This window comes from Haliotis rufescens, unplaced genomic scaffold, assembly GCF_023055435.1.
Source record: "Haliotis rufescens isolate VD_foot unplaced genomic scaffold, xgHalRufe1.0.p SCAF_23, whole genome shotgun sequence".
NCBI lineage: Eukaryota > Metazoa > Mollusca > Gastropoda > Lepetellida > Haliotidae > Haliotis > Haliotis rufescens.
This window is the reverse complement of record NW_025963924.1, coordinates 5,719,261-5,791,349: the sequence shown is the minus strand read 5'-3', so window position 1 is coordinate 5,791,349 and position 72,089 is coordinate 5,719,261. Positions and strand designations below refer to the sequence as shown.

The following is a 72,089-nucleotide window of genomic DNA, read 5'->3' as shown; positions in this document are numbered from 1 at the left end:
TCCATCGAAACATACAGAGTAAACTAATTAATTAAATTGCCGTATCCCGCTGTGCTGCTGTCTGCTAGCCCAGTGTTTTACAAACTTTAGTATGTGATGGAAACCCGAAATGTATACACATGGGAAGGCACAGTAACGAAGCTGATGTCGGAACACTGGATATTTTACGTTCACTTCAGTTACTATATAAGTTACATGTACACTCGTGAATGATCGAGAGTGATCTCCCTTCCCCCATTGTTTTTGTGTCATCGTAAAATTCAGGTATTTATAATTTTATAAAGGCCCTACTGAAGGTTGGCTAGCCAGGACTACTATAATCTAGTACACTCAGTGGATACAGAAGGAGTGCATACGTTACTTCCATGTCGACCTGGCACACCAACAGCGTGTAGGCCTAGCTGTTTATTGAACGGAACCTAATAGTTTAAACATGCATTACTCTTATTATAAATATGCGGCCAACCTATAACCATGTTTGATTTATAAAGTAAGGAAGCTTACAATCAAAGTGAGGTGTTTAATCTTCTCAGTTGCTTTAACCATGGCCTTTGTCAGTTTAACTCGCCTTGGCTAGATGGTAGATCAGGTTCACTGACCAAATACATGCACGGACAACCAATGCTGAATGTCACAACCGGTCATAACACGTACATTGCCTTACAATTAAACGCCCGGGACTCTGCCTTGGTATTTGGATGAGCGGGGATATAGCAGGAACAATGCAGTAGAGTCGGCGGTAATGTCTTAATCGAATCATGTACAAAGTACAAACGCAAACTGACTCAGCAAGCAGGATGACAAGCTTTTATCTCGTGTGTGTTTGAGGGGAATGGGTGGACCGGCACCTTTTCCAGCTTCGCGACCAATGAACAAAGGGAGACCACTCTTGTCAGCTTAATAGCGCGAGTTTATCAGCAAGAAGTTTTGCACAGCTTGTCTTTCCTCAGCAATTAATGCAGCTACCGGCAACCTTAAATGGACATCATGAGCTACACACCAGCAGATCATTCCCAGTTCAGATGAATATATGGTCTTTGCCAGCAATTAAATACGTTCACCTACAGCCAGTTAATACTGGCATCAAAACAAACTAAACCTGCCCTTCTTTTCATCACCGACGGAAACCATGACAACCTCCGCCACGGCAGGATCTCGTTTCTTTTGTTTTGTCGTTTGCTTTTGCGCCGACAGTTTCTTTCAGTGGTCATCGTGTTTCATCACTCAATGTCGCCACAAATGCCCTGTACAGAAATCATAATTCAGCACCGTGCAAATATTCGTCAGTTATAACCGGGAATGCAAGTGTATAGGCTGCAGCTTCTGTTTCTGAGGTAATCATGTGTTGAACAGCGAAACGGGAATCTGAAAACTTAGATACTTTAGACTGAAAATTAATGCTTTCAATTTCTTATTGGTCCTAATATTAACACGGCTTTAGAGAGTGAAAAGTATGTTTTCGACAGCTAACAGGCACGACTTGTTGGTGAACTACCATATATCCGGCGTTTGAATATATAGGCAACGCTTTAAAACCTAAAACTCGCCAAGTGTTTGACCCTATAACATGCAGCTCCAGGTGGCTGTTTGACGTTACCGGAAATGGACGATGACGCCTCGTTCTGACTTCATCTCCATAACATAGTTACCGTTGTCGTTGCCAACGTCCCCTTCTGTTTTTAACAGATTCACTATCGCTCTTGCTTGCTATCGCTCTGCATTTTGTTGACAACAGCATCGTTTGGAGGTCTTCTACTGACAAGATGTTTACTAGGCTGCATATTCAAGGTATTTAAGAATATAGTTATTGTATTTTAAAGTGTTGAATATGTAGATTAGTGCTGAAAATGACCGTATTTTGACAGCAGTATCGGTGGGGGTGACAATGGCCGCCATTTGCGATTTGTAGAAATTCAGAATTGGGTATCATTTTAATTTCTTTTCTGCCTGTGAAGTGAGAGATGTCGACATATATAAATATGACGGACGATGTTGTTAAATAGCTATAGATGATTTTTTTGTATATGAGACGTAGATTTTGTATTTATTTATTTGTAAACTTCTCTTTCAAACATATGGGATACAGTGGCACCACTGAAAGATGCATTGTATATCAACACAAGGATTTCAATGTCCATTTTAATTCGTCTAACGCATTCTCGTGGCCTATACTAGTCCCCATGGTCAAATATCGGCTATCGAAGTATGGATATACTCTCGCTATCTTTTTGACGGTTTCTGTTTCATTGTGCATGTATGTTTTGTGTATTTATATGTGTTGTTTTGGTTATTTCCAGCACGGGAAGATATGATCCGGTATCATGTCACTCCTGCTGCGAGTTTATGGCCGTCGCTGGATGAGGAATCCGACTGTGTATGTATTTAATCGACATCTGTTGCAGCTTGGGCGGAATAGCTTGCTTCTTTCGTCCATGTGTCCATGTCCCCTTACGCACACCAGTGACACTTTAGTTTATTTCACTGTCTGTTATGGTGTCCTGAACATCAGCCCCTTGGCAACCCTCTCCCATTTACACATTAACATTTCTTTCTAACAGTCTGGGTTCGATGCGTGAAGCCCATTTCTGGTGTCCCCGCCGTGATATTGCTGGAAAATTGCTAAAAGCGGCGTAAAAACATACTCACTCACTCACTTTCTAACAGTCTGGCAGCGTGTTTGTCGCGTGACACTGTCTCCTCCTGTCATATGTAATCTGTGGCTATGCACTTTGACTTTCTTTTGCTTTTATTCTTTAAATACCTCCTACAAACCTCTCCCAATGACCCCCCTTTCTCCCTCCCTCTCCCATCACCGATGTAGCGTCCCAAGGCTGCGTCCCCGACCCCCTCTCCCGACCCTCTGAGTGTTTTCACCCCGTTCTGGGCCCGCCCTAACCATGGCGAGACGCTCCCTGCCCCAGTCACCATCACCTACGTCGCCCATTACCCTGCCCCTAGTGACGACGACAGTGACTACTGGGTCTATGAGGACGAGGACGACGACAGCTTCGTTGAGGACCGAGAGGTTCATCCTCTGAGGAAGGCGCTGAGGAGAGTGGCTGCCTTTTGGAGGAGAATCTTCTCGTAGATTTCTCATCCAGTGTGTGTGTGTGTGTGTGTGTGTGTGTGTGTGCGTGTGCGTGCGTGCGTGTGCGTATGTGTGTGTGTGTAAATGTGTATGTGTGATTAGATATAATGTGAGGGTATGTGTTTTGCATGTGTGTTTGGCTGTAAGTGTGAGAGAGAGTGTATCCTGCTTGTGCGATTGTGTGTAAGTATTTTGGTGTGAGGGTATGTGTTTTGCACGTGTGATTGGGTGTGCATGCGAGGGGATTTTATTTTGCATGTGGGATTTAGTATAATGGTGTATGTGTGATATAGATGTGTTTTGAATGTGTGTAGGGAAAGTGTTTTTGTGTGAGAGGATGTGTTTTGGTGCCCGTCTTTTAAAACATTCCTCCCTTTGGTCTCTTTTGGCTACCCCCCTTTTGGGTAGGTTTTGGACACACTCTTTCGATCTTGTTATAAACGTTTTGGCATACCCTTTGGGTGTCATTTCTAAGTTTATTTCTCTTCTAATCAGAGGACAGTTTTAGTGCTTCTTTTGGCCCAGATTGAGATACTTTCTTTAGGCACATGCCATTCTATTTCTAGATTACATCTAAATAAATATTGATGAATGGTATACACACGAGTCTGTTTTCCTTCCTTCCTTCCTTGGATCTAATAACGACAAGATGACAGCAACACAGCAGGAGAGGCGGCTGAACCGAGTCTGGTCTTAAGGTATCTTGAAGTTGTTATACAGAGTAAACTAATTAACAAATGAAGATATTCAGGGGACATTTGCCCCATCCCGCTCTGTTGCTGTCTGCTGGGCCAGTGTTTTACAAGCTGAGTCTGTGATGGGAAACCCGTAGTCTTTTCACATGGGTTGCCATAGTTTCAAAGCTGGTGTCCGAATACTGGATATTTTACGATCGCTTCAGTTACTATAAGTTACATACATGTATGCGTGAATTATCGAGAGTGATCTCCCTTCGCTCTTTGTGTCTGAATTTGTGTCGCCGAAAAATTCCGATTTGTAATTTTTTATCCTTCCTGAAGGTGCTCCTCGTCTACGCTCATTTTCAGCCCATTCTAGACCTTGTATTTAGTGCCGTGTATGCAACTGGGGCAATTACGGTACTCATTAACTCTCAGACAGATATACAGAATAGAACTTTAACAAGCAATCAAAGTGGTGTTTGAAAAACTTGAACCAAACCGAAAAGGACTGCCAATTTGACCAGGTGTTGTCTCCCCATGAATGTTTAGACACGAAAAGCACAATGCCCCGAAGCATATGCACGTCCATGACTCCAAAGTCACTAAGTGAGTAGACCCGTCAAGAACCGGGTTAGAATAGGCATTCGGCAAGCCATGCTTGCTGTAAAAGGCGGCTATGCTTGTCGTAAGAGGCGACTAACGGGATCGGTAGGTCAGGCTCGCTGACTACTTAATTGGTTGATGCATGTCATCGTATCCCTCCTGTGAAGATCGATGTTCATGATGTCAATCACTGGATGGTCTGTTCGAGACTCGATTATTAACAGACCGCCGCCATACAGCTGGAATATTGCTGAGTGCGGCGTTAAACAACAAACAACAACTAAGTGAGTGAGTGAGTGTGGTTCTGCGATGCTCTTAGTAATAATCCGACCATATCTCGGCGCGGGACACGAAACATGGGTTTTAACACGATTTATTCATGTAGGGAATTGAACCTGGGTCTTCGTTTCTCAACTGATGCTGTAACCATGTGCACCAAGCTACCCCGCCGCCCACACATGTCAAATATACGATGCCTAAATAAGTGGTATTTACTGTTACAGAAGAGTGATTTATTGGAAGTGTAGTTTATAGCAGTAGCTCAGCTTCTTACAGTCGTACAAGTACACGAGAGTGTCATTCATTTCAGCGTCTATTTCTGCCGCCACACTGACAAGACAAACATTGGCATTGGATTTTAGGATTTTGTTTGGAGACCATGCAGATAGTTTTTTAAATTAAAACTATGAGCCTAAAAAAAACTAAATTAAAAATCATCTTCCAACAATGTATTTTTGTGCGATTGAATTATTTTCAAATGTTTGGAGCATAAATATGTTTTCAAGCATTTTCCGGGACAATACTTTTTTGATAAATGATTAACGTCGCGATCAAGATTGTTGCTCTTATATAAGAGACATGCATGTACGTGTGTGTCCACTGCATCGCGGAGGAGATCCGGGGTAGAGTAGGTCTACAACAACCCATGCTTGCCCTAAAAGGTGACTATGCTTGTCGATAGAGGCGACTAACGGGATCGGGTGATCAGGCTCGCTGACTTGGTTGATGCATGTCATCGATCCCAATTACGTAGATCGATGCTCATGATGTCTGTCACTGAATTGTCTGGTCAAGACTCATTTATTTACAGACCGCCGTCACATAGCTGGAATATTGCTGAATGCGGCGTTAAAAAAACACAAAAACAAATCAACAAACATATCAAAAGTGATAGAGTTGTGAGTTGAAGATATCTCTGTGAGTAAGAAAGCCTGTTAGTTATTTTATAAATTAATTTCTCTGAAATGTAAGATAAGAAAGACGGAGAAGAGAGAGACGAAAAACGCTTCTTAAAGGGACGAATAATGCATAAATCATGTGGCAACATCTTGCATATGATGCATGAATATTTGTTGATTGGATGTTTAGTATTGTGGACTTCGTTTTTAATATAAACATATGTAGCTTCTAGTTTCCATGGAGATCACAGCAGAAGCAATCGAATGAGTTCCATCATCATCAACTACTCGGTACTGTTCAGAAGGATACTGGATCGACCTTCATATAAGTGGTGCTTCTTTAAAGGGGTGCTACCCCTTTGTCACACACCCCGTTTCTTATTTGAAAAAAACATTTGAAACACAACCCGTATGCCATACATACAATTTGTCGTACACCCCGTATGCCATACGCACAATTTGTCGTACACCCCGTATGCCATACACACAATTTGTCGTACGCCCCGTATGTCATACACACAATTTGTTGTACACCCCGTATGCCATACACACAATTTGTTGTACACCCCGTATGTCATACACACAATTTGTCGTACGCCCCGTATGTCATACACACAATTTGTTGTACACCCCGTATGTCATACACACAATTTGTCGTACACCCCGTATGTCATACACACAATTTGTCTTACACCCCGTATGTCACACACACAATTTGTCATACACTAAAAGTCTAAATAGAGAGAAATATCACACATTTGTTCCCATTTCGGGGATTCAAACCCGGGTCTACAGCGTGACGACCAAACGCTTTAACCACTGGGCTACCCATCTTTTCCTATAGCGTAATAAGACTACAATGTATATATCAACTCAATACATATTTAGTTAGTCTTATTCACTTAAGTTATAATCCACATTTAGACACAATGTTGAGAATGTTTAAACGCTCATGTAAAAAGAACTTCTCTGACTAATTTAACTGTACTTAGACCCTCCTGTAAGTAAGCTGTACTTAGTTATTCTTCTCCAATATACAAGACCGAATCTCACAGAGTTCTCCGTATACCCGGAGTAAGCTTTTTCTCCTTCACGGAGCTAGTCATCACATAAAAAACCCGAAAGATATTAGCAAATAATGAGGTTTTAAGCTTTTCAGCTTCCAAAATCTTAGTTTGAAAACTGAATTGCGAGAGCGATTATAAGCTTTGGAGGTTTTAGTTTTTCAAAACAAGAATTAAAAAGGTCCTGATCTTTGTAGCCTTCAAAACAAGAGCGATGTTGAGCTTTCGAGCTTTCAGTCCCTTTGTGATAAAAAGGCTGAATTGTCAAACGGCACACGAGCCATTAGCATGTCAACCTCTACTAATGAAGACAATCCCAGCATGACAGGTCATAATATTCTTGAAAGGATGTCATGTTATTTCTGTGAGTGACGGGTGCTACCGATAGAGCAGGGCATGCTAACCCGTTTCGCAAACATCTGGTGTCATCACTGCTTTTTCCATCTTCCCGAGCCAAGGGAGTTAACTAACTATAAAAGTCCAGTTTCCACCCTTGGCTTGAATTATGGAGTTTTTATTTTGGCTGGACTAACGAATCTATGCATAGTCCAATCCGGTTCGTAAACTGCCGTGCTTACTTCGGTCGATTGCAGAATTTGCAAAGCATGTGTACCGTCAACTTAGCGTCAACAGATGTTTTCCAAATCATTTCATTTTTATAGATCTTGATTATCGATCAGATCGTCTTCACTGAGCGCCGCCATTTTGTTTGAAACAATTGCAAGTGATATCAGAGGTGGAATCTGATTGGTCATTAGGAGGGACATAGAAGGGACACAACTCGTAATTATCACTGGTGGCGCTATGATCGAACCAAGAAATTCCGGTCTAGTTCAACAAGGGTTGAAACTGGACTTTTGCAGTCAGTTAACTCCCTTGCCTTGGGAAGATATGCTTTTTCGTGATCAATGCAACTAGTTTTCACCGCTCGTTTGCGCAAAATGGAATCTATTTCGGTTGATAATCGAGAGTGACTATTCTCAGACATTGATGTTTGATATTTCTTTAAATATATGTCTTGTCATTTGTTATTGGATTAGGTAGAACCCCGGTGATTCCTATTCACGACCCGAGTATGTTCTCCAACTTAAAACACATAGCAACTATTATTCTTTGACAAACCGTTCTTTTGTGGAAACTATCTGACAATAAACCAGAATTCTTCGTCGTGTGCATTTAGGATGAGTAGTCCGTGCGTGCTGCACGAGATATGTGTTGATGATCATGATGCACGTGCGCTAAGCTTTGTGGCGAGTTGATCTTAACAATGCACGGGACAAGACTCGCTCCTATTTCAATGAGCCCTTAACGGGTATTTTATCAATCGTTTGGACGTTTTTCGACTATGTGGACGGGAGTGACAGGCACTGATCATGAACAAGGACATATAGTTTACTTCTTCTGGTTGTTTTTTAAGTTGTTCTCATCATTACACCTCCTCAAATTATAGGATGCAGGTTCAGGCCCCGCTGTTTTCCGACAATTCTTTTTCACTAAATTATCAGGTGAAAATGGTTCCAATTATTACAGCGAGTGGGTGAATTTGTGACTTAGGTTTAACGCCGCCTTAAACGGTATTCCAGTTATATCACGACGTGTCAGCTTAATGTGGGAGGAAAGCCCGAAGTGATTCAGGTCGTAGACGTTTTCCACTTCGGTGAAACCCATGAGCACGGGTATGGTGCTGACAAACCTAGAAACATAAGTTCAGAAGGAACACAACTCGGCGCCTTGGACGGTTGGGCGCCCATGTTCTTGAATACTATTCGATTACCTCCTTACATCCAGAATTTGATATACGAACTTAGTGTGAGCGCAGTAGCCTATTCAGGCCGGAACTAGGTCAAGCCATATCCCGCCTGTGCTGATCTGGCGCGAAGGCACTGTCTCCCTCTCATTCTTGCTGTGAACTTTCTCAGAAATGTCATTTATTTCAGGGTTAAATAAAACAAAAAGCGAAACAACTAACATTATATCGGGGATTTTTAAGATCAGGTATACCACATACATCGTGTCATAAACAATTGTTTAAGAAAACAGAAATACATATATTTTCTTTTCAGGTACCCATTAGGTGGAACCGTCCATTAGATATTTGGGTGTGTGGCTGGGGCCGGGGGTCTGGGATTTGGTATCGAGAGTAGATATGATTACTTTTTGAAAAAACCCACCTTGCAACAATCTTATTATGTGGCAGGCAATTTTTTCAAGAGCCAAAAGCTTATAATTTTTGCAAGAATTTTCGGGGACATTTTTTTTTTTTATCAAATCCCATGGAATTTTAAATAATCATTTACAAATAGACAACAGCGACATGGCCGCCCTGGAACGATTAGATTTAAAAGCAAAGATTCCAACAGGAAAAAAAGCGTGTTTTATACAACATGAAAACGGAATTAACTAAGACAATTTAAACCCCCACATGAAAATATTTGCCGTCTCGTGTCGAAAATCATAAACAACCCGATGAAATGGGAAGATTCCAATAGTTGATACGTGTCCTGAGTGTCACTATGGCTTTGCTGCCAAATTTTCGTCCACCAAAGAAAAACCTGTGATCTCAACTTTTATCCTGAAAGATGGACAAATTACACTCCGTTGCAATAAAGTATTAATCTTGTGTGGATTGTTAAAACTCTGCCAGACTTCGCTGTCTGAACTCCCCGCTGCATGGATGGCGATGACGCCAGTTAAAGACGACGTTGTAGCAAGGATTGCGTAATGTAGTTTATCGTAAAGGTTATGTGGCGCCGTGTATTCTGCGTTTAATGTTAATTCAATAGAGGATCAATCACAAACCATGCACATAAACGATAAACTTTAAACTCGGCGCAAGCGAGGACTAGCGGCGATCTTCCCAGTACGACATTAGCAAAAACTCTAATGTCAGTCGCACTTGTTGCTCTTTGGTGCTCCTCAGAATATTTGCTGGTGGGAATTTGATGGAGGTGATTTGTTGTTGATTTGTTGTTTAACGCCGCAATATTCCAGCTATATGACGGCGGTCTGTAAATAATCGAGTCTGGACCAGACAATCTAGTGATTGACATCATCGATCCACGAAATTGGGATCGATGACATGCATCAACCAAGTCAGCGAGCCTGACTACCCGATCCCGTTAGTCGCCTCTTACAGATGGTGAGGTGAAATGGTGTCTAACGTCGTGCCCACTTATATAGCGACGTGCATGCATAAGTGTGTGTGTGTGTGTATGTGTGGCTGCTTGTGCTAGTCCGGACTGATGCCGATTTAATAGTGCTAGCTCACTGAGATACCATGCCGCAGTTTAACATGAATACCACACTCAGACTCCGAGCCGATTAGTCCTTGTTTTAGCCCCTTAATGCCGAGCGCCAGACAAGGTAACAACAAGTATGATCTCTTCTTCTTGAATGACGCGGCTGGGGATCGAACCCCGAACCTTCCGCTCTCCAGGCGGACGCTCTACCACAAGACCACGGAGACGGTCCTGGAATAATGGAAGGAATTTGGCGATGAACAATATTTCAGTAACTATCATGGCGTGTCTGCTTGATGTGGGAGCAAACCTAGAAACACAATCAGGGCAAATCAGGGATCCGAACTCACGATGATAGGTTTCTGGCGCGACTAAGGGGCGCAACTCTGCACAGCAAGTTAACCATGCCCTAGACTTTAGGTAATAAGTTCTCTTTAATTACAAAAGCATCATCACTTTGTTTCTCCTTGTGGCTTGCAAGGTTTCAAGCGTAAAAACCGGTGTCGTTTTGATCGAAATATGAACGACTGAATGTTGCTTAAGACGTCCCACTAAGGTCAGGGTTCAGACTCGGCCAATGAAATGACAGAAATGTGCGCACATTAGGAATATACACTGATATGTTTTACCCATACGGAAAAAAATACATATCATCGTAATATATCGTATTCATGACAGATCAGCAGCGACCCCGTATGTAATATTCGACAGCCAGCACATCTCTTCAGTATTAAGGAGGTATGAGCTGCTATGGTATTTCATATAAAAATGTAGTGAGACAAAACTCAGATAAATATAAGTTGCAAGGAAATATGAGTGAGTGAGTGAGTATGGTTTTACGCCGCTTTTGGCAATATTCCAGCAATATCACGGCGGGGGACCCCAGAAATGGGCTTCACACTTTGTACCCATGTCGGGAATCGAACCCGGGTCTTCGGCATGACGAGCGAACGCTTTAACCACTAGGCTACCCGACCACACCCACGGCACTATGAAGGGCATCAAACACGGCAAATCTAATAGCCACCTCATCAGTATTCCCCTCTATAACTACATCTCATACAGCCTTTGCCGAGAGAGATGATAGTCAGAGGTTCGATCCTCGTCCGCGTCATACCAAAGGACGTTAAAACATGGTACTTGTTGTTAGCCTGCCTGGCAGGTGCAAAGGTCGGTGCACCACAGTAATATTATATTCATTAATAATATGATAAAGGAAGACTGTCTTGACAATTTCAACTTAATTCAATGTAAAGAGCGATAGGGTAGCCTAGTGGTTAAAGCGTTCACCCGGGTTCATTTCCTCATATGGGTACAATGTGTGAAGTCCATTTTTGGCGTCCCCCGTCGTGATGTTGCTGGAATATTGCTCAAAGCGGCATAAAACCATATTCACTCACTCACTGATTGAGTGTAAATGTTTTGCCACCACCAAAACGTTTGTTATAATTTTTGCCTCATTTTCGATGTATTTTATAAATAAATTATAAATCCGTGCCTTTCATTATGTGTTATGTTTCATTTCACAGGCGTTTCCCAGTAGGCCTACATCGTTCAATAACCCGTGACGATTCGGGGTAGAATAGGTCTTATCATCCCAAACTGGCTCCCACAGGAGATATCGCTTGGATGAGATCAAGCGATATCTACACTGTAGATATCGCTGCAATGAAATTACATCACAATGCTTTGCAGACCATTGTGACGTCATTGTTACCATGACGTCACAATCAAATGACATCACTAATGGCTCTGCTACTGAAGCTGTTAGCAGTACTTTTTACACTGAAGACACTGCTTATTCATGTCTACAAATTGAAAAAGTTGGAAGAATGATGTTGGATGATAAATAAAATCTCACCCTCGTGTCTTTTGATATCAAATATATCAACACTCGTTGATAAAAGTGGCAAAAACTCGTGTTGATATATTTGATATCAAAAGACACTCGGGTGAGATTCTCTATTTCAGCAACCCATACTTACCATAAAAGGCGACTATGCTTGACGTAAGAGGCGACTAACGGGATCGGGTGGTCAGACTCGCTGACTTGGTTGAAACATGTCATGATATCCCATTTGCGTGGATCGATGCTCATGCTGCCAGTCACTGGATTGTCTGGTCCAGACTCGATTATTTTACAGACGCCGTCATATAACTGGAATATTGCTGAGTGCGGCGTTAAACAACAAACCAATCAACCACCATCGTTTAATATGGACAAGATTATCTCGTATGACAGGTGAAATGGGTAATACAGGATGTAAATGTAGTCATGTTTACTCGTGCATCACTTTCTGAACATCAAACCGTATAACTTAATGATTTTACTTAGAGACAATATACCATATATGGGTATATGGTCTCTGTTTTACTGCAGGCACATTTGGAAGACGGCATTAAGGGACTGGTCGGCTCGGAGTCAGTATACTGTGTCAGAGTGATGTATTCGTGTTAAACTGCGCCATGGCATCACAGTGAGCTAGCACCATTAAACCGACATTAGTCCGGACTAGTACAAACAGCCACACAAACACACGTTCATGCACGTTGCAATATAAATACAACAATCTTGAACGCGACCTTAAATCACATGTCATCTCAATTCTTATTTTGCAAGCCTTTGGGGCCCAAAAAAGCATTCTGTAAAAATATTGTTTTCCTAAAAATATCTGTTCTCGAAATTCCAAGAAAACACCGATGTAGTAAATCCCTGACCTTGACATTCTGCCCCCAAACCCGTCAGATTTAATTGTTGGGACCTGTTGGGCGTGGAGACAATACTAGGATTCAACTTTTCGAGCAGATATTTTCACACGCAACTCCAAACCAAATAGAAAGAAAAACATGTCACTGTATGTAGCTAAATATCAGCCCTTTTGATGCATTTGTACGCTGTTTATCGCAAAGCTGGCGACCTGCTGCTTATAAACGCCTTCGGTCTCAGTAAGACGTCATGTTGGCTTTGATTTGAACACTTTATCAAACCCGAAAAACGCCCGTAGGCTATAAATTGTATCTGCAATCCCTTCCCAGTTTTGGCAATGGGAAGAAGAAACCAACAGCAGGGTTCGAAAATCGAAAATAAGATACCGTACATAATGGAAAATAAACCCTTTACAATAGCAAGTGAAACGCGAGCTCGGTGGTAAAATATACGGTCAATGTACATCTTCAAACATGTATAGTGCTTCTGAATTATTATGGAACTCATGAAGTATGGAAATAAGGAAACAAACTGAAAGGTACAAAAATAAAATGTTGGCAACAAGAAAGTATTTTTAAAAGACCAAAAAAAGAAAAGAAATTTGAAGCAATGGTACTTTTACAGAAGAATTAAAGCATGTAGTATTGGTAATTTTTATTTTTTTTCTACTACCGAGATAGGTATAGAAGGAAGAGGTGATGTAATGGGTGTTTTAACGTAGCTTTCAAGATTATTGCATCTCTGTACCGCGTGCACGTACATGTGTGTATATTATTCTGGCTGCTGGTACTAGTACCACTGTCGGTTTTATAGTGTAGCCTGCTGATAAACCGGGACTCCAGGTTTTTAAGCACTGTGCTAAATTACACATTTTGACTATTTTAATTGAGTAACATTTTATCCAAATTTAGGCTCAGGGCTTAAAAAAAGTAAAAGGGCAAAATCATGGAAACGAAGATAGACTGTCCCAAGTTTACTGAAACAATATCGACAAATGGAAAGAGAGAGAGCAACATTCTTTTCATCTTGAAAATTCTGAGTGCAGAACACGTACACAATTGAAATGACAGCTGTTAAAAAGTAACTACAAACCAATATCGCAGTTATGCGTGTCTGTCATATGCGTTTTAAATGTCACACTGAATATCACCATCGTTATTAGTCCAATGAGTCTTGTAAATGTGGTAAAATATAACAGCCCTTAAGGTGCAATGTTGGTGCAAATTGACCACATAAAAACGTGTCATAACACTTGTTAAAGAACATTCGATAAGGAAGATCAATCATTTTTTCAATTTAATTGAAATCGTTTTATAGTTCCCTTTTAAGCCCATGGGCTAAATAACGAGGGGACTTGAAAAAGTACTGTCCTGGTGCCAAGCTGCAGTTTAACATGGCTCGTCATGATATGGCTGAAATGTTGCCGCTGTGACGTTAAACGTTAATTCACTTATAACCCACTCAGACACAGAAGTGGTAAAAAATATTTTGCTCTACAGAAGAAAGCAGTGGATAAAGAGGGTCTCCCTGCCACATCCAACAGTGACAGCGACACTAAACCATTCGCGAACCTGCGTACTGACATATTTGTTTTTTGCAGGTTTAATCATACGAAAATCGGTAAGCATCCAAAACACGAAACCAACGCACGTCGTTCAACTTTCCCGATGTATTACCGTAAGGTGGGCATTTATTTGCACCTAGTCTTGGCCTATTGTGGAAAGCATGTTCACAGCTTACTGCACTGATGACAACATTTCGCCAAAGTTCCATGGCATTGAACATGCCAAATCTTAACAAAGAGTTTACAAGCCTCATTTTTTCATCCTCTTTGAAGTGTTGCCTCGCGTTCATTCCAAACACCGTAGTCCCAGTTTCGTGACAACGCAGCATTTCCTCTTTCTAGATTTTAATACGTGAAATTCCGCTGTTGACTTATACAATCTGCTTCACGCATACAATATAAATCCCGGAGTCTTAAAAAGTTTTTAGCTTGGAACAGTGAAGGCCTGCAAATGAAAATCAAGGTCTTCCTTATCAAACATTAGACGTGGCAGGGAAAACAGTACATGAGGCCCGAGTATACCCAACTAACATGGAGCGTTGGACAAATAAACAACCTGTGCCAACATCGCCTTGACATCGTATGCTTTGGATAAAGTGTCCATGTAAGATCCACAAATATTAATGTGCGTTTTGTTGACTCAATTATCCCCGTTGTTTGATGGAAATCAAGAATGTTTAAAATTGAAATAATATTTTCCTAAGGAATAACCTTGTGTCCATAGAGAAATATTACATTGAGGTTCTTTTTTGCCAATTATCTTCTCCGTTATTTGTGTAAATTTGAACATGAAAAATTCAGCCAATGCTAGAGACAGTTATGTTGAGAATGACTACATCAAACCTACGAACGCAAATATTTCTCGGATGGTATAATACCACAAGCTCACTATATTCATATCTACACGTCATGGTTTAAATCCAATATTTCCAATGGATTTAAACAGATACACGTAGAAGTTAACAAAACAGATAGGTATTCTTGAACTGCATCAGTATTCAAAAGACACTGTGGCTGTAGAGGAAGTTTAAACTATTAAACGTGTTCACCGAGTTTGATGTTCACTGACTGATAATCTTTGCCGTTGAAATGTGCTTTTTTTGTATTTTACATAACAAAAACTGGCGTCATCCCGGATGTTTTTTAGACAGAAATAACTAAACACAAAGAGCCATCTGAAATTGCCAGTGTTGTCATTGCAAAATGGTTGTTTGAGTTCAGAATGAATTCGAAAAACAGAGAACGTGTATTTACCTAAAGCGTAAAAACTGTTTTGTTATGTTGATAGGTTTCTGTCTGGGCATAAATGCGTGTTGTCAACATTCTTCCGAAATTGTTTGACAAAGGAATTTAAATCCAGGTTACGGGCTTAATGTGGTAGATTGAATGAAACAATATACAGTGTTCATGAATGAAGCAATATACAGTGTTGACAAATCATAAGTTAGGAAGACCGTATTACGTGTTTTATCAAACGTTAGCTATATATTTAGATTGGATGAAACAGTATACAGTGTTCACAAAACATAAGTTAAGAAGACCGTATTACGTGTTTTATCAAACGTTAGCTATATATTTAGATTGGATGAAACAGTATACAGTGTTCACAAATCATAAGTTACGAAGACCGTATTACGTGTTTTATCAAACGTTAGCTATATATTTAGATTGGATGAAACAGTATACAGTGTTCACAAAACATAAGTTAAGAAGACCGTATTACGTGTTTTATCAAACGTTAGCTATATATTTAGATTGGATGAAACAGTATACAGTGTTCACAAATCATAAGTTACGAAGACCGTATTACGTGTTTTATCAAACGTTAGCTATATATTTAGATTGGATGAAACAGTATACAGTGTTCACAAGACATAAGTAAAGAAGACCGTATTACGTGTTTTATCAAACGTTAGCTATATATTTAGATTGGATGAAACAGTATACAGTGTTCACAAATCATAAGTTAAGATGACCGTATAACGTGTTTTATCAAACGTTAGCGATATATTTAGATTGGATGAAACAGTATACAGTGTTCACAAATCATAAGTTAAGAAGACCGTATTACGTGTTTTATCAAACGTCAGCGATATATTTAGATTGGATGAAACAGTAAACATTGTTCACAAGACATAAGTTAAGAAGACCGCATTACGTGTTTTATCAAACGTTAGCTATAAATTTAGATTGGATGAAATGGTATACATTGTTCGCAAAACATAAGTTAAAAGAATGTGTTACGCGTTTTATCAAACGTTTGCAAAGATACTCCTCTTCAAATGTTTACAGCCGTCATATAGCTAGAATATTGCTGAGTGCGGCGTTAAACAACAAACAAACAAACATATGTTTGCAGCATCGTCACTACGGAAATGGATTTAATTTGTAACTTTACATTGATGGTGTCTACGGTCTTGCGTGTTCATATTGTGACACCAAATATAATACGTCAACGCCAGAGAATAATAAGTCTCGATTATCTACCGAAACAGATTCATTTGGGCGTAAAAAGCAAACTAGTCGTGAAAATTATATAACTGGATCAATGACAATCAGTGATGACACCAGATATTTGCGAAAAGGGTAAGCATGTCTTGCCCAACCCGAAGTACCCGCCACTCACACAATGTACAACAATTGCACAATTACAATAACAACTACACAATTTGCATAATCACAAATCCTACTTGCCCAGACCTCTGACACCGGACAAACCTTTCGATACCAAGCACTTCCGGTTTAGACAGATTTCAATGCAGTTGACAACAAAGTACTGTGCAGATAAGAGAAGCAACCCATGCTTGTCGTAAAAGGTGACTAACGAGATCGGGTGGTCGCTGACTTGGTTGATGCATGGCATCGTATCCCAATGGCTTGGGTCGATGCTCATGATATCAATCACTGGATTGCCTGGTCTACACTCAATTATTTGCAGGCGCCGCCATATAGCTGGACTTTTGCTGAGTTCGGCGTTAAACAACAAACAAACAAACAAAGCAAATACAGAGACTAACGAATAATACATTGAGAATAACCAGCGAGCTACAATACATACATCTATTGTTATGTATAAATGGGAAAATTATTATTATTATTGCAATGCCATTAATTAAAAATTCAGGAATGAATGAATAAACAACATAAGAATATAAATATTTCGTTTTTGGTGATTTTATTACAAGGTACACATGGTTATTGTCTATCGTTAAGATGTCCGATCACAAATCACCTAATTTAGTTAATCCGACATACTCGTTAATCCGACACAATCATATGTAACCAACAATGTCGGATTAACGAGACTTGACTGTACATGGACCAGTTCGAATTTTGAATACGCAGTTTTGATACGTTAATGATAGCGTTTCTTTGATTTGACTCAAACATACACTGTGGGGCAAAAGAAAATATACCAAACTTGTTTTTATGCAATTAAAAGTCTATCTAACCATAACTATTTGCGGCAACAGTTTGTAAAAGGTAATCTGTGACTTGAATTGATTCAATTAAGAGTGGAATAAGAAATGAATTTGCAACCACATGACCCCTACCATGTTTTAAATGTTCTACATTTTCCGCCCAAAAAAGTTGATTTTGTTGAATTTCAAAGATTAGATGTTTAAGATGCCCATCAGTACTTGTAAACCATGCTTTATGGTCGCGTAAATAATTGCTTGTGTAAACTGAGACATTGTCTCTGTGTTATAAGAATATGCATAGTTGATAGATACTACATCTAATAGAAGTGTATTTTGTATGACTGTAATTAAGCTAGGACTGCCAGTTATTCTGAGCGATACTCTCCTCTAAACTTTTTCTACAGTTATAACCACTGAACAAGATTTTACACCACGCTTGCGTATGTTTATACATTTGTATTTATATTTTGGTGAACATACCTGAAACAATACTTACATATAACACATCAATGACAGAGAATAACCAGTCTCTATTATCCAAAACAGATTACATTGGACGTAAAAGGCAGCGGTGAAAATTATATGAATTGATCACTGAAGAAAGTTGATGACACTGGGTGTTCGAAAAGGGGAAGTATGTCCTGCTCTACCAGTAGCATTGTCCCCTCACACAATTTACATGAAGAAATGTGGACTAGAAAGTCCCTTGTTTAGGTTATATTTAGGTTCGGTTTATATGGATCAAATATTACTTAAGAAAATATAGATTATATGATGCATATGTCTAGACGTTTTTTTTAAATTCAGATTAAATAGTTTACAAAAATACTGAAAATATGGACAAGATATATAAATGCATACGTCTCGTGTAAATATGGCAAGAAAAATACACGTTTCCGTCAAGTGATTAGATGTCTGTTCTAATAAATGTTTGACTTATCTGACCCTTTCTTTTAATAGTATGGCGCTATGAGCATCCACTTGGTGAATGGAATCTAGCGCATTATAAATGCACTTATTATTATTATTTTAATGCTAAAAGTTGGCTGTATGTCAGTTCTAGAGGGCACGGTCATCTAATATATAACAAGATATTGTTCACATTGTTGAATGTTTTATAAACAATTTCTTATACACATGTCATTTCTTTTGAAGTATTTGTTTGTTTCCAAAATGTTAAAACCCCACATTCATTATGACATGTTAAAGATTACTTCTCTTGTAAAAGGGAAAAGAAAAGATTTCTTTACGTTTTTGTGGTCTGTGTAGTTTTAAAAATGTGGGTCTTTAAAACATGAGTTTAAATGTCGGTCCTGAAAAAAGGCATTGTTTACGAACATTTCTTTTACTTTTCAAAACTAGAAGTTGACGGCAAATAAGGAATACAATTAGAGCAAAGATGTAAATGACCTGTATTTGGAAAACGTCCCGATTAACAAGAATGACAAAACCAATTTGCATAGTAGCGACCTCTAAATGTTGGGCATATGCCAACAGCGTCCTTAACTAAATGTTTAGCGAAGTCCAGATTTTCTTGATCAAATGTTGAAGGAAAATGGGTAATTTGGCCTTTTGTGTTTTATACTAAAGTTGAATATTTTAGCTTTTAAAAGAAATAACGCGTCTTTGTGCTCTTAGTAATAAAACATTATTTTCATGACAACAACTTGATTTCTGCAACAATCTCTGCTTATTATGGAAATATTTGAGTAAAGTCTTTTTAAATATCACCAGCTATCTTAGGCACAACTGAGTCAAAAAGTGATATAAACAATCACAGATTGTTATTATATTTCCTTAATCGGATTTTCTAAAAGCAGTTAAAAACAACATTATAATCCTGAAATGCGTGACACAATGCAACCATTTTATTAATACACAAATATTTATAATTCATCCGCAGAAACAATCATGGTATTGTAGTCCGTTGCTACAGGGCTGGTATTTTTTAACCTTGTCGCAGGTTTAACACGCAATCGTTTGGCTCCTCCTTGAACAAAAAGAGGTGTATTTCTTGAAGTAGTGATCGGATGAATGTTATGCCTCTAACACATGTGAAAACACACACCCTCTCTAATATTAAATGACCGGCCCTGGCTTTTAAAAGTACTTCAATCATATCACGGGTATCAGTTTATCCCGGATGCAAATGCCGTATCAACAACTACGGACCTGTTTGTGGCAACATCCCAACGAATACCTTGCTACAATGTGATGAGAATAACACTGTAATCAGGAATGGCTGACAATATAGTCAGAAATTACCGACAATATGAGGGGATATGATAGACAATATGGTGAAAACAAATTATCGACAATATGACAATAAACTATAGACAATAAGGTCAGAAAGTATTGATTTGTTCGTTGGTTTGTTGTTTTACGCCACACTCAGCAATATTCCAGCTATATGACGGCGGTCTGTAAATAATCGAGTCTGGACCAGACAATCCATCGATTGACATCGTGAGCATCGATCCACGCAATTGGGATAGATGACACGCATCAACCAAGTCAGCGAGCCTGACCACCCGATCACGTTAGTCGCCTTTTACGACAAGCATAGTCGCCTTTTACGGCAAGCATGGGTTGCTGAAGACCTATTCTACCCTGGAATCTTCACGGGTTCAGAAAGTATTGACAACATGGTAGACAATTATAGATAATATGATTATAAAAATGTGGACAACATGATATGAAATTATAGACAATATGGTTAGTAATTATCGACAACATGCTAGGAAATTATAGACAACATGCTAGGAAATTATCGACATTATGATAAAAAATTACAGACAGTGTGGTCAGAAATTATCATAGAATGGTACGAAATTATAGACAATATGGTCAGACATGGACAATATATGATTTGAAATACTAGACAATGTGGTCAGAAATTATCGACACCATAATGGGAAACCATAGACAATCTGAACTTATCGACATGATAGGAAATTATAGACAATACGGCCAGAAATGATTGACATTATGGTAGGAAATAATAGATAAATTAATATGATTTGAAATTATCGACAAAAGGTCAGAAATTATCGACAACATGATACGAAAATATAGACAATATGGTCAACAAATATCGACAACATGGTAGGAAATTATAGACAATATGGTCAGAAATTAGCGACAATATATGTATGATGTGAGTTGATGGACAATGTGGTCAGAAATTATCAGCAACATGATGAGAAATTATAGACAATATGGTAAGAAATTATCGACAACATAGTGGGAAATTACAGACAATATCATCAGACATTAAAGACAATATATGATGCGAAATCACAGACAATGTGGTACGAAATTATCGAGGGCATAAGGCGAAATGACAAACAATGAGGTCAGAAATTATTGAGAGCATAATGTGAAATGATAGCGTCAATGTTTTGAGAAATCATCGACAACATGGTAGGAAATAATAGACAATACCATCAGAAATTATCGACATGATGTGAAATTATAAACAATATGGTGAGAAATTATTGAGAGCATGATGTGACATGATAGCGACAATGTGGTCAGAAATTATCGACAACATGATAGGGAAATTATAGACAATATCATTGAATGTTTTATCAATGCTCTCAAACTATCTTCATTACAAAAGTATATAAAAAAGTATGAAGATTCTACAACAATCTTCCCTCTAAAACATCTTTTCAAACTTGGTTCTAATGCTGTACATGGAGAGATGTATTGTCTGCTTGGAAGATATTTTACCAAAAAATGTGTTTGTATGAATATGATTTAGAACACATTCTGAATCAACCACTCTGGCTGAATCATTTATTTAAATCATCTTATATTATAAAAAACTGGTTTAATCAAGGTGTCCAGAGTGTTAGAGACCTTTGCGACTACAACGGTTTTCTTAGTTTTGAAAATTTCAAACAAAAATATAAGATCCAGGGAACTTTTCTAGACCTTCAAAAATTACTGAACAATATTCCAAAGAGTTGGAGATTTCAAATCAGAGACAAAACCCTTGATGTTAATGTAGTTCAGCTGAACAATATATGTAAACACTTCTTTAATAACGTTAAAAAATCAAGGACTTTTTTATGATGAACTAATTAGGAAGGATACTGTACCGAAAGCATTAGAACACTGGAATATGGTTTTTCCTCAAGGTTTGGATTGGAAAGATATACTTCTATGTTATAGAAAATGCACGCGCGATTGTAAACGTTTAGATTTTCAATATCGATTTATAAACAGAATAATTTACACTAAGAAAGAATTATTCAAGATGAAACTTGTCGATGAAGATAATTGTACTTTCTGTAAAACTGCTTCTGAAGATATGTCTCATGTATATTTCGATTGCCAATCTGTTCAACAATTTTGGCTTAAAGTTGAAAACTTCCTAAATAACAACCTGCAAACAAATTTTATCCTTTCGAAACTTAATATCTTTTTTGGTATTTCCACTCAAAACCATGTAACAAATCATATTATTATACTAGCAAAAAGATTCATCTACATATCAAACATAAAACAACAAGATTTATCTTTCGAGCAATTTCTTTCACTACTAAAAGACACAATTTGTTTGGAAAGTTTTATCGCTAAAAAAAATAATCAATTTAACCAATATGCTCAGAAATGGCAAAACTTACATCTCATAATCTAACGAAGCAGATGAAACATACTACCTGTTAATTAGTAATCATCTATTTCTTGTAAACAAATATTTATAATCTCCCTCTCAGTTTGAGAAGACGACATATCCTAAACAACCTGCCTGTCCTAACCTATGAAAACTATAACTTGTGTTAATACTGTCATATATATACATGTTAATACCTACACTTGTAACAATATACATGAAATGGAATAATAAAAAAAAAGATTTTAAAAAATTATAAAAATTAGACAATATCATCAGACATTATCGACAATATATGCTGCGAATTGAAAGACAATATGGAAAGAAATTATCGACAACATGGTAGGAAATTACAGACAATATCATCAGACATTATCGACAATATATGATGTGAAATGAAAGACAATATGGAAAGAAATTAACGACAACATGGTAGGAAATTACAGACAATATCATCAGACATTATCGACAATATGTGATGTGAGTTGATGGACAATCTGTTTAGAAATTATCGACAACATGATGAGAAATTATAGACAATATGGTAAGAAATTGGCAACAATATCATGTGAAATTACAGACAATATGATACGACATTATCGACAACATGATGTGAAATGATACACAATATATTCAGAAATTATTGAGAGCATGATGCGATATCATAGACAATGTGGTCAGAAATTATCGAGAGCATGAGGCGAAATCACAGACAATGTGGTCAGACATTATCGACGAAAGCTTTTGAAATTATAGACGATTGATAGGATAATAGGATTATTAATGATCGACGATAAGGTTCGAAATGATCACATATCAATATAATTTGAAGTGATCGACAATAGCTTTAGAAATGATCGATAATCGCATTGAAAATAAGCGACGGCATGTTTGGAAATGATTTAATGTATACGCCAGTATACACCTCAGATATGAAAAATGTTGCTAACCAATTGCAACAAGCTGTAAACACAGCAATATTTAGTGAAAGCCAGGTACAAGTGACAGTGTTCAGCTAATCTCAAACCGTCTTGGCAATTTCGCGATATTTTTAACACAGGGGTTCTAACTTCTTGACCACTCTGTACATCGGTGGCCAACTTCCACTGTCAACATAGAAAAAATAGCCACAGAAAATCCTGAACACTTACTCAGCTGTCTGTGTCTCGCAGTCTGCCAACATCTATATATCTGCTGGATTACACGACTGACGGCCACTTCAGCCGTCCAACTTTGGACATGTACAGTGACCTGCAAAAGGAAGTTCCCCTTTGTAAAATCATCTTTATTTTCATTGTTTAGTTTGTGGAACGATTCTAGTGGTCTCTCTGATATTGATGATGACTTAATATAATATAATTGATATATCTCTAAATAGGTTCAATTTCGTGAATGTCATAATGGTTAAAAAAAGCTATAGCATGGCGATTTTCTAAATCTGATTCACTAATTATACAGTAACTCCTGCTTACTGATGGCCTCTAGAATCTAGACTCACATAAATGACTTCAATTTTGTTTGCGTTTAAATCGCAAAGAACAATGAAGAACGAAAAGTGGGTTATTCCACAATAAAACATTGGTCTACAAAATCAGATAATTTAAGTTTAAAACTGAAAGCTTGTTTTTTAAGAGAAAAATACCTTGCTATAATGTATTGTTTGTGGCAGGCACTTTTTTCAACAATCGGGGGACCGTGTATTTTTTCGATAAAATCACAGGCAGACGCGCTATCCATTAGACCAAGAATGCAGCTGCCACATGTGAGTGAGTGAGTTTGGTTCTACGCCACTTTCAACCGTATGTCACAACAAACCCACGAGCACTCGTATAGTGCTGGCTGACTAAAGATCATTATCGGAACGAATATGGGATCCGAAGTCACGATCATCACGTAAGTCAGTAAATATATAACAAAGCTTATATTCGCCATATCCAACATAACAAAAAAAATGTTAAACTGAAACAGTATACAACAACACTGAGAATCATGTTCGTGTACTTACATTTGACCGGTACTGTAGTTTTTCAAGCTGTGTGGACAGTGCTATGTATAGTCAGTCGTGACCTTGCGGAAGGCCGAGAATTAAGTCCTGCCCCTGTGGTCGCCCAGACTCGCCTAAACATACAGGTGATTCATGGCGCCGGTCGACCTTGAAACCAACGGTGAAACATACACATATTACATATTGAGTGCAGCAATGCACACCACCAGTGACGGCGGAGCTGCCAGGACCAAGGGTACCTCACTTTGTAAAGACTCGGTATACACAATGGCATGTACGTTGGGTATGGCCTTGAATCTGACAATTGGGATCATTTGAACAACTTTAGTTGTACGTGGTACCTTCGGGATCAAACGGTGTGGTTGAGGGGAAAATGTATTTTACACGGTTGGTTAAAAAACAACTAAAAAAACAAGTGCGAATAGAACTTGAATTATCACGTTGATCTCTTCCAGAAACACCAGTTGATGGAAGAGGGATGATTAAGGGTGATTCTTTTTTGAAATTCTCTATAATATTTCTTCCATTTTAGGAATTGTATTGTCTACTGAGATACCATGCCGCAGTTTTAACAGGGACACAGGGAAACCCCACTCAGATACAGCACAATGACTTCATGACGACCAGTCCTTGTTTATCCACTTAGTGCAGCAGAGCGCCAGGCAGGGTAACAACAAGTATTATCTTTAACGTCTTTTGGTATTACGGAACCGGGAGTCGAACCACGGACCTTCGGCTCTATCCACTTCTCCACGGAGGCGGTCATCTTTACTTTGTGAACATTATTTTGGCTGTATTGGAATAGCACTGGAAAAGGGAAACGTTAAGTTAACGACCTGACTACATTTCGAAACATCGTGCCTTAACAGTTGATCAGCTCTGTTACAAACCGCCAATTCCAATTCCGGTGTGTGGGGTACAACCCTACAATGACAATATTCGTCTGTTTTCAACAAGAATGTTACTTTGGGGAAAAACACGTTTCCTGAGAGATCTTTCAATAGAAATATGGGAATTTATCAAACAGTGCCATTTCCTTTTCACAAATTGCTTGAGCCAAATTCGGTTTATTGAAACGTTCTCTTTTAAACAAAACCACAGTCTAATTAGGTCCGACTTTTCGATTTTAGATATTGACAGTGAAGGGTTATGGGGAAAGGGGAGTCCCCCTGGTCTCTGTGTATGCGGAAGACAACCGAGTCCAGTTTATTCGTGACCTTGGCTTGCATGGCGAGAGAAGAGTCCTGGTGATATCAATGCTTCCATTGTTTTCTCAAACGTTTGTTTATGAACTGAGCAAGAGTTGCAAGTTTTCTGCTCAAATACTTTCGCTGTTAATTTCTTTCTCCGCATATTTGTCCGTAAGTGGCCGCGGTATCGTAACGGTTCTTGTCTGTTTGACACGAAATCTTCCAAATAACACTAAAAACTCGCGATCAAACAGCAGACGACGAGAGTAAATAGCGCCACCGGGCGGGGAAAAAAGAGAGGGGATCACGTGACCACAGCCTTACAGGTGTGAGGCCCACTGGTCATATCCAGGTAAGATGGAAGGGAAAAGTAAAAATAGAAAAAGTGTCAACCGTCCCTGCGTGTGTTTACCAGTTAGAGGGCTGGCTTCATACTGAACGTCCGTCGCCAGGTTCAGCAGACGATCACTGACCGACGTCGTAGGTGAACGTCGTCTGCTCGCTCGGAGAAACAGATGCTTCGACTGTATTGGATAGACTTCGGATCGTTGTTACATTGTGGCGACATGGTCAAATAAGTAGGACTTTCACAGAAGCAGATATTTAGATCGTCTGCTACAACGCCGGATTCAGAACTGGAAACTTCAACCGGACAGTGTCGTCTGCTACTCTGAAACATTCCCAAGGCGAAACAAAATAACGTTGAATTAATTGATGTGTCATGTCATTGGAGTGAGATTTAACGCCAAAACTATCGATAAAGAAATACTGGAGCGATCCCCAATCTTTTTTTAAATTCACCTGTGTGCGTCAAGGCAGGCTGGCACTGGTGGAACACTTTCATTAGCTCATCCAGCCACCGTGTGTACTGTTACGTCAGACGTGGAGCTCAGCTCGGGTTGGGTCGAGCCCATCAGTTGTGGAAGAACCACTGAAGGTATAGGACTTGCCATTGGTCCAGGTGGGATAGTGTGTTTCTCTACCCGGAACCTGGGTGTCTAACACAAGGTGCGTCGTACACAGACAGGACACTGCTTGGACGGTGGTGTTGAACCCTTTCCTTCCCTAGAAGGTAAGCTAACTAATCTTACTATGAACCTTTAATTGCCAACCATTTGAATTTTATATTTCAGATTGTTTGCGAGTTATTTCAAAGCTTAGTCAATCACTGGTTACACAATTTTGTATGAGACTTGGTATGCTTGTTAAACTTCCTGAATTCAATTTTCCAAGCATGTAAACCTTTATAAATTATTAAAGTATCCAAACATTTACAAGTATGTAAATTCGACTTAGTCTTCGGGTGTTAAATCCTTGGTGAAGCAGTCATGATCCTGTCAATGTGAATTAGAAACGATAGCACAAAATAGAAAAAAATATTGTCTGACATCAACAAAGGCATTATTACATTACAAATTCATTTTCTTCCATTGAAAAAAACCCTATTCATAAACATGTTAAAACTACAAAGCTTTCAAATACAAAAGTGTTTTCGAAAATAATTTCACAATGTGTATAGCGTAAATATTTATTTTACATTCCATCTTCATTGCGTAAGGTTTCATTAAATGCCGTATAAAGGCACAAGACAAAATCGAAATGGGTGAAAGATCTGCTCCCTGACTAATTAAAAACAACGCTGTTCACCTGCCGCCCCTCATTTCACACCAGAACATTCGGGCACTGAAAGCGGAATACTTCATTAGACGTTACTTTGATTCAATAGGTTGCCCAATAACATATCCCTTTTCAAAGATGTGTCAAATGTTATCTTTGAAGTATCCATCTATGTTTATTTACAACAAAAGTATAAGCACCTTTAGTAATGTCTCAGCCTGATTTAGCCACTAGTCCAAAGTCCATCTACTCCAAATACAGGTAGTCCATATACTAATGAAATATAATGAAGATGATGTTAGGAGCCCAGTTCGGGCTTGTAGACTCAAAGGTTTTTTAAATGGTTAACTATTTTTGTATTAATGATCTTGTCTATGATTCTGCATCATATAAAAATATAAGCGACAAAACCATGTTCATAACCGTAAGAAATCACTTGTACAATTCTGACTCTATTATAAGCATGTGTTTATGAATCACTATTAAATAGTGACGATACCAGGTGTTCGCGAAAAGGTGAGTGTATCCTGTCCCAACGGTGACACCTGTCACAAACACATGAAAAAGCACGTGTTCACCTGAAAATTCACGGGAACATATTCAATCGAATGATCATTTACATATATTTTTTCAATAGGACGCCAAGAGGTGTATATCCTTGAGAAATTTACCATTATTTCCTTCCTTCACCAGTAATAACGACTGTATAGAAACTATGAGATATCAATATCTTTGTTGTAAATGTTCAATAATTTACGTGGGTACGTAGATGCACGAAAGAGATATAGACAAATAATTATACACGCGCTAATTTTGGAGGTTTAAAGGAAATCAGCACATATACATGTATTGAGGTACCACAATAAACACATTGTGTTCGTCACACATCCGGGTTCAATTACCCACATGGGTACAATGAAGCCAATTCATGTCCCCACGGTGATCCATATTGCCGGAATATTGCATAAAGCGGCGTAAAACAGAACTCACTCGCTGTATGAACCTCCTCGTGATCGACTCGTATTTTAAACCTAAGAATATTTCAGGCAAACAGTAAGTGGATAAAAGTTCCATTGCCAAACTGACAAATCTACGTCCACCTACAACGGCATGGTTAGAGGCGGGCCTTGAGTCAACCTTGCAGCCATAGACGCGGCTAGACTCACTGTCTCTTACATTTGATCTACATAAACCATGACCACCCTCTACAAACACCTGCATCCCCAATAATAACAACCATGTTTATGATTATATATGTCTGAATACACCAACAATAATTCCTATATTGGTGTTCTACAAGGTCGCTATTTCCATTCCTCCCTATTTCTAGTATTGACATATTTCCTTTTCATCAGCGTAATAACATTTCTGAAATTGTTCATATCACCAAACAAAACAAACGATGTTTGTTATAGAGGCTAGGCTGTCATATCCAACGAGTTTGGCGGATATGCTGGTATTCCGTGACGTATGCCCTGCATAGGAAAATGCAAAGTATTCTGAAAACGCTTCCTGAAAATCCCCTCCCATCTCCGGTGCGCGTTACGCGCAACGTTAATGCTGACGTTTGTGTTGACACTGTCGTCGTGTAGTGTGTTCATCTATAGAACCCGCGCCTTCAAACATCCCCTCAAGCATACTCAAGTCCGGGGGTATGGAATAACAGAAGGGGCATCTAATTTGATAACATGCCCATATTTGCTCAGTATTGTTCCCTATGCTATACTGTTGACATGGGTAGGTAGGCGGCACAATTGCTTTCCATGCATCTGGGACGAGACGGCGCGTTGAGGAGCGTTCTGACGACGATGACACTAATGAGAGGGGTTGGGGGACGTCTGGTGCTTGACAACGTGGTGGGCAGCAGCAAGGTTGTTCTTTACACAACGTGTGGATTCAGAGAAGCTAAGGGAATTGAGAGAGATCACCTTAGATTTATGAAACAAAATATTATGTGTTGAATCCTCTACACAGTCAGTTTTTACACATGGCGAATTAGGAGTATTACTCCTAATCATTAACGGATTAGTAAATAGTGGTGATCCAAATAGATATGTCAGTATTATTTATCAAACCTAATAAAGAATTAACCTATCATACTTAAAAAAGTTGAGTCACTTTGATCAGAGATGTTTCAAATTAGTACGGATTTGGTTATGTTTGGTTTTCCAATCTATCGTAAAGTATGTTGGCTTTTTATCGGAATTTAAACAGACAATCCACGATATACATGTGCATATACATATACATGCGTATGCCAGACTACCTAGAAACCTGAGTATTTATTTTTGAAAGAATCCATATACTGTATTTGAAATGTATCTCAAGAATATTAACATTACAAAGTACAGGACATCCCTTTCACGATTCAGACTAAGCTCACATATATCCTACTCTGAAAGAGTTAATGATTCTTTTATATTTTATAGTTAATCTGTCCTAGCATATGACAGATTTAGTATAGTAATATGAATGGATCAGATGATCTTTAACTTTTTAGTCGTATGTTATGATTGAAAAGGGTACATGGACAAAACCGAAATTACTGTAGGAACAGCGACTTTGTCCATTGTGTGAGAAGCCGAATTTCATGTTCTAAATGATTTGTCCGAAATATACTTATTAAAGAAATTTGTATCTACTATCGTATGTACATCCCAGTACGTTTATATTTGTCCAGTTAATTCAGGACAGTCTCGATTAGCCAAATGTATTTACTATATTGTAAGTGAAATCAGTACTAGTCTAGTATGATTCATTGTTATTGATGGAAGTTTCATACTCTAAGGCGGGTGGGTCTGCTGCAGTGGTAGGGCATGTCTTGTATCCATGTATTGCGCTTCTTGACCTTATTAAATGTACCTAAGTTTTGGACTTGGGAAATTGTGCACGTACAAAATAAAGGGTTGGGGGAGGGGGTAGGGCACCACCAATCAGGGCTTGAGTGCAAGTCGGGAGGGGGTTGCAGGGTGTGCAGGGGGAGTTGAAGCTACAGGGGTGTGAGTGTACAAAGGGGGTGGTGACCAGGGGTGTGAGTGGGAAAGGCGGGGGCGGAGGGAGGGGGGTGAGGTGAGGTTAGAGTTGGTGTGAGGGTGCGGCTACAAGGATGTAAATGTGGAGAGACGCGTGTGGATGATATTAGAGGTGTATTGGGTGAGGCTGGCTACAGGGATGTGAGTGAGGAAAGGTGTGTGGGGGGTGAGGCTACAGGGGTGTGGCTGAAGCAAGAGGGTGGATGGGCCGGGGCAGGGAACCGCGACATCCCCTTCGGTAGGACAACACATGACTTGATGCGCCACGACACCCAGCTAAACCATTACACAGCCCAAAACCAACACGCTTCAACGCCGGGGCGAGGTTAGATTGGGGTTAGATAGGACGCAATGTGGTGTGGAATACACCAAGCTGACCATAACACAGTGAAATAACCCCAACATCTCTCAGCGTAGTAGACCAGGAATTTTCCAGCAATGCGCATGTCAACATACACCGGTTTGCGGCGCTCTCCCTCGCTACAACTGCTAAGCGTTTAAACAACTCTTCCTGTCTCTGCTTAGAGCATGTTTAGCTGTGCTGACGGTATTGTTTGGCCAGTACGGTAGGCATGTAGAAAGAACGCTCTGGTTTCTGTGAGAGATAGATACAAGACGTCAGAGGTCAAGCGTACGCACGGACTTAAGATGCCAGTATACTTTTGGTATTAAAGAAAATTAAACTCTTTTCCTGTTAAAAAAAACTTTTTTTCGGAAATAGCTCTCTTGCTAAAGCCCTAGTTTTTGAAGATAGGATTTTCAACTTTTTCACTCTAATAACGAATTGTTCTTTCCAAATGAGAGAGAAGTTGGTTTAACGCTACTTCAAAGTATTTCAGTTATATGATGGTATGTGTCAGCTTGATACGGAAAGTTTTCCAAGTTCGTGAAACCACGAACACGGGTGTGGTCATAACAAACCAAGAAACATTAACAATGCGAATCTAGGATTCGAACCCATTATCATAGGTTTCTGGCACATATAAGGGACACAACTCTTCACATCCAATTGCGGCGGCGTAAAAGACTGGGCCACCCATACCTCATATTGTCACTGACATGGTATACGATGAAAGTATTGTTCACACTTGACAGTGATTAGTTATCAGTGCATACATATATAGACCACCACCCCTCCCCAAGCACCCTATCCCTTGTCGCATAAGCCGACTCAATTTTATCGGGTCTTTGGGCTCGGCAGCTTGCGTGACATCGTTCCCCAGCGGCGTGGGCGCTGTTCATACTATCAACCACTGGTTTGATGACTTTATCCGATTGCTTACGGGCAGCGAAGTTATTGTGTATTAGTGCAGAATACCACTGATGGTCATTGATTCGTTGTCAAGAAATTGTTTTTGTTTTTCAAACCTGAAAAAGATGGAGCCTCATTTCGTTTCAAATGAATGTACCTTTCTGTGAGCAGGATTTCAAGGTAAGATTATGAAAATTGTCTGTGGGGGATGATGTTACTCGAGGTAAGGTCCAATGGCACGTGTTTCATTGCGCAGAGTTACCCACCTCAGCCACACCAGGATCCGCTGATCGTAAGTTCGATAGATTCGCCCGGATCTTGTTCCCTGGCTTGCCGTGGGTTTCATCCAGGGATACACGTCTAATTATAAGACCTACACCACATTCTGCCGACACGCTGTGGTACATCTCAGATAATGATCAAAGCCGCGTTAAACTAAACTCACTCAATCGCCACCAAAATCCAGTTCCGAAATCTCACCTGCTCACACCGGAAACCAGAAAAAAAATAAACATGTGAAAACAGGACATTTGGATGTTTTAAATTGCCAAGAATAAAAGGACTTGTGTCTAGTGTAGACTCTGCATGCAGTCTGCCGCAATCACTGGAGTGAAACATTCCTGACGCTGACGCGACCTTCACCCCGTACACGCTGTCGCAGTCGGAGGATGGGGACGGGATGGAGATGCTGTTGCACCACCATGTGTTGACAAACACTGACCTGTGGCCAGAAATCGCCATGTCATTGTGGAATGTATCAGAAACACGTGGTTTCGCTGACTCGCCAGCTTGACATTTTCCCCATTTGTGTTTCAGCTTTACCGCATTTTTAGCTCATATTGGACTTAAAAGGTGATTTGAGAAAATTTGCTAACTCATTTCCTTTGAAGTCTGGGATATAACATTTCAAAATGTTAAGCGTTAGCCTATGATGATTTGCAAAAAAATATGCACGTGATATGCCTAAAGATCTTTAAAATATCGTTGCCCTTTTTTGCGCAAAGTTTAACCTGGATTTCCATAAGCTCGCTTGATTACAGGTAGATTAGAAAAAGTGCGAACCCACATTGTTTTGGCATTGAGTGATTAAAAGGGTGAATAAATAGGTCCTTAGTCAGAATATTACAAAAGCTTAAATATTTTCACAGTTAGCGCCGTGAGAAACGTTCATAATTTCGTAATTAAAAGAATGTTCTCAACTCTTTTGGCAGTTCAGTAGTAAAAAGTCCTAACCCTACATGCCTATGTCAGTAAATTGTAAAAGGGAATCCGGCGACCAAGATGGCGTACCAACATGTATTATAACAATTTAATGGTACAACAATCCTCATTTCAATTTGATACACCATATTTTTTCTGTCAGTGCTTCAAAACACACAATTTGAATCTCTGAAAGAAAGAGACATATTTATTATCAACATCACATCACATTAGTTATGAAAATATACAGTGTATCCAATGATCGATATATATTACTGTTTTATTTTTAAATTTATTTTACTTATTTTTACTTTATGTATTTATTTATTTCAATTAATTAGGTTGTTTTTCTTGTTGGTTTTGTTTTGGTTTTTGGTTGGGGATAGGTTGGGTGGGTCAAACCTTTGAAGAAATAGAATATTTTTCAGAACAGTATATTTTAACAAAGACCTACATCAAACATAACTTCTTGTAAAACGGATTCCAAATGAAATAAATGTCTTTACAGATAGGCTAAGAATTGTGAAAATAGAATTATGAAACGAATCTCGATGACACTGTCTCCAATAGGAATACCCGGAAATATAGATGCTAAGCTAACAGTTAACATTGGTAAAAAGCTTGATCAATTAATTACAGGCACAATGAACAGTAGTGAACAGACAGCTATTTGTAACGCCTAACACGTGCAAGCGACACAATAATCTGATGATCCAACTATGATCGATTGGTATGGCTTTCAAATAATCTTATTGACTAATTCATCGATTGGTATAACTTGCATGTGGTTGAAGTGAACCATTTAAAGTCAGTCCTACTGAATCGCGTTGCAATGACTATTTGTAAGTTGATGATGATGCGGACACAAGATGGGGAAATGTATAACATCATAAACAAAAATACATAGAGATAACTGTCAGACACCATTCACCTTACGAGTTGTTTCAAAACGTATTTAACCAGCGAAAGCGAGGTAGATAGGTTTTACAACAACGAGATGTAAGCTAAATGGTATATGACAGGCACGAATGCAGTAATCTGGTTCTTACACACCCTTAATTCGCACCGTTCTAGCATCGAATCGATGAATATTTTGTCTTATTTCATGATCTCAGTGGCGCATTGATACAACGGTCGTGAGTGACGTCACCCGCTTATTGCTCATACTTAATGTGACCCTCCATAAAAAAGTTTCCGCAATATTTGTGGATTGCCAATGCGATGATAATAATGCAAACTAGATCAAAGAACATGCATTCATATATTAAAAGTTTCGACACAGACAAAGGTGAATTCGATTGAAACATGAGTAACTATTCAATAAATTACAATCAGGGAAGTAGTCCGTCATAATCTGATCTAGGTCATCACCATAGAGTTGCCAAATCACGGACCTGGAATTTGATCGCAGACATTTTGATACCAGTTATTTCATATGGGTTTCTCACCCACAGGTGGTGGTCGATGCGCTTAAGGACAGACCGAGAAATGTTACAGAACCGGCAGCGGAAATGTTGTGTATTTGTAATTTGATAAGATCGATACAAAATGGACAAAGATATGACATTACAAAAAAGACATAGAATCGCTTGTGAGGGGACTGGGGAAATGTAATGAAACGGCACCGGAAATATTTTAAAATATTCTTCTGAAACGATCTCAATCAATTTTTGTTCTCAAACTTCAAAGGTGTCTGTTTGTATCTGTATTGGGATCTGAAGCCGTTTTTTCTCAACCATCAAGTTCCCATGAGCCCGTATTATCCGAATCAACTTCAATCCGCGAATACATGTGTAAACTCTCAGCTCTCTGTTCAGCAGGACAGGCGAGAACGCGCATCTCAAACCAATCTGTCTTTGGCAATATCACTAATAACGCCCACTGCCACCACGCTGAACAGGATCAAAACAGATTCGACGCAGGTCCCTTTCCAGCCAAATTGAGTCCGTGTGACGATACACCTTATAGATAACACACATTGCTCAGGGAGTTGCCCGACAATTTGAAACCTGACTACCACAGTCAGGAAACTGACGTTGAAACTACCTGCCAAGCCACAGAGATAATCTCCTGAGCCTAACGTCAGCGTTAGGCTTGACAAGGAATATTGAAGACTGAGCCTTCGCTAGAACTGCCGGCGATGAGCTTCTCCTGACACTGTCATGGTAATATTAACACCGAGCTGATACATGTATTTTTGTAATATTCTGCCCAGTATCATGTATAGTCTGTTTGTCGGTGCCTAAGACCGTTTCATTGACATAAGGGTATCCCCATGCCATGTTGATGACGCTGCTAGCAAGCTCGTACGCCCATATGGACCAGCTTATCCGATGACAATCTTGGTCATTGGACAGAAGGTTCTGATGTCTGCCCGAGGCGGTGTCTAGCTGCGGTTTCTATTCTTGTTGTATAACGTTTTGGCATTTGGATCCTCTGATGTAATAGTTGCCGTTTGTCTGTGGCAAACTGTTTCCAATCTTGTGGGTGGCAGGTGATATCCTGGTTTCTGTGTAGCAAGGTGAGTTTTGTGATGAGTTCTGTAGCGTTGTGGCAATAATAAACGGTTGGTTTAAGCCTCAGTCAACAATATTTCAGCTTTGTCACAGTGAGCTGTAAATAATGGATTATTGGCCAGATAACCCAGCGGTTTATATTATGAGCAACGTCGTAATGTTAGGATGACGTGTAATCGACAATGTATGACCACCCAATCCGATTTAGTCGCTTCTAATCAACGACAAGCAATAACGTTCTTGGGACCTGTTCTGTCTAGTTTAACTACACGTGATGCAATTGGAGGATAACAGGATGGTAACATATAACTTGATGCAGCAAATAGAAATGTACAAAGGTTATTGAATAGAAGCCACATTCGCCGTAAGTCAAACATAGCAAACATATCGCCGTCCGTTCATTCAAGTTCTTGCTTGTCAAATAGCGTATTTATCTGATCGAATGACCTGTGGCTTTGCAGGCCATGCGATGAGATAAACATGGCATTGCACAAAAAAAGGCAACTATGTATTTTCTTGTATGATTTTCAAGATCTTACTCTGAAGACCAGAGTCACTGAGGTAGACTGAAAGTAGTTCCTCTATTAAGTGTTATTTCATTCGAGTGAATGCTCATGATATCAATCACTGGATTATATACAGACTCGATTATTTACAGACCGCCGCCATATAGCTGGAATATTGGTGTGTGCGGCGTAAAACAACAAACCAACCAATCATTCGAGTGAAATAACAATGTTATATCGAGAGATAGAGATAGTATTTGATCACAAAATACATTATAAACTTGAAAACTACAACATGTACTCTTCGCCGTCCGAGGCGGGAATATGGAGAATGGTTGAGTATGATTTTACGCCGTTTTAGCAATACTTCAGACAATATGGGGCGACCTGGATTTAGGTTATCACATTGTACTCATGCGAAGAATCGAACCCGGGTCTTAGTCAAGTAACAAATTCTTTAAGCTGTACGTGACATGCTGATTGATTAGATTAACAGTAATAGGAATGAAACACTGTTGGAACCTGTTTGTTCTGGTTTTCGTCAAACACAGCCGATGTCCTGAAGGTAAGAATTACTATTCAGAGAATAAAACATGACTATTTTCATACAGTAATACGGTTATAGCGAACTGAAAGGGACAAAAAATTTAGTTCGTTATAACTGTAGTTCGTTATAAGCATATATACAGCACACGGCAGGGACCTGAACACCAGTTCGTTATATCCGCCAGTTCGTTTTAAGCGTGTTCGTTATAAACGTAGTTTACTGAAGCTTGTTTTTTTATATTACATGCCGATATAAGACGTGCGATGAAGGTTATTAAATGAAAGTCAATATACGTAAAGAATCATGACTATTTAGGATGATAAAATTGGTCAATCAAGTTGAAACAAATTGTTCAAATAAACGTGTATTATTACTTTCCGAGGCGATTGGGGTGTAGTCTGTATTGCAAAGTTTTTGCTCGTCACGCCGAAATCCTGTTAAGAACAATTTTGTCCACAAGCGATACGGCTGCAGTTTTTCTACAGCCGTAGCCATGCTCAATATCACAATATCACGTAAGCCAACCAGTCCGGATTGAAGAGGTTACGAGGTTCTATAATAGGCAAAAAAATGCTTTCAAGGGCATATCCCACTTAGACAAGAATGGTGAAAAATAACGGGTTCGTGCGTAAATTTAAAGACAGTCTTTGTCTTATCCGGCGGCTTGAATTGTTTACAATAGCACACGGAAAGCATAATTCAAGCTTAGGATGCAGCAGCTTACAACTTGTCTTTTGTCAAAAACGAAACGTCTCGTTCATCTTCCAAAAGGAAATGCTTTTGTGATAGATATTTAATTGTTCATTCATATACAGGCTTACCATAACTTAAGGGCCTTATGTCTGAAATCTCTGAAAGGCAGCTTTGGTCGTCTGGATTGTATTAACGATTGTCAAAACGTGGATGAAATAAGGACGAGATTGGATAAGCCCACAGGATCAGCATCATGTCGTAATCGAACAAAAACTTTAGAAATTGTCAGAATGTTTTCAGATGTGCTCATAGGAATAAGAACTAGACTTTGTTCATTTCAACAATTGAATGTTTTGGACAGGACATACACAAATACTCATTGCATAGGTCAGGCTAAAATTCGTCCAAAAAATGATTTTAGATGTTCTAAGGAAGGTTTTCTAATATTTGAACACGATCAAGCCTTTGACCCAAGCTGATTTTCATAGAAAGATGGTAGAAAAAGTATAAAACATATTATCTTTGGGTCGTTGACTTTCGCATACAGTAAACTTCGGTTATAGCGAACTCGAAGGGACCACTAATTTTAGCTCGTAATAACCGTAGTTCGTTATAAGCATATATACAGCATTTATACAACAAATGGTCGGAACTAAAAAATAAGTTCGATATATCAGTTAGTTCGTTATAAGCGTGTTCGTTATAAACGTAGTTTACTGTACTTAGATTTTCATTTTAACTTCCACAAATCAGATTTTTCACTCATTTTTTTTATATTTATGTATTTCATCATCTCAGGAGTCAAAAACTAGCAAGTGTAAAAAATAACATAAGAATAATGATAATTTTAATGACATAAGTTTTCTGCTACTGTAAAATTTGATATTTTCAGCGGACCAAAAGGTCCCTAATACTACCTCGTCTTTTATCCATGATAACAAAGTTCATGCACCCACACAATGTTTATATAATTCCACACGGAGTCATCTGGTACTTCTCCAATAGTGAAGCTTTGTTTATTGATTTAAGCAGGTTTCACTTTACATTTTAGCAAAACATACATCAACTATAACAAAGTTCATAGCTGCAAATACATGCAGCTGTATAAATAATTCGGTTATCTCCCCTTGTCTGCGAAATGCCGCTCTCCATTCAAGGCCTCTTCTACCTATCCTATCTCTGAGAAACAGGAAGATGACATCCAAATACTACCGGCGGTTTAACATATTTTGCGAAATTATTGGCAGAAGACCGCGATAATCCGTCAACGGAGTGTATGTACGCCCCATCGATGCGAACACATTCATAGAACGCACGGCTATTTTTTTCAGTTAGAGGAATTAACACGGCGGCCTTAACAGATGGATGTTGGGGAGGGTCTAGCGTTTGCAGATGGGGGGATTATCGTGATATTGGGGATTATCGTCATATTTCAACTTTAACTGTCTGGAACTAACTTGCTTTAGCCAACAGAACAGTTATAGGACTTGTTCTGGTGATAAGCGGTTGGGGTGAGTCGAGATGGGGACGTCCCCAGTACCTTTTGCTTTGCCCTATCAATGATGTAGATTTATTTTTGCGAAGTTTGATATAAGTTCTTTTAAATTGATAACTGGGACGCAAAATCATGTTACTTGATAGTATTTCAATTAAATATCAAAATAACACGCCCCATCTTAATTATGGAAACCCATGTGTCCAGAAACTCTACGCATTTTGATTAAAGGTACGTACAAAATTCAATTCATGGTTGCATACTAAGTGAGTATTATATATTTACTTTAAAGGACCTTTGTAAAAAGAATACCAAATGATGGTGCCAGTTGACATAGTTATTCTGAAGTAAGTGATGCTTATACAGCAAAACCTTGGTGGTACGGATACCTCGCGTGGACAGTTACCGTTGTGAGCGTCCACATGTACCGAGAGGGACTTTACACAATACCCATGATCCTTTAATCTGGACATTTGGTGATCTGAGCAATTTCACTGGAAACGACACGGTCCGGATTATCGAGGTTAACACCTGGTATCATCACAGATTTTCAGTGATATAATTTCTGCAACTATTTGCCTTTTACGCCCAATGGAACCTTTTTCGGTAGATAATTGAGACTGATTATTCTCTTGCGTTGACATTTTATATTTTATTGTAACATAATTCACAAAACAGTTTGGTCACACTTTATAATAAATACTTGTATGTAACATCTCAAATGCATCTTCTAAAATTATTATTTCAGTTTCTTGTTTCGAAACAGACCCAACTTTACATTTATTTCAGCAACGATTAAAACTCTTTTAATCCTTCACCATGTGTTGAAAGTCGATAGTCAAGGAATGTTCATGTTTGTGGGACAACGAGATGAATGAGCCCTTGGCGCCCTGTATTCTTGACTACCGTAGTCCATGTAAGCACTGAGAATCTTAAGTATGTGTAAACAAAAAAGTGAAGGTACTTCCTGGTCTCCGAACAGTAATCTTGTATGCTGGTTTGTGATGAACAGAATGAGTGAGGTTTTGATGTCCGTCTAAAGCCTGCACAGCTCGCCGACAAGAAAGCAGTCTTTGTTTCACGACCTTTGGGGCTTATAAAGTTAATCGGCTTAGGCAACTTTCTATTTGGACAATGATCACCTCGCTGTAATGTAGTTCATTACGACCGGATATGATTTCATGAATGAAACAAAGTGCAGAAGGATGTTTATATGAAATAAACAGTTCCTCTAAGTCGGTTTCTAGAATGCTTGGTATGTTATAGAATTAAACTTGGTCAATGGGGTTATTTCTGAACATTCCCATACAGTAAGCCGTATCATTTGAGGCTTAAGACCAGCTGCAGGTAAGATCATTGCTGTTTTATGCTAGTCATGAAATGACCTACGCGTTTTTTAAAGGCGTTTTTCGCGAACACATGGTTGGTTGGTTTGTTGCTTTACGTCTCACTCAGCAATATTCCAGCTATATGACGGCGGTCTGTAATTAATCGAGTCTGGACCAGACAATCCTGTGATTGACGTCATGCGCATCGATCCACGCAATTGGGATACGATGACATGCATCAACCAAGTCAGCGAGCCTGACCACCCGATCCCGTTACTCGCCTTTCACGACAAGCAAAGTCGCCTTTTACGGCAAGCATGGGTTGCTGAAGACCTATTCTACCCCGGATCTTCACGGGTACCGAACACATGGTGCCAACCCTTATTGGCCTTTTTTTTAGTGATCCATTCATATACTTGTCATCACTATTTTGCCTTTTACGCCCAGTTTTTTAAAATATATTTGATACTAATTTGCATAAATTTTATCAAGACTGTAGAAAAAAGATAATAAACAATATCGAACATTTTATCATGACCTCCTTTCCCATTTTACCCACTAGGAACCGCACTTCTTTGTAATATTTCACAGAGTCTGAGAAATTGAGTCTGTAACAAACGGAGTTTTAATTTTAGCCACGCCTTTGATGTAATTTGCATATTCTAAAACGAATGGGCAAATCAAAATATCGGAATTGAAAATAAAAAATAAATATTGACTTTTTATCATGTATACAAGGATTCTTATGTTAATTAATATGAATAAATGAATGGAACGCTCCAACTGTATTTATTAGTCTTTCTGTTCACATAACGGATACACAACAGATAAAGGACCATGTGGTTCCATGGTTGTGTAGCTAATACGTTTTTTTAGGTCTGGAATATCCAGCGAATGATTTTATCAGGATCATTTTTGTAAAACTTGGGGACAATTTATTTTCTGGAATGCAAGACTATCTGCCGGTCCCTAAACTGGACATCAGCCGTTAAACCAAACTCATTTGAATTTACTTACATTTGAATTATTACAACCAGTCACTGCGGTCGACTTTCATTTTCAGAATGATATTCTTTATCAGTTTTTATACACGACAATCCTTGTCCCAATTGTTGATTATGACTTACTTTGGTCTTGTTATGATCTAGATTGAAGGGTCGTTTGATGAAGACAAGTGTACGAATACATTCATACCGACATGAGAACACTTTACTTGAGATGATTTCGTTGTGATTTGCTGAGTACCCCAAAATCAATAGCCATTGCAGCAACACAGGGAATTCCACAGAGGAGCTGTGACGATACAAGGAGTGTTTTCCATCCGCCAAAAAATTCGATCTTTTTTTCTGCCTTTAAAATCTCGGATGCGGAAGCAAATGCTTTGGTGTTTCTGTAAAAACTCCTTTAAGCGGACAGCTGGTGCAGAACAGGTTAAAAAAACCGCACTGGTGTAAACCGACATTTAGGGCGATATAGGTTTTAAGTTTGTTGGTGGAAGGAATATATTTCTTAATTTCGTCACAATATGGCAGAAATGCTTCCGATGTGACTATAAATTTAGACTCTCTCACTTCGTTATTTTCTCTGTATATTGTTTTTTTTGGTGGCATTAAAGGGCAATTTAGTTACAAAGAATAAATCCCACGGGGTTTAAAAACTTCGCTACCAAGGCTTATGAAAAAGAAGCTGAACTCTTTGAACTATTTATGTCTATGCCTTCAAGTTTTGACTACCCCTCAGAACATAAACTGTAAGAGGTATAATATAAGGTTATCGTATATTTTTATGAAGTATTTGGTTTTCAACTAAAATCTTCGCCTGTAAGATTCCCAGACGAAAACATACTGCAAACAAATGATTCATCCGTTAGATCCTATTTTCTCCAGCGTTTCCTTTTTTTCCCAAATGCTCAGGAAGTGTCTGTATAAATGAGGTTCGATGGGTCGTTTTGACCTGAAGCATACCACATAAAACTTTAAATGGAATGTGACATGTCAATGTTCGCCAAAGTCATCTTACCCAAATCGAGCCCCCAAAATTACCCTCCCATGTATTGCATCCTATACATTGACCCAAATCACAGCGAAAAGCTACACTCAAACACAACTAGTACCATTCGGGATCATTCCTCGATGTTTGTTCAACTCTTCAAGAGCAGACGATAATTGCATCTCCGCCGGTATTGGTTAAAGTTGGGTCAGCCGTATGTCGTCTGCTTGCCAGCAGGTGGGACCCGCGTCAGAGCGCGCGAAGTGGGGTGCAAGTTTCCCGTGCTTGCTGAACGTGCTTGTTGCAAGGACATGCCTTCACTGTTGGCAGTGTTGCCTCTGTTTGTTGCCATCTGGAGTGGTGTCCTCCCAGCCTAATGTGTGTAACAGAAACACCACCCTCCCCTGCAAGATTCCTCTTCATGTCTGCTTGACTCTGACCGCGTTGACCTCACCGTGACCTGAGATTTGTATACAGCATTTGTAGTTTCGCGCCAGGTTCTACTGGCAGCTCTATACAACTGCGCATGTTCGCGCACTCACCATTCGGAGGTACTCGGTTAAATCCGTTTACGATGTTCTTGGATGCTTGCTTACAGCATCAAGTACTGGTTTGCCAGGTGATGTCTCGGTAATGTACGAGCACCCGTCATCGAGGTGAAATATTGCTTAGTGTGGCGTTAAACAGCAAACAAACTTTAATATTCAAAGCTGTGTGGGAGTAACATAACTAGTCTCTTACAGGTTTAATAAACTAGAATATATGTACGTCATAAGGGTAATTTAAGGTTCCTTTCATCGAGAGTTTTCTTTTACAAATTTCGAAATACAATGTATTTCGTTCGAATCTTATATATTTGCGATTATATACCAAGCATCTCATAGTTGTGAATATTTATTCTGGAATCGATTATTTTCTGGCATCCTGTATTTTTTTTATTCAGTTATCTTTTGTAAATGTAATACAGGTATGTGACACGGAACTGACATGACACATAGGTGTATTTTAGAAAACCAAATATGTATTTAAAGCAATTAAATCCGTTTGAAATAAATTACCACTGCCCTAATTTTGATATTTATAACCCATCTACACAAATCCAATTATTCATATGTAATAAAACAAATTTAAACACATTTTGTTAAAGCACATGTTATTTAAGTCGATTGTCTCTGTATATGTGTCAGTGGAAGCTCGTATACATTACCCCAGAGCAATGTGTGACAAAGTCATATTTATACATACAAGTAGTTAATTAAAGTTATCATTTGGTACATGGGGCACGGGTGGCCCAGTCGTCTAAGGCGCCGCGATTCGCTGTGCAGAGTTGCGTCCCTTGGGCACGCCAGAAACCTGTGATTGTGAGTTCGAATCCCAGTTCGCCCCGATTATGTTTCGAGGTTTGTCAGCTCCATACCCGTGCTCGTGGGTTTCACCGAAGTGGTCAACGTCTGAGACCTGTATCATTTCGGGCTTTCCTCCCACATTAAGCTGACACGCCGCGATATAACTGGAATACTGTTAAAAGCGGCGTTAAACCCAACTCACTCACTCATTTGGTACATATATCTGTACTCAGCTAAGCTGACATAGAGTTTAATTGTGTTCTGTCCTCATAACTACAATGTATGGTTGTACTGTGTAATATGTAAAGTGATGCTCGTTGTATACACCACAAATGGAAAATGTGATAATGTATTGGTATGTTTGTTAAATTAGAGATTTTTTTTGTATACCCGTCATTTACCCTTACTATATAAATCCCTTGAACCCCCATGAACAAATCTCATGAATCCCCCTCATATATTCGCCTTTCATCTAACCTAGACGTAATACCTCTGTTACATAATTTTGACATGGTCCATGAATACTTTGAAAAGTGCGAATGACCTGAGCAAATTTACCCATCTCTATGGTTACATGTCCCAAAGACATATTATAAGTTGTAGGAAGATCACGAGGGGTACATGGGGTTATATGCGTCCCGCGTTAGGTTTAATACCACGAGCCGGAGGCGAGTGGTGTAAATCCTTACGAGGTCAGAGGCCCATGTATATTCGACAAAAGCTTTTTCAGAAGGGACGTATTCCTCACGACATATAGCCAGGTGAAGATCCGGGGTAGAATAGGTCTTCAGCAACCCATGCTTGCCGTAAGAGACGACTATGCTTGTCGTAAGAGGCGACTAACGGGATCGGGTGGTCAGGCTCGCTGACTTGGCTGATACATGCAATCGTACCCCATTTGCGTGGTTCGATCCTCATGATGTCAATCACTGGATTGTCTGGTCCAGACTCGATAATTTACAGACCGCCGCCAAACAGCTAGAGTAGTGCGGCGATAAACAACAAACAAACAGTGAAGACATATATGTACGTTCTTTGTAGACTACACTGTATTCTAAAATGATGATGGAGTGAGTGATGTCACTGCTTTTAACAGTACTTCAGGTATTTCACGGCGTGTCAACTTGATTTGGGAGGAAATCCCAAAGTGATGCAGGTCTCAGGTGTTTACCACTTCGGTGAAACCCACGAGCACGGGTATGGTGCTGACAAACCTAGAAACGTAATCGGGGCGAACCGGCATTCGAACCTAAAATCATAGGTTTTTGGCGTGCCCAAGGGACGCAACTCTGCCAACGAATCGCGGCGCCTTAGACGACTGGGCCACCCGTGCCCCCTACACTTTGGTGAAAGCCACGAGCACAGGTATGGTTCTATCAAACCTAGAAACATAATCAGGGTGAACCAGAATTAAAAACCACGATCTTGGGTGTTTGTCCCACCTTAGGGACGCAACACTGCGCGGCGAATGGCGCCGCCTCCAACTGGGCTACAAGCTTAAATGTACGTCATTGGTAGACAAACTTTAAACTGATGATAATATTACAGTTCAACTGAAGTGCTTTATGGGTGGTTAGATCTTAACTAGCTGTTTCCCTGTGATTCTTGAGCTAATTTTTCAGGAACAGAAGCTTCTCTGGAAAAAAAACAACAACGAATATTTGTTTGATTTACGTTTGCAGAGGGTTAAACGCCTGGATATTTTCGACTTGGCGCCGTGAAAGTTCACCTTGTTGAAATGAGATAGGTCAGAGAACGCTGTATGGTGCTAAACCATCATTAACATTCAGATGCACATCGTGCAGAGTAAGTCGCCACCAGGTGTCGCAGAACTCGGTCAATAGAGGGCGCCACCAATGCATGTGGTGCATGCGCAAACAGTGCTTTGTAAGAAATGGACACTCTGTGGAAAATACCACGTTCGCATGGCGCTGTAACGTTCGAGACCAGGGGACGAATTGTTGGTGTGAAAGAAGGGTTGCTGCTGGTGGCGGTTGTGAATCACCATGACTAGTTGTCTCGGATGCAGCCGGGGCCTCTCTTTGTCCTCTTGTCACGATCTCTGTACAGTCGTTGTGCCTGCAGTGGCACTTCTCAATACAGTAAAACCGGGTTAGTCAGGAAACCTGGCTTATCATCGCTTGTGTCATTACTGTGATTGAAGTGATTCTTAAATAAAAGCGACGAAAAACGTTTCCATAATCAGAGTAATTCTCTACGAGAAGCTGATTCCACTGTAATTTCGACTATATGATGAGCATGTGTTTCTGAATCACTATTAAATACAGTAAACTACGGTTATAACGAACACGCTTATAACGAACTAACGGATATAACGAACTAACTTTTTAGTCCCGACTATTTGCTGTAGTTATACTGTATATATGTTTATAACGAATTACGGTTATAACAAACTAAAATTAGTTGTCCCTTTGAGTTCGTTATAACCGTAGTTTACTGTAGTTAATTAGACACATGCTTATGATATACAATGGATTCCCTATGATTATGGAAATATTTTCTGTCGCCTTTTTTTATGAATCACTATCACATAGTGATAAGTATCACTTTTATTTCCTTGGAATTAGGTTCAATATAGTTCAAAACAAGACCAAAGCAATATTTTCTCAGAAAATCCACTTTTCGAAATCACGAAATCAAATGTACCTCTCCTTTTGGTATAGAAACTGTACACCTGATTGGAAAAAAACAATCCATGAAGCAGTTATCAAGTTACAGGTCGCACACATGTTGAAGTAAAGACATTTTATGTAAAACAATGAAAAATAGCTGTATTTTTTTCCAAAAAATCTAAATATTGAAATGAATCTTCGCACTACACTTATTGGTAAAGAAAGTGATCACCAAGTTTGAAAAGAATCTTTAAAATTTTTAAGTATGGGTCGCCCAAAAAATGTCCTCGGAAGGACAGACGGACGGAATTCCTTGGTATAAGTGTATACGCCCGCCCTTTTAGTTCGGGGGTATAAAAAAATATTACCAGACTTAGTTTTGCCTCTTAAGCCACCTGTCTGTGAATCATGGGGACTGTACCCCAGTATCTCTGCTTCCTGTACGATGCGTCAATCACTGGATTGTCTGGCCCAGATTCGATTATTTCACAGACCGCCGTTATATAGCTGGAATATAGCTGATAGCGGCGTTAAACAACAAACCAAAAATCCCGTACGATGCTCCATCGTGCTCCATCATCACCCGAGTTACTGTTGTTTGTTTACCGCACTCGCCATGTGTAAAGAAATAATTAATTTCAAAGTGTTAAAATTTTGGATGATTTTTATTTCAATTACGACAGGACCTACTTGACAAAAGCAGGGGGACATTGTTAGGAACGTCTAGAAATAATCGAAACCAGAATTTGTAGTGATAATGTTGCAGAAGCTAAAGAATTGTGGAATACATTACCTATTCATCAAAGGAATATTGAAACATTCCCTCGATTTAAATCCAGTTTAAAAACAGATAGTCCTACAGTTCCATCATATTTCTCATATGGTTTAAGGAAAATTAACATAAAACATACAAAATGAATTGAAAAATGACTTATTTAGAAAAGGTTTTCACGAGGATCCAAAATGCCGATGTGGCAGCCCATGTGAAAATTCATATCATTTTTTCATTGAATATCCTTTATTTAAATCAGCTATAAACGAATTGATGCACTCACTATTGTTAATTGTGAAAGATACTTGTGATGTAAATATTGACCTGATACTAGTTGGAAATGCAATTTTACCTAATCATGTGAACGAAAGCATTTTTAGGAATGTACATACATATATAAAGAAAACAAAAAGGTTTGTGTGAGCAGTGTGAATGTACATACGTTTCTCTATCTCTTTCCTTTCCTTTCTGTCATTTGATTTATTAACTGTAAATAAACATACATGTAAATCTATGGGTGAGGGCGTTCTAAGTTGTGATAACTTGTGCCCAATCCTTTTTATGAGAATAAAATACATGTATGTCTAAACAAAGCTAAAGAACACCCGATTCTTTCATATTACTATAGTTAATCTGTCATCTTTCAGAAGCACTTAACTCCAAACTACTTGATTTAAAACGTACTTGTGTCATTGTGCTGGGTGAATCTAAAATGTCACATTGAATTTCAGTTAAGCAATTGTGTATTTTTCACAAGATATTGCTGAATGCGTGGTAATTTCCCCCCTCATCCGTCATGAAATGTACAAGAGTTTAGGAGGAAAAGAACATTTGATATCGCTCTCTAAGCCCTGACTAAGCTTCAAAACATCGCCAAGCTACTCTGAACGGTCATTACAAATGACTTATTGGGTGAACAATTAGATTAAGATTCAGTCTAAAAAGTAGTCCTCATGAAGATATTTAATTTTAACTTTTAATCATATATACATTTATATGAGTAAAGTAACTTTTAGTTTTGAGTATATATGTTCATTATGCCGTAAACATCGAATCGTTTTTTCGGACAATTTCAATGTACACGCAGCTCGAAAACAAACGTCACTGTTATTTTCTCTCCTGGTTTGACGTGACCTGGGAACCTGACATATATTTGCTACTTGGCCCATTTATGCGGAAACGGGTCGGTAGGTTTAAGGTCAGATAGAGGTGACGATCTTCACTGGTCAGCTTCTTTGGTGTTTGTCCGACATGGTGGCAATTCAAACCAAAACCTACCTGCCGGTAGGATAGGTATTTTTACCCTTTTCGCGAATACCTGGTGCCATCACTAATTTGCAGTCATCATTTCATATAATTTTCACGGAAATTTTGCCTTCAGCGCCAAATGGAATCTGTTCCGGCAGATACTCGAGACTGGCTATTCTCTGGCATTGACGTTTTACCTTTAATCGTTGCAGCTCGAGCTGAGAGCTTAAACATATACCTAATTTTGTTATTGCTTTAGATTAGCTATAGCGTAGTGGTTCCAATTCTCTTTACCAACCAAAAATGAGTAACGTGTGTAATGATTATGATGATGATGATGATGGTGATGATGATCATAGTGATGCGGTGATGATGATAATGATTATGATGGTTATGAGACTGATAGTGGAGGACAATTGATGATGATGATGATGATGATAGTGATGGTGGCGATGAAGATGGGGATGTTGATAGTGATGATGATCATAGTGATGCGGTGATGATGATAATGATTATGATGATGATGATGATGATGATGATGACAAATGCTCCATGGAGGGGCAAAAAACCATCTCATCCTATGTTGTGTAACCGATCGCTGCTGGCGAACAGAGACACAATTCGAACAATAATGATGATGATGATGATGATGATGATGATGTCCTTTGTCCAGGGAGACGCCACGTCTATGTTTTCAACCTGTGGTTCAGTTTTAGTCAGGGTTTGGGCGTTGGACAAACTATGGGGGAAAATCAAACTCTGTAATGTCAGTTCTACCGAATATTAATTTCCGTTAAAATCTGTATAAGTAGACATTGGCTACATTAACTAAGGTGTCATACGTACGGTACAACTGTGGTTCATGGTGATCGTGGATTAGAATCCAATATTTACCCAAACTATGATACTTGGTTTATCCCAACCACATCCGTCATAAGCACGGAGTTACAATGTCAAGAGGGTTCGCCCGAGCAGAATATCAAAGATTTCGTACCCCTTCTTTGTTACTCGCCACGAATAAAAGCAGAGTTGCTGATTCACCCGAAAAAATACTCACTCACTCACTCACTCACTCACTCACTCACTCACTCACTCACTCAGATATACTGACCTCGAAAACATTTGTCACTACACGTGCACACGTCATCGACTGCTGTAACCATAGTAACCTCCTAATCCTATCCAATCTCCGCGTACGTAAACCCCAGCCGCATTGCTGTGAAACTGTGAAAAAATCCAAAAAACGTCTTACAAATATTTTTTTGCAGAAATGACGAACGTCTTCTTAACGTCAGGTGTTCTTAAATATTTGCCATTAATTAGACAGTGTTGCAGCCGAAACCCGACTGCGGGTGTTGTATTGTGGACTATGCAAATAAGTGCGAGAAACACCGGTCGTTCTAACATACATCAAAGCGGTACATTTACTTCCTTACGTAAACCCTCGTTAGATGTTGGGTGTGATGGCCGTGTCACGTGGTCCTCGTTGATTATAGCATTAGAGGCGTGTTTGGCGAATGAATCAGCCTGCAGACGGGGTGGAAGTGGCTTGAGAGTAAAGAAAAGGTAGGATTAAGTGTCGTGAGGTTCGATCACTCCCTGTAGGTGATGGCGTCTTAATTTTAAATATTTAAACTGGACATTGAACTGTTAAATACTTACATGTCTGATGTCCCCCGTCGTGATTTTACTGGAATATTGGCGTAAAACCATACTCACTTGAATACTTACTGTGCAGAAATACCCGTAAAATGTCCTCAGAGACATAAATATATTTTAAACAAACAAAAAATGTACGAAATTATGCAAAATGTAAGTTTAAGAGGCATTATTTTCATGAGGCATTTTGTGAGTAGTCTGTATTGTTTTGCAAAACATCAAGGCGGTTGGATAAGTAAGGTGGATAAAGCTTTTGCTTCACACCAAAAGGCCAGGATCAGTTCCGCTGTATGTATAGATTGTATTATTATACCCCGACCTAAAAGGGCGGGGGTATATGGTTACACCAAGGAATTCCGTCCGCCCTTCCGAGGACTTTTTTTGTGACATAAATTTATAATTTGAAAACTGCTACATAGATTCTTCTCAAACTTGGTATACATTTTTTATACCTATAGGAGAGGTTTGATTTCAATATTTGGATTTTCTGAAAAAATCCCGTTTTTTTTCTATTTGTTTGCTTAGAAATGTTTACTTTTGCGTGACCTGTAACTTAGAAAGTACTCATAGATGCCTTTCAAATTTAAGGAACCGTCTCCATGCTAATAGAAGAGGTGCAGTGCAAAGTTAAATTTTGATATGTGTATTTTCTGAATATTTTTTTCTGAAAACTTATCTTAAACTTCAACATTTGTGCGACCTATGACTTGAAAACTACTTCATGGATTCCTTTCCAATTGGAGGTGCAGTTTCTGTACCAATAGGAGAAGTGCAGTGCAAAGTTTGATTTCGATAAGTGGATATTCTGAGAAAATATTGCTTTTTTTTTGCTTTTTTTTTGTACTTAGAAATATGTTGAAGTCGAAGTCAGTGGTATTCGTGAGCCCTGCTCACTTTTTGTCTTGTTTAAGTTATTATTCATTTTTAAAAACAAACGTCACTAATAAGATAAGCTTATCCTGCTCTTGGCACCCATCATAAATACATGCAAAGGCAAGTCAATTGTTCACCTGAACAAAACAACGACCAAAATTACTAACATTGCTTTTTGTCCATCTGTGTGTTATAACATAGGTTTCATCTACAGGTTCCATACAAATCACGCAGCAAAATACCTCTTCCTCTGATGGCTATTTGGAAGTTTAAATTAGAGTATATGTTTGCGAACTCTTCATAATCTTCATCAATATTATACCTGCCATTTACTTTCAAGATTCTGGCAGCACGTTTGTGTGGGAATAATGCACGAACAAACGTTTGTGTTGTCAAATACGACGCCTACAAACAGAGATGACATTTGTCCCAAACCTTGAGCCAAGCAGTTCGCTTTCTCTTTGAAAGACCACTGCCTTAAAAACTAACAACGAAAACCTTGGCAAAGAACTTCCCGTAAGACGTCCAGGTGGAGTCCCCATGGAGCCTTTCAAAATGTTAGGTTCTAAACACCAAGTAAATAAGACGAATTTAGTAAACAAACAAACATTTGAGACTTGGGCCCAACCGGGATACGAAACTGCGGCGGAATCACGTTAACTAAATGAAAACTGTAGATGGCGGTAAACTGGGAGCTAGCTCTGTTTGCTTGTCTACTGGGTCAGTGTGAACTCGTCAAGTTTCTTAAAGTAGGTGGTATTTTAGGTAGACTTAAACACAGAACTTTGCGAACTTAACACTATATGTAACAGAGAAACAGCATATAAGGAAGGAAATGGAATGATATTTATAGGTTTTCGCCGTTGCGAATATTGGTATTATGATACCACACGTGAAGGTTTGGGACCAGTATTGTGATAAAGGATTTCTATGAAATATTTTTGAAAAGAATCTTTTTCTGAAACACATTTTATTTTTTTATTTAAAAAAAAAAATCTCTAACAACACCAATCATGGCACTGTCCGTGTTTTTAGAAATGTATTTTGGATTTATTGAAAGTTAAACACTATCAGTCAGGACAGTGTGTATTTGTTCCAAGATATTTTTTAACATCTTTCAAGGCTTAGTATATGGATAATCCATATTCCCCCGTGGGGATGCCTGGTAAGAATATAGATCCCCAGCATCTTATGCTTGTCGTAAGAGGCGATTAACGGGATCGGGTGGTCAGGCTCGCTGACGTGGTTGATGCATGTCATCGAATCCCAATTGCGTAGATCCATGCTCATGATGTCAGTCACTGGATTGTCTGGTCCAGACCCCAATATTTTCAAACCGCCGTCATTAAGATGGAATACTGGAGTTCAGTGTTAGACAACAAAAACAAGACAATCCTTACCACGTTATAGTACACGGTGGAAATTCGATAGCTGGTATTTTCATCTTGTAAATCATGATAGTGTATATACCTTCAGGGACGGTGGGGTAGCCTAGTGGTTAAAGCGTTCGCTCGTCACGCCGAAGACCCGGGTTCGATTCCCGACATGGGTACAATCCGTGAAGCCCATTTCTGGTGTCCGCCGCCGTGATATTGCTGGACTATTGTTAAAAGCGGTGTAAAACCATATTCAGTCACTCACTCACTTACGCATATACCTTCAGGAAATATATCTGAAAGATCTCTTTTCCCGTTTAAGCGGGCATCTCAACTTCAGTTACTTGAATGAAATCGGTCTGTATCATGAATTAGATATGTATGTCAATAACTTATTGCTTGTTTTTAAATTTGGTGTGATGTTTTTATCAGCCAAGATTATCGTGGTTCTGTCCAGGAGGTTAAAGTACCGTAAAAATGATTGTCCCCATGTTTGACATTTAATTCTTATCATAATCTATGTAACTATCATCAACCTGTGTTTTAAGCCAACTCATTGCTGATTGGCTAGTATTGTGCACACCCACAAGTAGTTAAGGTGATGACGTAAATCCTGCTGGAGTATCGTGCAGGAGGCCGAGGTACCGTAAGTCCCTATGATCCCCAGTGAGGTGGTCTAGCTTTGGTTACTGGTGGCCTATAGCCCGTGTTTTAAACTGTATAAATAATATTGTTATGCCCAAATATGTTTGACATCCGGGCGATGTCACAGGGAAACCAAACGTTCTGATTAATAGAGTTTCACGGCATAACATTTGCTGATGTGCACAATAATATTTATAATTTTAGTAAAATGCTCAGAATATTTTGCGAAATAATCCGAAAAATACATCATGACCCAACAGAAATTCTGCATGACACAGCTGAGTCATCTTTAACAGTATCCAATTGTGCAACGACTTTAGTCATAATGTGGTGGCTGTCAAGGTATAATCTCATTCGTCACCACTCGCATCTTTCCGTAAGTTTGATTCGGCTTGTCCCGGAACGGGACGAGTTGGTCACGAATGAGTGAACCGTAAGTGAGTGAGTTTAATTTAACAGTTTTGTCACAGCGATGGGAGGGAAGTTCCATGACGTTTACCACTATAATATACCGGGTTGAATGAGGTTTTTTAGATATGGCCAGATAATGTTGTAGCTGCGGTATTGCTTAGTCCGTTGCTGGTTTAACATAATTTGTTTCGGCCGTCTTGAGTTACGGATCGATCCGTCAGAAAGGTCTGCCAAGGTTGTATTTTTTATCGAATGTTTGTTTCCGATCTGGAATCCTTCTTCAAAGTTCACATTCAATGAAAAATGTATTGGAGGTAAGAGATTAAGGAAGAGATTGGTGTCACTATTTTTTAAATACTCGACAAATTGTAGCACATGTAGAAGGGCACTGGTAATCCTGCAGCTAACATTGGCAGACCTTTCCATCGAGGCGATCTGCATCTCTCAGTTGTGACACAGAATATACTGATATTAAACCAGGAACGGATGAGGTGATAGCAACGTGGTAGAAAGTTCTAGTCATAGGTACTCCCGCAATCTGTAAAAGTTCTAGTCACAGGTACTCTGACATAGGTACTCCCGTAATGTGTAAACGTTCTAGTCAAAAGTACTCCGAAATTTGTAAAAGTTCTAGCTGTAGGTACTCCGAAATTTGTAAAAGCCTAGGTCATTAGTACTCCCGAAATTTGTAAAAGTTCTCGCCATAGGTACTCCGAAATCTGTAAACGTTCTAATTATAGGTACTCCGACATAGGTACTCCCAAAATTTGTAAAAGTTGTAGGCAAAGGTACTCCCGAAATTTGTAAAAGTTCTAGTCATAGGTACTCTGAAATTTGTAAAGGTTCTAGTCATTAGTACTCCCGAAATTTGTAAACATTCTCGTCATAGATATTCCGAAATGTGTAAATGTTCTAGTCATAAGTACTCCGAAATTTGTAAAGGTTCTAGTCAAAGATACTCCGAAATCTGTAAACGTTCTCGTCATAGATATTCCGAAATCTGTAAAAGTTCTCGTCATAGGTACTCCGAAATGTGTAAATGTTCTAGTCATAGGTACTCCGAAATTTGTAAAGGTTCTAGTCATTAGTACTCCCGAAATCTGTAAACATTCTCGTCATAGATATTCCGAAATTTGTAAAAGGTCTCGTCATAGGTACTCCGAAATGTGTAAATGTTCTAGTCAAAGGTACTCCGAAATTTGTAAAGGTTGTAGCCAAAGGAACTCCAGAAATTTGTAAAAGTTAGGGTCATAGGTACTCCGAAATTTGTAAACGTTCTAATTATAGGTTTTCCCAAATTTGTAAAAGTTCTAGTCATAGGTACTGCGACATAGGTACTCCGAAATTTGTGAACGTTCAAGTCATAGGTTCTCCGAAATTTGTAAAGGTTCTAGTCATTAGTACTCCCGAAATTTGTAAACATTCTAGTCAAAGATACTCCGAAATCTGTAAACATTCTCGTCATAGATATTCCGAAATTTTTATAAGTTCTCGTCATAGGTACTCCGAAATGTGTATATGTTCTAGTCATAGGTACTCCGAAATTTGTGAAAGTTCTAGTCAAAGATACTCCGAAATCTGTAAAAGTTTTAGTCATAGGTACTCCGAAATTTGTAAAAGTTCCAGTCATAGGTATTCCGAAAAGTCCCAATGGAACCTCGAAACTATTCAACGCCGGTCCTTTATTTCTATAATTAGAGGATGATTGGAATCTGGAAGGTGTCTATCGTTTTTGTCCAGCACGTAGACTGTCGGTACCAGAGCTATCTACACGCACACCTTTACAATCTCCTCCCAAGGGTATCAGGTACTTCTACATGGGCAACACCCTCTATGTCAAGCACGGTCTGAACTTTGACCTCTGCCTTCAAGAAGGGATGACGTAAGGTGAATACTAATTTACCTGACTCATGGACTGGGTGTTCAACGTTGTTTGGGTTCAAATTAGGTAAACTGCAGCTATTGGTCACCAACGTTGCACTTGTTTATGGAATAATTAACAATGGTCGACGTGACCTGGTGGGGTCATAAAGGTCACGGTAATGACCCGGATGTTCAGGTGATGACATCATAGGGTAGAACGTTTTAGCTTCCACGCCTTGACGTTTCTTAACGTGACTGGTAATGTATTTTAATTTGTTTGTTTGTTGTTTAACGCCGCATTCAGCAATATTCCAGCTATATGACGGCGGTCTGTAAATAATCGAGTCTGGATCAGACAATCTAGTGATTGATATCATGAGCATCGATCTACGCAAATGGGAAACGATGACATGCATCAACCAAGTCAGCGAGCCTGACCACCCGATCCCGTTCGTCGCCTTTTACCACAAGCATAGTCGCCTTTTACGACAAGCATGGGTTGCTGAAGACCACTTCTACCCCGGATCTTCACGGGTCATGTCTTTTAATGGAATAAATGCAAAGATAACAATGTCAGCACCATACAATGATTATGGATTGGAATATGTATCGTATCATATCACAATAACCATCTCTGACTAAAACATCAAAATGGAAGCAAAAATATTTATGGAAAAGTGCTTCCTTGTCCGTCAATATCGGTAGGCATTTAAAAAATACATACAGTTAAAAGTATAGGTTACATAATTTTAAATGCTTTACGACAATATTTAAAGTATGTGTGGCGATACATTTTGGGAAGAAAATTCGACAGAAATCGACTAAGAGAGTGTATTTCAAGTTTTAGGGACCACAGAGAGTGCCTGTCTAATGCCGGCTGTGCGTTTGGTTCCAAATTCAATTTAGCGCGTTTAAATCTACAGGTAACCTAGCTCTACATTGAAAACACGTCAGTATGTTTATCTCCAAATTCATTCCCTGTAAAAGGCTCTTTTCTTCTAATCAAATTCAACACCACGTGCTAAAAGTCTTCATCCCCAACGCCAAACTATCAGGTGTCAAAGCAACAGTTACAAGCATCTCTCGAACGTCATCACATAGTGCCATAAAAGTCACGCCCAAACAAACAGCGTGAAAACAGCTGTGCATAAGATAAATGAGACGAAACGATGGCAAATAGTGATGTATTGTATTTACATGAAGCAAGACCGTTGACGAAGTAAATACTATAGGCTATTAGGCGACTTGACCTCCGTGGTCAATCCAGGGCACCACGTCTGTCAACATCTGGGGGTACTAGAGGAGAAGGGGGGGGGGGGGGGGGGGGCACCGTATTTGTACGGGTATCATGGGGATATACTTCGGTGAGACCCTAGGTTGTGGATTAGCGCAGCAGGAAATAGAATGACTAAATCCAGTAGATTTACGCTACTGGACCCAATGACCGATATCAGGGACAGTGGGCTTAGTGAACCCTGCACACTTGGCTTTAAGACAAAAGGATTAGGGCAGTGAATGAGTATGATTTTACGTCGCATTTAGCCAAATTTAAGACGGGTTGTGATTTGGGTGGGGTAGGGGTTTGGGGCAGATATGGGCTTCACACGTTTTAACCATTTCGGGAATCGACCTCATGACTTCGGCGTGATGATCACGCGCATGAATCAATAAGCTGCCCAAACTCAACAATATTTTATTGAATGCGTTTTGCAGAAGGTGAAAGCTATGGGAAAGGATCATAAACATTTTTTTTTATAAAAGTGAGTGAGCAGTATTGTACGCCGCTTTAGAAATAATCCAGCCATATGACGGAGATCCATTTGGGGAATAGAACCTGTTTGGCGTAAAGAGCAAGCGCCTGTACAACTGAGCTACCCACCGCTACTGTTTGGACATTGTATTTGTATATAGACACCTAATGTTAGCATATATGCCCATGCGCATAGCCGACAGAAATAATTTACTGTACGTTTTAACTTTCGGGGGATATTCCAAATCATGAAGAAGTATAGTCGCTATTTCAAAATTTAAATCGAAACGTCAGTTCTGTTGATGAGAGACTCGCTCTTGTATCCACATTGATATTGAAGAAGCTATTTCAAAATTCAAATCGAGACGTCGGTTGATGAGAGACTCGCTCTTGTATCAGCGTTGAACGTCTGCTAACCCGGATGTATTCAAGGAGCATTTGACGTGCTCAGAGTCACAGAACGTACACGAGTGAAACGAGTACCACTTGACAATCCAGTCAGGTATTCCATGCGGCACAGCACCCTTGACGAGTGCATCGCCACCCTTAGCAGTGACCTTCAAAACGTTTGACATCAGTAAGGTCAATAGACAAGCGTTTACAACTTCTCCAGAAACGAACCTGGTTTTCTAATTGCGCAGGTTCCATTTATTGGCCGAGGTGACCCAGACTTCAATAACAAGGTCACACCATAAGGTCACGCCAGGTCAAGCAGGTACCCGGATGGGAGTGCTCGATGTGGGCCTGTTGACTCTGGGCATGGCTGCTCGAGGGGTCGGATCGCCAAATTGTAGGCTTTCTTGTTCAGGTGTTCTTTGTTGAATTTAACACCGCCTGTACATATACAAGAGCGACTAGCCTAACAAACAACAGTGTTTAGATAACGTAATTACTTGACAGTGTTTTTTTTAAATGTGCATGTGCCTTACGTGTCTAACCCTAAATGTTAAAATTTGGGTAGCAACAAACTGGCGTCTGCGTCACTGCTGACGTAATTTGTATTTCGAATTTTGAGACTTAGCAAACATTTTTTGACAACTAAAATCGTTAGTGAATGTTTAGACCGACAACTTCATCAGGCTCGGGGTGGTACCAAGCCAAACACTTATCTATTCACGGAAGTGAGCGGACAACATTTGATTTGTCCCAAAAATATTTAAGGTTAACAAATTTGAATATTATGTATCCAACGTTAACAAATTTGGGTACTATGTTTTTGGAATAAGCACATTAAGAATCGTACACGTATGGTTTATATACATTCATAGAGGGAGGGAGTTACTGTTGTGTTTTACGCACTTTGAAGGTATTTCAGTCATATCACTCCGTGTGAAATCAATATGGGAGGAAAGGGGTGCAGGTATTTGACGTTTGCTACTTGGGCGAAACTTGCGAGAACGGGTATGGTGCTGACAAAGCAATGACCTTAATCTTTGCGAATCTGGGATTCGAACCCACGACATAGGATCATGGCACGCCTAAGGGGCGCAACTCTTCACAGCGATCATCGTCGCCTTACACGTTGGGACCACTTTGCTAATTTGGCTGATGAAATGAAAGATTGATCCTATTCTTGTTGTGTGAAGGCAGCAGTGGTATGGATGGACATTATGAGTTTGAAGTTACAGATGGAAGCACCGTTGTCCCATCCCTTGTGTTTTGTCAGAACCAAAACATTCATTGAAGTCGAAGTTGGTTGGTGACTTACATGTCGGGCCAGTGGGATGCATCTATATATTGTGAGCCCAATGACCCTAATGTGATAAATTATTCACTATAATATTTAAAAAAAATACAAATCCTGCAATTGCTGCGTTATATTCTCATCACGTGCCACCCTTGATGATGAGTGTGCACATACCATTTGCAACCTTTCCATTATGTGAAGGGTTGGTCATTGTTTGGGAATACATATCAGTAAATAATTATCCATTTCATCATGCTCGATTTTGAAAACAAATATATTATATTTTAAATGTCAACGATTGTGTTGCAACTGTGACAGCTGTTTGTTAGCATGCTCTGGTGAAAATAAATATTCATTGATCCATGTGGAGAACGATATAAAATTATCGAACAGTGAAAAACGAAGATTTATTGATTTTCATTTATGTTTGTACTGAAATGTATCGGCAATAAAATACGCTGATACAGGTCAATATATATATATATATATACACACACACACACACACACACACACACACACACACACACACACACATACACACCAAACTCGTTAACTCGGATGTCGATATAAACATATCGATATATCCCTACGTCGAGCCAGTCCTTGTTTTAGCCCCTGAATGCCGAGTGCCAGTCAGGGTAACAACAAGTATCATCTTTAACGTCTTTCAATATGACGCGACCGGGGATCAAACACCGGACCTTCCGCTCTAAGGGCGGACGCTCAGCCACTAGACAGTTTATTACCATTAAAATTAGCAGAAAAATAGTCGTGTTTATTTAAAAATGCATTCCTTATGTTTGAATGTTTTTTCTTCAGTTTTCTCTAATTTATTGTGACAGAGATACCATCTTGAATATCTTTGTGACAACAACCGTTAACGTCAACGACACACGGACGATGCATTCAGCATGTGGGTAACACTGTGTTCGTTAATTTCAGAACCAATCTTTCAAAACGGCGGGGACACGTACACCGTGCTGGAGGCGAGCCCTCCCTTGCTTCCAGTCCGGAGCAGACGACCCGGGGGTGGAGAAATGCGAGGCTTACTACCGGTGCGCAACCGAGAGCAACAACGAGTACCTCATCAGGTGGCGCTGTACGGGGGGCGAGGGCCGTGGCGATTTGGCGGGAAACACCACCATGTGCGCGCAGCTTAACCCAGATCGAAACTGTGCCCCACCTGTCGTCTGCCCGAGTTCACAGTGGCAGACGGCAACAGTCCATGTGAGTGAAATATGTTATTTTTCATCAGTGAGTGAATTCGTTAATCTGGCTTTCACCTCCCTTATTATAATGCCACCTTTCGTCCATCGGAAAATGTGGCATTATAACCAGGGTGGCATTGTAACCAAGGAGATGGAAACCAGATCTTATTGACATTTTTTTATATACATTGAGAAGATTAAATTCGAACATGTTTAAGCTTATAAAAAAGGATATTAAAATCAAAGGAATTTGTTTATTTTAAGAAAGTAAATAATTCTCTGTGAGAACTGTGAAAACAACTGAGATCAATGTCATTAGTTTGTTGATTTAGAAGAGGGATTATCTCCAAAATATTAACTACATTGCCAATAGTTTGTCAAAATTTAAAAGCAAATGACATTATTACCAAGAAATTTGAACATTTGTCTTGAAAAGCATTGGCCTTATGAACAGGGAATCTTGCACTGCAAGATCCGGTCTGACAAAACATGGCATTATAACGAGGGTGGCATTATAACCAGGGGCGTTATAACTAGTGAGGACTGTATTTGACTTAAGATGTATTTCGGCGTATCAGCTTAATGGGGAGGAATCCTGAAAGTAACTCAGCTTGTGGACGATTGGGTGAAGCTTACGGTGTGATGCAGATAGACCAAGGTTAATAACCGGACAAGCGTTAAATGAGAATTGACGATCTGCGGATCCTGGCATCGCTAAGGGACGCAACTCTGCAGAAACCCACCGCGGTATAACCATGCTGGTTTCGACGCCTCAAAGATCGTAATGTCAGTCAGTAAAGATCACACACCTACTGCGGTAGAGCCGTAGCCACAGTATGTGGCCGCGACAAATAGACTGACATTGTCATTGAGGCCCGAAACCATACCACTTGGACAAATCCAACATGAAGCTCCTCCTAGTCATGTCGACTTCGTGCACCCGGGCTGAGACAAATGAGGCCCCGTTCTCAGGAAGCGGTCTAACATAGCACCTGGATGATGTGTTATGTGCACGGCATTAAATCGTCTTTCAGTAATTCCGTGCAGCTTGCTCACAGCTCGAGTTGTTTAGGAGTCGTGTTTGTCAGCTTCGGCATGTCCGCCCGTCCAAGCAAAGGTTGCACAAGCGGGCGTAACCGCTGGCTCAGATGCCACGCAGTCGGTGTTAATGAAAAAGACTTTGCGACTCGACCCGCTAAATCTCGTCTGCTTTTGCAACTGGTTTTGTGATGAGCAGACGACAGAACATCAGCGCTCGGACACCTCCTCAGCAATGGCCGGATATGAGACTGAAGACAGACCTTCATGTGTATCTGGTGAATACTTAACATAGGTCGCATCTGACATGGGATTTGATAACTTCATCAAGTTGGATCGTCTGTTCTCCAATCGCTGATCTGGAGAGCGCACACTGGGAGTGGGATCATATCTGGCCGAGACATCGTATAACTTGTTGATCGGATCTGTACATGTCGTGTGGAAAGGACACTTGGACAGAAAATCGAGACTGGTTATTCTCTGGTGTTGACCTTTTCTATTTACATAGCATACCGATGTCTGACCAAACAAGTGGGACTATTAGTGTAATGTTTTGTTCTTTCAGAATGTGAAATGTCCTATACGACTTTCCTGTCTGTGTGTTTGTTTGTTGTTTAACACCGCACTCAGCAATATTCAAGCTTTATGACGGCGGTCTGTGACTATTCTAGTCTGGACTGGACTAGTAACTGGAGTAGACAATCCAGGGATTGACATCGTGGGATTCGATCCACGCAGCTGGGATACGATGACATGCATAAACCAACTCAGCGGGTTTTACCATCCGATTCCGTCAGTCGCCTATTTCGACAAGGATGGGTTGCTGAAGACCAATTCAACCCTGGATCGTCACAGGAGATGACTTTTCTAACAAGAGTTACTAGGTGTATGAAGTTGCCTTGGAGATAAGAAATGATGTCCACACATTTAAGGGCTGAGATCACGATGGTTGTAACGTTGTGTAAATCGGGGCACTTTGTTCGCGATGCGGTCTATCGTGGTTGAAATGCCTAATATTCCGATATGACATTTTTAAGACCACAAACCTACATAATTGTTCTTTCGCAATCTCATTACAAAATCTGATGTTTTACTGAAATCAAGTCAATCATGTCAATGTTTCTCAACTGCAAACTTTTATATAATGTAGAGCCTGTATATTGCAATGGCAAGCCAATAATGTTTGTTTGTTTGTTTGTTGTTTAACGCCGCACTCAGGCATATGGAATTGGTTGATAACCCTTCAAGTGATTAAAAGTGATTAAATTTTTTTACAGGGTGATTTATCCAACAAGCTGACTGAGGTCTGACCCTGACTGACCTTTTCCTCCCTGACATCATCTCTTTTCCTCCACAGCCTCACAGCCCCTTCCCAACAGAGATCGTGATCGGCGGCACCCTCGGCACCCTCTCCCTCATCGCCATCGTCTTCATCATCATCGCCGCCGTCCGGAAGTGGCAGATCAAAAGGAGGTGAGTCTCGTTTTCACATCTACCCGAGGGAAGGTAGTTCACTCACTATAAAATTCCAGTTTCCACCCTTGCCGACTAGGCTGGAATTATGGAGTTATATTTTGGCTGGACTAACGAGTCTGTGCATTGTCCAATCAAAATCGCGTAACGAAATCGACATCCGGTTCGTAGAATGCCGTGCAGATTTTTGTCGATTGCAGGATGTACAAAGGACGTGTACCGCAAACTCGGCGTCAACAGACATTTTCAAAATCTTTTCATGATTTTAATCAAATGATTCAAATGATTGGATGCACTTCGCGAAGTAAGACCTTTTTTGTTACAAAATAGATTTTAATTATCGATCAGATCGTCTTGACTTGGCGCGCCATTTGGTTTGAAGAAAATGCAAATGATATGAGAGGTGGAATATGATTAGTCAATAGGAGGGACCTAGAAAGGGTTATAACTCATAATAGCCGCTGGTGGCGCTACGATCAAGCCTGGTTCGTCAAGAGTGGAAACTTGACTTTTACAGTCAGCTCACTCCCTTGCATCGGGAAGCTGGGTTTTCACGAAACCTCAGTAGTTAATGCCATTTAATGATTGACGTTTTCAATGTTATTTTATTTGGTCAAGACTATGTAACTGGAATGTTGCTGCGGCTTCAAATAATATACTCACTCACTCATGCTTGGGGTTGTTTGCTGAACACAACCTTCAGAGTAAATTCAGATCATTCAGAACGTTGATTTCAATCGACACGAGGATAAGTTTTCAAAAAATATGCGGTGCAACATTATACAAACGAATGATTGGGAGTCTCAGTGACGTTCTGGTCGACCAGCTTGGCCTGTGTGTGTTTGGGGGGCGGTCGGGAAGCCTAGTGGTTAAAGCGTTCGCTCGTCACGCCGAAGACCCGGGTTCGATTCCCGACATGGGTACAATGTGTGAAGCCCATTTCTGGTGGCCCCCGCCGTGCTATTGCTGGAATGTTGCTAAAAGCGGCGTAAAACCATACACGATACACGTTGTGTGTGTGTTTGGTTTAACGCCGTTTTGAGCAGTATTCCAGTTATATCGCGGTGTGTCAGCTTGACTTGGAGGGAAAAGTCACCAGGTCTTAGACGTTTCCTATTTTGGTAAAACCCCACCGGCACGGTTGTGTGCAAAACTGTTTAGCTAAGTAAAGGATGATTCTCACCGCATCTACAACATTCCATCACAGACAGTGGACCAAAAACTATTCTACTCAAAAATAATTAGATAAATACCCTGGAACCAAATGCCACAAAGCTTCGGGTATGAAGTGACGTCACCATCAACGTCACTCAGGGCCATTACCTTCAGCTTCCCACAGAACTTATCTTTCTCATGAGTGAGTGAGTAGGTTTTAACGCCGCTTTTAACAGTATTCCAGTTATATCACGGCGAATCGGCTTAATGTGGGAGGAAAGCCCAAAGTGATGTAGGTCTCAGACGTTTACCACTTCGGTGAAACCCACGAGCAGGGGTATGGTGCTGACTAACCAAGAAACATAATCGGGGCGAACCGGGATTCGAACCCACAATCATAGGTTGCTGGCATGCCCAAGGGACGCAACTCTGCACAGCGAATCGCGGCGCCTTGGACGACTGGACCACCCGTGCCCCCCTTGCTCGTGAGATTTATTGATTTGACGGCTATATTCGAGTCAAAAGAAGTAAGAAAACTCCCGATTCCTGTATATTACCATAGTTGAGCTGTCACGGTGTTCTTTAACCTCTGTTGTGTAGCATGCATGGAGAATTACATTGTACAATGTTGTATGATGTTGAATTATTAAATATTGTAGATACAGACTTAGTAAGAGAGTGACAAGGAAAGTATGTATATCTAACTTCTTCTAATACTGGATATACTATACACTTGTTTAAGTTATCTGTGAAAAAGAACAGCGTTTTATTTTACAGTTTTTATTGGAATACTCACTTCTCACTTTAAAAGCTCACATGTCAGGCTCGCTGACAAGGTTGATGCATGTCATCGATCCCAATTGCGTGGATCGATGCTCACGATATCAATTACTGGATTGTCTGCTCCAGACTCGATTGTTTACAGACCGCCGATGGTTTCCACTGATAAAATGGCTTAATACTAGTATATTTAGGTTTTGACTTGACCCGTGAAGACTTGGTTGATACATGTCATCGTATCCCAATTACGTGGATGGATGCTAATGATAGCAATCATTGGATTGTCTTGTCCAGACTCGATCATTTACAGACCGCCGTCATATTGCTAAAATATTGCCGAGCGCGGCGTTAAACAACAAACAAACTATTACCAGTTGTATGACAAGGTGAATTCAACATCACCTGACAAATGTTGATCGTAAACTTCCAAAATTCAGTTCTTAGTAACTAAAATATATTTATACAGAACTCCAGATAGGCTGATTATTTAAAATACGCCATAACCCATATAATTTTGACTTGCTTGCGTAGGAATACGCCTAAAAATTAAAAAAATATAGTCCATCACTCTGAGTAATTAACCAATGTATTCTTTTCAACTTGCGTCACATCTGTGAAGCATAACCAAAAAGTCCTAACCACGTATCAGGATTTAAATAGAGAGATCTAATTGCTCGATATAAGGGAGATAATGCTTTTATTCCTTGCTGTGCAAAATGTTAGCTTTGTATCATAATTATAAACAAAAAACAAGTAACAAAATGTATTCTCACTTTCATTGGGTAGTCCACCAAAAGTCCAGTTTTCATAACGCGTCACGTGACCTGTCTTTCTGACAACTACACTTATCGTCTCATCAGTGTTTATTTCCAGTTATCTTTATTGCCAATAAAAACTTATTTTTCGAATTTCCCGCGTTATATGAAGTAGAATATGTTATCCATAAAATAACCACACACGTTTTCCTTTTGTATGCTCAGCTGTTTGTTGATATTCTTGATGATTTTTTTATATATATTCCTCCCTCACCACTTTTGTTTTTTATAAAAAATATACATAAAATCCCACCTCCTTCCACACTTTTAAGACAACTGTGCCCCGATAAAAATGTAATTCATATTTTAAAGTCTATAACAGTTCACCAGCTGGCCTTACTTGAAGCTCCAAGGCAAATCCTTTTTCATTAATATAAGACACGTGAAGATCCGTGTAGAATAGGTCTTCAGCAACCCATGCTTGCCGTAAAAGGCGACTATGCTTGTCGTAAGAGGCGAGTAACAGGATCGGGTCGTCAGGCTCGCTGACTTGTTGATGCATGTCATCGTATCCCAATTCCGTGAATCGATACTCATGATGTCAATCACTGGATTGTCTGGTCCAGACTCGATTATTTACAGACCGCCGTCATATAGCTGGAATATTGCTGAGTCCGGCGTTAAACAACAAACAATCAAACAATCAATAATATAAACATCCGGTAATTCGAATGACACTAGTTGAAATCCAACACTACCAGTATACTATGTACCAAACTCTCGCTGAATGATTTTATGAAACTACAAATTAATTAAATTAAAATTAAAATTGAGTGACGGAGGCAGAAAAAAATGGTTTGTATGTTTGGTCTTATTTTAAAATCTATTTAAAATGGTTGACATGCTGTTATTATCTAAGGTGTTGAGCCTAACGTATGTTTCTTCCACAGACAGAGGTTCAGGCACCCACACCACCGCCCCATCAAGAAGACGCGGCTCGTCCCCTGGTTCGGGGAGCCCGTCCTTGCCTACGACATCTCCGTGAGAGACAAAGTCTACAGGGCCTACGACAACTACGCCACAGACGTAAGTTGAGAGAATGAGTATATTTTTACGCCGCTGTGCAATATACCAGCAATATCACGACAGGGACAGGTCAGTGCTTCACACATTGTACCCTGTGGGGAATCGAAACCGACCTTCGGCCTAACGAGCGAACGCTTTAACCACTAGGCTACCACACCGTCTCAGACGAAAATTGAGGAAATCGGGGTATTTCTGAGAATTACATGTCGAGTCTCCAACACTACCCTAGCTAACGATTCCCTGCAAGACGAGTTGTACTATGGGAAAAAAGCTGAAATATTGCTGAGTGCAAGTTTAGACCCGTGAAGATCCGGGTTAAAATTGGTCTTCAGCAACCCATGCTTGCAATAAAAGGTGAGGAGAGGTGAAATGGGGTTTAAAGTCGCGTCCAAGATTATTGCACTTATATAGCGACGTGCATTTACGTGTGTGTGTTTGTGTGGCTGCTTGTACTAGTCCGGACTGATGCCGATTTATAGTGCTAGCTCACTGAGATACCATGCCGGAGTTTAACATGAATACCCCACTCAGACACAGTATACTGACTCCGAGCCGACCAGTCCTTGTTTAAGCCCCTTAATGCCGAGCGCCAGACAGGGTAACAACAAGTACCATCTTTTAACGTCTTTTGGTATGACGCGGCCGGGGATCGAACCCCGGACCTTCCGCTCTGTGGGCGGACGCTCTACCACTAGACCACGGAGGCGGTCGCTTGCAGTAAAAGGCGACTATGCTTGTCGTAAAAGGGGACTAACGGGATCGGACAAATACACTGTAGTCAACAATCTGACACAATATACAAGATACAGTCAACTCTCCTAGCGAATTGTCAACATAACGATGACTAAGAACAGGCTTTTCAATTCCAACAGAGCATAACAGAAATCAGTCAGTTTGCCCCAGGTGACGGAGATATTACAAATTGTTAATAATCATTAGTTCATTATTACATTACATCGGGATTGTTTCAACCAAAACATGTCTGCATGTCTGTATGTCTGTCTGTCTGTCATGTGTGCGTGCGTGCGGGCGTGCGTGTATGTATGTCTGTCTGTCTGTCTGTCTGTCGTGTGTGTGCGTGCGTGCATGCATGCATGTCTATCTGTCTGGCTGTCATGTGTGTGTGTGCGTGCGTGCGTGCGTATGTGTGTATGTATGTATGTATGTGTTTCTGTCTGTCATATATGTGTGTGCGTGCGTGCGTATGTATGTATGTGTGCGTGTGTGTATGTATGTATGTGTGTGTATGTACGTATGTGTGTGTGTTGGGGGGGGGGGGGGTATGTATGTATGTATGTATGTTTGTATGTATGTGTGTGTATGTACGTATGTGTGTGTGTTGGGGGGGGGGGGGGTATGTATGTATGTATGTATGTCTGTATGTATGTATGTATGTATGTATGTATGTATGTATGTATGTATGTATGTATGTAATAGTAAAGCATATCTAACAACAAGTGCTTCCCTGACAAACCCAATTAATTCCAATAATAGCTTGCAACAAGTTAACAACATATTCTATTTTGCATCATCATGATATTTCCAGTAATAATATGACAGGAACTGTTTTCTAAACACGCTGGACATGGTCAAGCTAATAAAACGTTATTGTTCTATTGTTTGAATAATTATTTAGCTTACACATGTTCCTCACTTATACAAGGATCACCCTTATATACTCCCATTTTTACTATCACACTGTAATAACTCTTTGAATGCTTAAATATTTTAAAATGTTCAAACATTTTTAATTTTATATCAGGTGTACTACCCAGCCGCCCACTCAACTCCACGTGCAATGCGCATGCACGGTTACCATGACAACTCAAGTGACAACGCCCTGTGCACACTGGGCGAGGACAGCCATTACGAGCCATCTATTATAGCAGGCAGCTTTGTGTATCACCCGCCGTCCAACCTCCCACCCCACTTGGTACCCGACTACAACCAGAACCTGTCCTACGACAGCTTCAAGAACGAACACTTGTATGAGAACAATACGAGGGGGGTGGTGAGTAGCACCCTCAACAACCACCACCAGCCCCCCGACTTCTACCTATGACCCACGGGCTGTGTTAAGTATTGTGACAATGTGGCGATGGTGGGTGGTTCAGATACCCATCACACTTTACACCCTGATAGATGGCAACTTTCGATGCTTGGCAATATGTGTCACTTGTAACCAAAGGGCACGGGCGTTGTTGTGGAGATATGCGACGGCTTTCAGACTATGGGATTGGAGCTCGACACCTTAACACTTGCTCTCGGAACCCCATATTTCGGAGAAAGTGAGTGAGTATGGTTTTACGCCGCTTTCCGCAATACTCAAGCAATATTACGGCGAAGACATAAACCTATTGGTTTCACACGGAGGGAATCCAACTCGGGCCATTGACGTGACGAGCAATGCTTGAATCACTAAACCACACCATTGCCCCTTCCTGGAGAGAATCTGGTGTGGGAACATAGTGCAAGAGAAGACAGATGATAGCCTAAAAGCAGCGAATACAGAACGTTTCAAAAGACAGCCAGAACAAGAGTCAAGTACAAAGTCGTTGAAACAAGGGTTAACATGCTTCTTCAAGGCGGCATGTTCAGAGTGTTACGTGAACGAACTGTGTTTACTGTCCAAGTACTTATAGGATCTGCTTAAGGAGTGACTCGTATGCAGTACTTGGGACATATTCGAGCATGTAACGTATAGCATGTGTTAATAAGACTGAGATAGGTTTGGCCACTTGTGGCTGAGCAGACTCCTGTGTGACGCGCGCGTCATCAAGCTACAAGCTCAACTAGGACGTGTGTGTGTAAATACGTGTGTAAAGTATTAATGGACTACAGCTATACTACAGTCTTGCCTGACAGCTTCACGAAGTCCTTGTACATAGGTGGCAAGAATACTACAGCCTTGCCCACAGAGGTTGATACTGCAATCCTGCACAGACAGGGCGGAAACAATATTACAGATTTCCACCCAGGACACCAGCTTCTCTGCCGGCTTCCTACATGGATGGCAATGCCAACAATACTAGTCCAACGTAGACGAAACATATACTACAGATTTGCCCAAAGGGCTTCAACTTTTCCAACGTCCATCGACAGAGGGTTTATTATAACTATAGCTTGTCGACAGGGCAGCTGATTTTTTTCTGCATCAAATTGCAATGGTACGCCAGTCTTACTCACATGTCAGGTTTAATCCTTCCTGGACGACAGTATCTCTTTTTTGTCCCATAGGGAATCAGCTTTAATGCAGTCCTCGCTACATTTTAATGTAATCCTTACCACTTTTATAGTCCTTACCAAATGACGACTTTAATATAAAAGTGTTGCCCATTGCTATGAGACAATCCTCTATATAAAAGAAGATGTCATCACAAGTACGCCTTCCCACAGGGTGATATCTTTCACACACTCTCACCAAAAAGGACATCTTCCCGAGGCAAGCGTGTCCACTAGCTTATATCAAAGCCTATTTTCTACCCTTGCCACATCAAGGCCACTCTTCATGGCACGACCCTGGGGTCACCTCGCGTAGATCACGAGTTATGTCCCTTGTAATGAAAAAGCGATATCCAATCAGATCGCCTCTTATCTCGTAGAGCTTCACAAAGATGGCGACTACCATCGGCGACGACCTTGTCGCTCAGATAACGAAAACATTCGCGATTTCGTTTCTAGCACAAAAACATAGGCAATCGTTGAGGGGGGGGGGGTTAAAAAATTCGTGTCAACAAAGACAGGTAGCGGTAAATCACTTTCATACGAAGGTGTACCAGTCGTGGATGTTAATTTTGTCAAACGTTCTCTGACCTCTAACCGGACTACCGATATGTGCGATAGTCCAATCATATTTAGCACAGGAAAGTGGGCTTGATGTGGCAAGGGTGGCCCCATCTTCAGTACTGACACTCGAGTTGACCAATTTTCGGTCATTGTCACGAACACATTCTGTGATGGTTAAAGTTGTGACCTTATAATTTTACTGGCATATTTCGATGAAATACCGAAACAAAATAACCAATATACCAGTCATCATAATTTCGAAATAAGGCAATGTTGGGTTGTTTACCTATTAATTCTTAAAAATAATTTTCATTTGGAATCATTAATCATTGGAATCATTAATTTTCTGCAGCGATGAGATATGACGTCGACTAGTGTCAGAACTCCTACAGTTTCTATCCGACTGGATTATTGTGCATCAAACTTGAATAATGACCCACAGAATAACATGTTACGGTATTTTCCCAGGTACAAATGATCCATGGCGTAATCTATGGCCTGATTTCATGTTTTATTTTATCTTAAAGTTTGTTCCTACTGAAGTTGTGTTGCCTCCTCATATTTTGATAAGGTTAACAGGAAACTATCATGAGAAATCAGGTACCTCCTCAGGAATACATTTCTCAAAACAAGTTAAAGAACACCCACAATTGGAAGGCTGTGCGTTTCAATATCCACCAGCCATGACAGATAAACTCTAGTCATGAAAAAATCGGTTTTTTTTAGCTTCTTTTGAGTAGTATATAAAACTTCAACGCTAGAGAATAATCAGTCTCGATTATCTGCGAAAACAGATTCCATTGAGCGCAAGAGGTAAAATAGTGGTTAAACTCCATGTCATCAATGGAACATTCATTATAGAAGCGTTTAAGTGGCTCCTATTCCTTACAACAGCGATAGCAGCAGCCCAGGGAGGTGTGTCGAGTAATGTGGGAAAATACCCCTGTGTGTCGAGGATACATTTTTTGATATTCGTAATAAAGAGATTATCGAAAAGGTGTGGACTGGTCCACACAAATGCATGTTTCATCAATTGAATCCATTGTATTTCGAAAAAAGATTTCGTTTGCCCCGTTGAATTTCGAGTCTTGAAAAAGAAAATATTCGCCCTAGGCTATTGTTTCACTTGACACTGTGGGATGATGACACTGTTTCGAGTCGTCCTTCCATACAGTGTCCCTGGTGGTAAAGTTGTTGATAACATATTTAATGTTGTTTCATTTTGTTACTGTTTGTACATTTTCAATAAAGACTTTTGCTATATTATTGTTTTGGAGTCTGGTGTTAGGACAGTCAGAATTACCGACAGTAGAGGACGCCTAGCCTAGATTGGGCTTCACAACTTGTACCGGGGAATCGAACCGGGACTTGTAGATCTCAAAGAGCGTCACACGACTCTTGCTCAAAAGTTCTTTGATCTGGGTTACAATATTTAAGACCTTAGAAAAGGTTTCATGGTAGACATGTGGAGTACATATCCAAATTTCACGTATCAGTGACATTTGTGTCCAAAACAGTCCCTATTTTGGTTTGTAATATTTGTCCCAGTGTTTTTTCCTAGTGTACAGTTGACCAGCCTTTGCATGTGTTTGTGACGGATGGTATCGGTGGAGCAGCAGAAGTTCATCTTTTTGCGAACACCTGGTATCATCACTATTTGATAGTGATACATAAACGCTGCTTATAATATAGTCGGAATCGAACAATGGATGCTGTTGTAAGCAGATATTTCTTAGGACCCTTGAATGGGTTTTGTCGGTTGAATATAACCACAATTCTAGATCCGTTATTGTTCATTGTGGTAGCAGTGACTGTGCATAGCGTACCTGTTTTTATGGACCCGAGAAAAACAATATTGACCGAGGACGCGAAAGGAGAAACCTGATTGGCTGAAAATCGAGGGATACCCTAGACCTGGTTTTTTTTCTGCTTTTTTTAGTCAAGTCAATATCGTCAATTATCGTACCTGGGATGGAGTCAATATGCATTTCTATAGACTGTCATGTGATTATTTATCGGCCAATGAAAACAGGGTGGAATTCTCAATTATAACATAAAAGATAACATGAGAAAACGTTTTATTATCCCGAAGGAAATTTGGATTGCATCAGCACCAGGTCTCACCTCTGATAAACACACATACAAACAGATAAAAAACAACCACAAACGTAATTATCATTAAATGTGACACAAGAGAATGAATGATCAACAACTATTCATCACAAAACGTGGCACGAGCTCGTATGAATGAATTTCGGGCACTGTTTGTCCTCAACATCGCCACTCGTAGTCGGCTCGCAGAAGTCCCAGAAGGAAGACGACGAATGTAGAACATGCGAGATATCGCTTGATATTTTATTTGCTTTATTAACTATTTGCTGCTCATAAATACTGCCAATGTCCTTGAGAGAGGACAAACGCTGTATTCGTCGTGTTACAGTTTTCGAAGAGTTCGTGTTTGTTGTGATCAGACAGATTTCCTTATCAGCTAGTGAAGTTAGAAGTCAGATTACTTAAAATAAATGTTTGAAAAACATGGACATGACGATAGAGTCAGTTTGAGGAAGTCCTGAACGACTTAGAAAACGGTGAAAAATACTCGTATTTATGATATTAATGCATGTATGTTAGGTTGTTCCGCCCAATATACAGCTTCACGCTGTTGATCTCCCAGATCCACATGGAAGTAACGTGCTCCTTCTGCACACGCTGAATATACTAGATAATATACCAGAATGCCAATGTGTGTCTTGTCAGTGTGGCGGCAGAAATGGACGCTGAAATGAATGACACTCTCGTGTATGTGTACACCTGTATGATGTGTGTTTGTTTGTTTGTTGTTTAACGCCGCACTAAGCACTATTCCAGCTATATGACAGCGGGCTGTAAATAATCGAGTCTGGACCAGCGGTCCAGTGATTGACATCATCAGCAACGATCAATTGGGATACGATGACATGCATTAACCAAGTCAGCGAGCCTGACCACCCGATCCCATTAGTCG

At 39.8% G+C, this 72,089-nt stretch overlaps 1 protein-coding gene across 2 annotated transcripts; it reads left to right on the top strand.

Annotated features, from left to right (window-relative positions):
- The first annotated feature begins 25,838 nt into the window (after positions 1-25,838).
- On the top strand, positions 25,839-69,007 carry LOC124146514. Of its 2 annotated transcripts, XM_046516829.2 has the most exons (5): positions 25,839-26,436; positions 58,747-59,031; positions 61,408-61,523; positions 65,164-65,299; positions 67,062-69,007. In XM_046516829.2, the coding sequence occupies exons 2-5, from the start codon at positions 58,948-58,950 to the stop codon at positions 67,359-67,361; spliced, it is 636 nt and encodes a 211-aa protein (XP_046372785.1). In that variant the 5' UTR covers positions 25,839-26,436; positions 58,747-58,947; the 3' UTR covers positions 67,362-69,007. The 2 variants fall into 2 exon arrangements, with proteins under 2 accessions (XP_046372785.1, XP_048257659.1); XM_048401702.1 differs by lacking the exons at positions 25,839-26,436; positions 58,747-59,031 and adding an exon at positions 60,103-60,328.
- The last annotated feature ends 3,082 nt before the right edge of the window (positions 69,008-72,089 follow it).

What these genes read in the sequence shown, in the direction of transcription:
- LOC124146514 (XM_048401702.1), top strand. Translation starts at nt 60,242, where the DNA reads ATGAGCAGACGACAGAACATCAGCGCTCGGACACCTCCTCAGCAATGG. An exon ending in CAGACCTTCATGTGTATCTG is followed by an intron (nt 60,329 to 61,407) that starts GTGAATACTTAA and finishes TTTCCTCCACAG; the next exon opens with CCTCACAGCCCCTTCCCAAC. An exon ending in AAGTGGCAGATCAAAAGGAG is followed by an intron (nt 61,524 to 65,163) that starts GTGAGTCTCGTT and finishes TTTCTTCCACAG; the next exon opens with ACAGAGGTTCAGGCACCCAC.